Source organism: Ruditapes philippinarum, unplaced genomic scaffold (genome assembly GCF_026571515.1).
Source record: "Ruditapes philippinarum isolate M1 unplaced genomic scaffold, ASM2657151v2 ctg2048_1_1_1_1, whole genome shotgun sequence".
Taxonomy (NCBI): Eukaryota; Metazoa; Mollusca; class Bivalvia; order Venerida; family Veneridae; genus Ruditapes; species Ruditapes philippinarum.
Genome location: NW_026861386.1, coordinates 127,303 through 199,391, shown reverse-complemented (window position 1 = coordinate 199,391; position 72,089 = coordinate 127,303). Strand labels below are relative to the sequence as shown.

The 72,089-nt window shown below is 30.8% G+C and overlaps 1 protein-coding gene across 1 annotated transcript; it reads right to left on the bottom strand.

Annotated features, from left to right (window-relative positions):
• Nucleotides 1-45,022: 45,022 nt before the first annotated feature.
• On the bottom strand, nucleotides 45,023-50,286 carry LOC132715441 (uncharacterized). The gene is made up of 3 exons (XM_060698444.1): nucleotides 47,164-50,286; nucleotides 46,835-46,963; nucleotides 45,023-46,502 (listed from the first exon to the last, which is right to left on the bottom strand). Exon 1 carries the CDS (start codon nucleotides 50,074-50,076, stop codon nucleotides 47,920-47,922), a length of 2,157 nt encoding a protein of 718 aa, XP_060554427.1. The 5' UTR covers nucleotides 50,077-50,286; the 3' UTR covers nucleotides 45,023-46,502; nucleotides 46,835-46,963; nucleotides 47,164-47,919.
• Nucleotides 50,287-72,089: the final 21,803 nt, after the last annotated feature.

Genomic DNA, 72,089 nt, shown 5'->3' with positions numbered 1-72,089 from the left:
ATATATTTGCACAATTTAACAATATCGTTTTTTTTTTTTTTTAGTTTTTGTGTGTTTTTTATTTTGTTTGTTTGTTGATGTTTTATTAAGAAGAAGAAGAAGAAAGCAAATAATTGAATTTAAACACTTATTATAATAAAAACGTTTAATATCGGCTCTGTATTTTCATAAAATGTTTGCTGTATATATCAAATCGTCAAGATTAAAACTAACAAAACAATGCAATTTTGCGACAATCTTGGAGTAGTTACTTCTGCACGTACCCTTAAGCAAATAAAGCCAGACATATACTTGCATTGCCGAGGTTAAATATCTAGGTGACTCGTATAATCATGTACTATTAATATGATGTAAAACAGATACATTGTTTTGTGTAACTAAAAATACGGCTTAAAAGGAAGTACACCTGATGCATGTTTTAAATCCTTCGTAAATTATTAATACTTTAGAAACAGCTGGCCATGCTGTGACTCATAATAATGTTCTTATATAGTTATAAAGTCTGTTTCATAAGATATTAATGTTCGTACAAAGCTATAAAGCCTGTTTCCTATGATATTTATTATATTGGTTATACATTTCCTGCGACTGTTGGTTAAACTGAAAAGGAATGCTTGTTTCTAACTTTTCACTTTACTTTCTTATATCACTTTAGCGTTGTAGACATTTAAACACTGCTTCATAAACACTCAAAATAAAATTGCTTAATATGCTAGTTAAAGTAGGCATTGATGGTCGCTGACAAAAGCTGCAGCCGACCAGACAATGTCATTTTCAACGTTTCTGTCTAAAGTTTTTCAACGTTTGGTTATTTTTAATCAGTTTACTTTTTAAATTTTGATTTGTTTGATAAACTACAATGAGAGGCTGTTTCAGTATGTGTCGTCTCAGAGACCATAGAAAATGAAAACACAAAGTTATAAATACTGTTGTCGATAATAAAAATGGTGTCAAACGATCGCAAACCATCTTGTATGGGCAGACCAATGATATTTTCTGATTCAATTCAAAATTAAATTGTTGCTTGAAACATCTACCATTCACACTCGCCCGAGAACAAAATTGATGGTTGTTATACCTTAAATACAGCGACTTTAATATATGACGCCGAATCCGCCAACCCGTTACGCAAACCACCTTCAGTATATTGTCTTTTTATAAAAAAAAATCACTAATTGCTTTATTATTTGTTCAAAATGTTATGATGATAAAACAATTTAATTCATAACGGAAGAAGGTACTGGACAAAACATACGTTTTATGATATATTAAGCATATATATACAGCATATATATTATACAGCATATATATTACCATACATAATCATGTCGATAGTGTTTATATATATATATATATATATATATATATATATATATATATATATATATATATATATATATATATATATATATATATATATATACGTGACAGCAAAACAAAAAGAAAAACAAAATTATTTTATTTAGACTGATTGTAAGTGAAAAATACATTGTCCGATATTACTTAATTGAATTTAGCTGGTAATAAATTGTCAAGAAATACTAAATAAGAACATTTCTAATTGTTTTATCAATATTTGAAACATTAATATGGCAATTAAAGACCAATCCATTTCAAGTGGTCGTGGAACATAGACGTAAGGGGAAAAAGCATAAGCACTGCTTAATCAATTATACCGATATTTCTTATCATGAGCGTGCCATTTCATTAGCTAATCAGTTCCCTTTTAAATGAGTATAATGATAGATTTTGAGATGAGATCAGAGGTTATAATAATTTATGCAAAGGATGGTTATACTGTACGTATGGAAAATTGAAAAAAAAAGAAGAATTTAAATGTGAAAACATCGTACATTTAAATTAATTTAATGTTTACAATAAAGTTCTGATCATCTGTCAATTATTGGCAATTATTAATTGTTATGATTATTTTTATTTATTCATAAGAATCAATGTTAAGGGATACCGTTTATGTAAAAAGGTTCATATATTATTCATAAGTATGTATTTCTCTCAAATTCTTCAACGCATGTAATCCTGTTGTTGTCTTCCGTTATTATCTTGTGTAACAAATCCAGTGAATTACAATAATAATGAACAATCACGATTGAGATAAGTTTGAAAATACAGGGTAATTCCTATTGACCTAGCCTTGGTCTGTGTATCACGGAAAACATATTTCTTCTTAACAATATTCATTTATTAAGGTTTATACTATCTCTTTTATTGACCACATTGACTCATTTGTGTGCTTATTGTATGTATGTATTAAAGAATTATAAATGGTGTTGTTTTTTATCATGAACACGTTGTATACTTCCCGAGAATACATGTATGAATATTTGTAGTAAAATTGTGTTCATAATTTGTAAAATGTACATGTTATTAAAACGGACAGTGGTGAGGGTTTGTCACATATCAGTCGAAATGTTTTAAAGTTTTATCAAATAAACGAAAATTAAAAACATTTGGAATGGAAAAATAAAGAATTGCTGCACTCATTCTTGAATAGCAAAGGGATAATGTACATTGTAAATGGTAAATATTGCCAATAACACTTCATTAATAAGACATAACCTGGTATTATTTTGACTTAGTGACCATCACTACTATTATTCGGTGATTAGTTATTAATAAAAGAATGTATTTAGTTATTACTTTTCTAACATCAGAAACATCTCTCTAAAATTATGTTTTATCTCTACCTACAATAATATTTACAAGACAGTTTTTGTTGTTGTTGTTGTTGTTTTTTTTTTTTTTTTTTTTTTTTTTTTTTTTTTTTAATTATGTTACTGAGAAGTCATGTTGATATTGATTGTGTAGTTATTCTTATCCGGTTGATTTGTATGGTAATTGTAACGTAAGGATTTGTTATAGACAGACGTGAAACATAAAGAACATACCATCCATAAAAATCTGGTGTCTGGCGCGATTTAAAGCGAAAAACATTCATTTATTCTATATAACCTTGATCATTACAAAAGAGCAACTAATTATTTCCTATTATATTTTCTTTAAGTCATCATCAAAAACGTATTTGCAGTCCAGTCAAAGAAAAATATATAAATATCTAGAGAATACCAAACAGGTTAATATCTAGCTTTCACGAACTAGGCTATTTCATAATAACTGTCTTCTCTCTAACAAGCTGTAAACAGTCGCCCTGTGCTTCAACCTTGTATTGCTTGTTTACTAGTCCATCGGGATCATTACTTCCAAAGCTTATATAATGAACTTCAGACGCAAACTATTCTATAGCCAAGTAAGGACACAAAGGTAATTTAATGTGTTTTATCCGAGAATATAGTCTTTAGTCAACATTATTATCTCAAAAGAAGAAACGAAATGTTAATTTAAAAGCTCTTTATGTTCATTTATGGTGATTCTTACAACAACTTAATTTAGTTTTGTTTATTTGTTTTAATTATTTGTAATCAAAAAGTCCTTACAAACGTTTATAATATTTTATATGCTTAACGTTCATCAGATTTCTCAACCTGTGTACGCCTCGTCGTTTTAGATAAATAATTCTTATGATTAACCTGGACGACATTTTTTTCATATACTGACATATCCTTTTTTGACAAGAACTATAAGATTTCAATTATCCACTTTATCAGTATATTGCGTACGAAAATGTTAATTTAACATATTGTCTAAGGTCAAATCCAACGAAAAAGATATGATGTGCCTAAAAGGTTGAGTGTGCATGCGTAATATGTAAAAATATGTAACGTATTCGAATTGTGTCTAAGAAATTTGCAACAAAGCATTTGTTGTTTTGGTTCGTTTTCGAACGCCTTGGCATTTGTAAAAAAATAATTTTTATTATTCTGTTACTAAAATAATTTAATGTCTTAACATTTTGAAATATTTATATCTTAAAAAAGTATGGAAATGTTTAGTTTGCTCTTATTACTGTTTATCATCATTTTGAGAAAATAATGTTGATCAAACGAACAGAAAAGAACATTGTTTATCGTATTATTGTCGCATATTAGTAATTAAACACGGATTATACATGAAAATAAAAGCATGATATTTCATAGCAATTCTAGCTAAGCGGATGATTGTACCGACTTAAAGCTCCGTTATATAACCTAACAGACGTTTTGACAGAATTTTATAGTGTCATTCCGTACGTTTACAGTCGGTTATCAAATTACATTATGTTTGCATTTTAAACAGAGCAATTACATTATTGATATCGACGCAGTTATCCACAATCAATTCACCTTGTAAATAAGGTATTTAATCATTAATGGTATAAAAAAAATAAGGCTAGCTTTGTTGTTAGGTATATAATATAAGTATATAAGCGTTTGCCCGATTCCAATCAATAAAGCATCGTTTGAAGAAAGGCTAGCAATTGATGTATAAAAATCTCACTTTTTTGTCCTCGAACAAAACTAAAAGTGACTTTTAAAAATTAATTGTAACATTTGTAGTCAAAATATTATTCTTTCAAAAAAAATTTCATCTATCCTGGAATTAAACAAGAGGGCCAAGATGGCCCTAGATTGCTCACCTGACATCCGAGCATGATGACAATTGACTAAAAAATGTGACTACTAGAGCGTAAACAATGTTTTTCCATATTTGGGCGGTGTGGCATTGTTTTAAATCCCAGGTGACCCATATTCGAACTAAACCTAGAAAATATCAAGATAAACTTTCATTCCAGGATATTTGGATCAAAACAAAAGCCACTAAAGTATTAACAAGAATGTTCTACTTTTAGCTCATATGACCTAGTTTTTCATTCGAGATGACCCATATTCGAACTCATCTGAGGAATTACCTAGACAATAATCCTGTTTTTATGATGACTAAGGCAAAAATTTGACCACGAGAGTGTTAACGAATAAATGTGGACGGACGACGAACATTCAACGACTCTTAAAGAGCTCACCCTGTCCTAGCTCAGGTGAGCTAAAAAGCTTTGACTTCTGACATATAACATTACATGTAGAAAAACACACGTTCAATTAGTTATTGCGTCGTTTTAATGTTAAATTTGTCTTATATTACAACGTTTTCAGTTGTATGTCAATTTATTTTTAATTTTGTTCATAACTTTAGTCAGCATATTCAGATTATGTGACTTTTCAAAATGTTTTGATAAAAGGGGGAAATGAATCGTTAGGATATATTTGATTGTAAATTTAATAGCTCTTTAGCTTTTTTTCCGGTAAAATGAAACTTTATGCTTACCATTTAAAATTCAAGCAATTTCCGACTGAAATTTCATTATTCGATACCAATGAATTAAGACTGACTCTTAAATTAATAAAAAAGTTTACTGTCTAATATGTCATTGAAGTAATGAAAAATAACCCTTGATTTTACTTGAATTGCGACAGTGTTGTTGCCTTTTTATTTCTTTCTTGCGAGTAAAGAACATTATTGTTTGAAGTGACATCAACTGTTGTTCATTAACGGACAACAATATAAAATATAATCAAAGATATGACAAAGAAACTAAGAAAACACCTAGACAAATATTTTTGTATCTGGTTGAGTGTAAAAATGTCATATAGAAACAAAAGATAGTAATTCGGCCTTACTCGAACAATACGTCTGATTTAAGTGAAGTTTTCTGTCTTATAAAATCATATTATTAACTATGGAACTTGTAATGTCGACCCACATTTATGCGCGATTCAATCACCTGATATTTAACTGTATCAATTACTTAGCACAACAAGATAATTATAGCTTTACCATTTTCGTAAAACGTGCGTCTCTTCATATGATGTAATATGATATGTATGCCACGGACCTAAATTAACTTTATTATATTTTTTATCACTATGAAGGATCGTGTTTTCAATATACGTGTATATGATCCACACCTGAAAGAATCTTTATATAATAAAAGAAAATGAACATTCTTTTTTGATTTATAGTTTTTCTAAAAATAGATAAATACAGAATCCCTAAAGAAAGCCCAACACGGCAAAATTGAAAATGTTGCAGGCTCGGTTTGATTGAGCCTGTTCATGGACGGTACTGGAAAGTGCAAGTTACCCTCCACGCCCCCTAGCACCGGCTTAAGCAGAATTCAACATTTAAACATGAAATAGTAAAATTTTGAATTTAGAAACATCCGCAGATGTGTTCATACGGCGGTTATCATGGAACCTTCAATGTGACACTTCCGTGCCATTCCATGAAAAGCGGCGTGAGCTAACTAACATGTGCGTGAGTTACTTATAAGTTTGTTAAATTCTTTTCTTCTTTTTTTTAAATAAACACATAACTGTAGAGCATTGGTTTACATCTTCAATAAATTTGATATCCTAACAAAATGTCTGTAATCGCATATAAACGTAGTTAACATTTAATCTCTTTAACTCTTCGCTATTTAGTAAGAAATTGTTTAGAATAAAATAAAAATACGCTTTAAATATATAAAGACGGTCACACACTTTTAATAAAAATGAAGTACGGTGGATAATTTACAGAAATTACGTTGAACTTTTTGTTTTCGTTCATCTGATGTAAATTATAAAAGAATTATGGCAAAATAAAGACTTATTTTATGCACTAAAGTATTTTTTTTAAATATGATTATTTATTATGATACTTTTTGTATTTACAAATAAAAATCATACTCTTCATTTGTTCGAAATCGACCCATAAAGTGAAAACACCTGTAAAAATAATTGAATTTGAGTATTTACAACGTTTTCAGAACAGAGGTGTTCGGCGATAATCATTGTCGTGGTTTAAGCAAAAGAAAGAGCATCGAAACACGAGGCTATCTGATTTGTACGATGTGGCGTATCATAGTCAAACATAAAAACACTTTCCCTGTTTGTGACATTATGAAACCCCAGAAAAAGGAACGATTGAACGAGCATCTGAATATGATATTTCGGTCGCTTTCCCTTTCTCTGCCGTCACAATAAGTAAACCCAGCAAATGGGCAGGCTCTGGAGTGCGGGTAACTAATACCTGCACTCAAGATAACAAATAGTGCATGTATATGTATACGATTTAACTCAGACACATTTTCAACAGAAAGGTTCCCAAACTATGATACAATTGTTTTCATTATAACTAAAAATTCATATTACTTGTACTATGACCGGATAAAGGTAGGCGTTATGTTTTGAAACCACCATACATACAATTTGTACCTGACACTTTTAACAATAAAATTAAGACAGCATTCACAAGATTGTCTATATAAAAATGGTCAAAAGAAAAGGAAAGTTTCGAAAATATTGTTTTAAAGGGAATTCACCGAGGTTCACCTTAAAAAACACACACACAAACAAACATGAATTTATAACATAGTAAAAGAATTAAGAAATCATAAAATATTAAAATAACATGTCACTAGTTATTTTCAATTAAATATAAATGACGACTCGTTTTGCTAAAACTGAAAATAAAAATATTAATTTAGAAATAATCGGATACACGAAAATCGTTTAGTATAAATCTGTAATAAAAAGACACCGGCAACTGTTTACCTTATAACATACCAAATAAACTTCTCGTATTATGAAAACAGTCTTCATTTCATCGTTTTGAATAATTTTTGTAAAAACACAAAACATGTTGTTTATGTATCAGAACACCTCAAAACATAATGCAACTTGCATTTAAGTGTTTTTTGTCTATTTTTTATTGTTCCTTTAAATTAGATGACCTTCTTATAAATAATTTAGTATATGTATTGTAAATTAAATACTTTATACCCACTAAAAGTAACCAGACATTTTAGACCAACACCATTACTTATTTATTGATACTTATTGCCAATATCAGGAAATTAACATATGACACCTTTGGATAGTAAATAAATATTTGATAATGTTGTAAAATATTTGATGTTTTACGCTTGCCAGTTTGTACTTTTCAAGCTGTGATAGAGTTATAACATGGAAAATAGAATAACGTAACGTTAGTCCATGATATGGAACGGAAAATGTTACACTTTCGGGCTATTCATGAAATGCTCGTCCTCACGATAAAGAATGTTTAGCTTCAACAAATCTTTTTCACAGATGGATTTTACGTCTTACCAGCACAGTATAAGTCATATGACGACTTATCTGCTTTACTGGTATAGGTAGACCACAGGTGCCGCTCTGTGCGTTATTTCAGAACACAGTGCACCTGAGTAGAATCCCAAACTGGATGTCTTTTCATAATGAAGGTTATTAAGACGCTTGTACGGCTCAAACCTACATCAGTGACAGTCAAGTGGTTTGAAGAGAAAGACCATAACCACTAGGAAATCAAACGCCCTATCCAGATATATACGTACTTTCATGTATTAAACTCAATAACAATAACAAATATATTCAAAGAAAAGCGTCGGAATGTAAGTCAAATATTATTTAAAAGTATTCTTTTTAACCTAGCTTATTTCTAAAGAGTCAAATTAATTTTGAGAATATAACATAAATGTTTACTGTTAAGCAAAAAGATAAAAAGAAAGAATGTTTGTGACCATTGGAACAAGATACAATTTTGTGAGGTTTAGACTCTTGTGTAGCACAGACGCTAATTAAAGATGTATTATGCTCGAAATTGATATTTGAAAACACTTATAATCCTATTTTCTCTCTTCATAAATGAAAACATAAATGAAAAATAAAACGAGAGAAGATATATGAAGTTTTAGTTTTGCATAATGTCGGTAATTACAGTATGAATCTAGAGTGTCATTAAATTAGTTTGAACATTCATTTAAATTAGACAATTTAAGTAGACTAAATTCTGTAAGAATTTTATAGATTTAAATAAATTTCTGAAAAAGAAGTAATTTACTGGAAGATGAACATAATTTATATATGAAAAAAAAATAAATAAAAATATAAATTAATAAATAAATCAATTGATTAATCAAAATTAAACAAAAAATACTTTAAAAACAGGCAACATATCTGAGGGGTAATTAAACAGTTTACATGCTGACATACATATATTTTAATCACTCGTAGGAACAAAAAGGTTAAACAAACCTAAATTAACAAGAAACAAAACAACACAACAAAGTGGATCTGACAATCGTTTAAGAATGATACCATTATGATAACTAAATCATCTAGCAAGAATATTGTTTGTGTAAAATGACACTACCTCATATCTTATTCATAACAATTGATTTGTATGAACCTTTATCTGTTAGTGAATGTACTCTTGTTCTTAACGTTCATAAGGATTACATGTGTTGTGTGTTGATTGGTCCAAGGTTAATAACCAATAATCACATTTGTTTGGAAGTTTGCCAAATGTACTTTCCAATATTTTCTCAAAATTACATAAAAATTTCTAATGAATTTATCTTGGTAATCTTTATCAAGGATATCTTTATTGTAGAATTCTATAATATTATAAACAGTACACTTGTTCAACTAAAGCTATGTCTACCAATAAAATATAGCATATTCAGGTTGTTTTATTTCAGCTTTCTTCGCTTAACAATCTGAGGTGGCCATGATTCACTTCATTTGCAAAATACTTCTTAAACCACGATGCTAGATAACAATTAAGAAAAAGGGGGGCCATATGAGAGTAATGATCACAATTTTAAATTAGTAAAATTCCCTTCCAATGAGCTTTTTCAGGAGAAATAATGGAAATTGCAACATCTGTTAGGTCTCAAAATACTTGCATAGGCAGTAGACAATCTTCAACACAAAAATATTGTAATTTATAAGAACGTTGTGTACAAAATTCGAAAGAAGGAAATCACTCCAAAAGGAAAACCAAGTAAAATTGCAAAAAAAAAAATTTGCAGACTCGGTTTAATTGAATCCATTCATGAAGGAACATATAAAAGTGCAACGTCTTTTACATCCGCTAGCACCGGAAAGCGGTATTCAATATACAACATTCAATAAGGTGGAATCAATAATCCCGATGGAAAAATACATGTATAACTAATCTGAAGACAAAAAGGTGGCAACCTTTTATAGCTGGCAGCTTTCCACACGGCATTGACACCTGCTGTCAATTAATGTACAATGTTCTATAATTCAACAATGTAGAAAAGACATAAAAAAACAATCGGGTCTACTGCTGTACATATTGTAATATATATTCTGATGTCAGAAGAATCTAACTATTTCATTATTTCATAAGTGAATGTTCAAAACTATTAGAATACTATGAACACAAAGTACATGCCATAACAGAAAGTACATTTATAATTTTGTGTTGCTTTTAATGTTAACATTAAGTTCCTGTATTCGAATGATATTGATATCAAGTAATCTTTAGCCGACAAATTTTGCCATTGTAATTGTATGCCTTTTTTTCTATAAAAGGACTGATTTCATTTTTCCCCGGAATAATAAAGGTAAATTTTTACTTAAAATGCCGCCACAAACAATGTTGAAGATAAAAGATTTGGAAAGAGAGAAAAATAAAATGTTCCATTACTTGGCTTGTGGTAATGCGAAACACAGAAGTAAAGTCTGGCACTAAATTGTTGATAAAGATTGTTAAATCATGTTCTTACAAATGTAGATTAAAATAATGACATCTTATTCGTTTTGTTAAACTATTTTTCTTTGAATATGAAACGCAAAAATGTGCTGTTAAAATACTTAGTTTACATTATTTTTTATTTATGAATCTTTTTATATTATTATGTAAACAACTGTTTCGATCCGAGCAACCTTTTTTCTGAATTCTTTAAATTATGTGTTATACATTGAATATCTTAATAAAAGGCTGTGAAGCTTCTTTAAACAATGATTGCATGAACATAGTTTTCAATTGTGATTACATTGTTGTAAAATAACGCACACTTCCAAGTTCAAAAAAGTAGGAAAATAATTATGAAGGCCGATATCCCTCGGCAATTAATTAGAAATCATTTGAACGAAAATCTGTGCATCATATTATGCTAAAAGAGAAATTGATATCTTTTTCATTCTAACAGCCTCATAAGGAAGATAATTGATAGAAATAAATACATGAATTTGCTACAATAATTTTCTTGCCGTCGTTCTTTATATTGACGTGATATTTGAAATCATATGGCGTGTAAGCGTTCGTTTTTATGCCATGTATTTATTGTGTAATAGTGCACTTGATTGCCCTATTTGTTTTTAAAGAAATATTGTGAAGAATATTTGAAAATACTTTTAAAAAGGTAAAGTTAAAACAAAACTTTTATATAAAATTCCAGTTCTTAACTTTACGTGCATTTGTCATTCCCGTATCATAGCCCATGTTTAAACATGGAGGACCACCTAATCTGTAAATCATACATGATTTGTTAAATACATGTGTTCTGTGAATTTTGTCCTGCCTTGTTAATCCAATTTTTTAAACAAGAACATGTCAGTAAATGTACTCCACTTTTTAAATGGTATAATTGATATGTTGTATTATATAAGAAATATAATGTTGTTTGTGCGACTTGCTTCCTTTCCTTTATCTATTTTGCAAAGTTTTTATCATAAAAAACTTAAAAGCTTACATGAAATTTACAGATTTAAGAAACTTTGAGTTTCTGTTCGTAAAACGCACATGTTCTTCTCATATAACAGGAAGGAAATAACATATTAAGTTTACCTATTAGAAAGGACGTTTAAATATAATGTTATTTACTTCAATAGGTTTTTATTCCAATGACAATGGTTTAACAAATGTTAAGCTAATTATTTCAAGTTTTCTATATAATTGGCCGTTAATATATTGAATAAGTATCGTGTATAACTAGAAAACACGCGATAAACACTTGATGTGTCTGGCTATTGCAAATAGCATGCAAGCTTTATGATTTTCCTCACATTGTGCATAATAAGGTAATCATACATTGTTGAGTACAATACTGAATTCTAATGGGTTTACTTATCGTAAATTTATTTAAACTTTATTAGACAATATAAAAAAGTATATAAAGAGTTGTAAAAATTAGAAAAAAAGACTTTCAAGACATTTAATATATTACTTTTAAAATGCCAAAAATATATGCGAATTTATTAATTAATTTTTCAAACAATCTTGCATAAATATCTCGGTAAAGAGGGCTCGACAATATTTATAAACTTCATTAATAAACCGTCTTTCAAATGAATAAAAACAAGAATGACAGGGTTAAGATCTTTACAGTTACTTTTATTTTGTCTGTTTACGAAATTGGCTATAGTAAGCAGCTGCATAAAAGATTGCTTTAAATCCATTTTATTGTGTTCAAACGTAGACGCATATTCCCCTGGACGGTGAGTATCGTATTAACACACATTAATTACATATTTTATTTACACGTTTAAAGGGGATATGTGTGTGTTGGGGACTAAATGTGAGGGTTTGTGCACCTTGTGTTCCTCAGATGTATGCCTTGTTAATTGTTACATGCAATTATGATGAAACTTTGTTGTCACTGCTTGTTTTTTCGTTTACGGTAAGTATCTCCTCTTTCCCTTAGATTTTTTTTTCAATTATGCTCTCTCTTTACCAATCCTACTGGCCATTTCACCTTCACCCTTATCCTTTGGTTGGTCTTTGAATTAATTGTCATCTTCAATTACAAGTTTCTATAAGGTCCCGTTTTATAATGACATGCCGTCCGTTTTGTGATTTTGTTTCGTATCCTGCTTGGCATCTTGTCGGCGGTCCTGTGTTGAGGGATGCGTATATTGAATGATGTCCTCCATTGTTGTTTTTCATATGTTATATATATTTATTTCTATCCATATACCGTCAGTACAAACTCTTACTGAATTTATATCTGCATAGGAAAATACTGGGAATGTTGCAATGAAAAAAGAAATAGACTGTCTACACCAGAGATAAATTATTATGTGCCATGTTTGCATGTTAGATGCTCATTATACTGTCTGTTGCTACATTTGGGATAGCCTTTGAACTTAAAACCATGAATAATGTAAAACTGACAAGAAACCGTTCTGAAATAGAAAGAATGAACCTATTACAAGAGTTTTCTATAATTGTAAAAATGATTGGATTGAATATAAAAGATGTTTAGATAAAATTTGAGTCAGTGTATTAATATCTAATTATTCTTAAATTACATGCATTGGATAATTTGAGCACTTCAAGGCTTTTTTAAGAGAATAATTGTTTTAGATAATTTCACAATTCTTGTTAGAATTATTTCATAGCTTAGTCAATGTTTAAGTACAGATAAATTGCTATCAATGTCTTAAAGCAACCTTATTTAACATACATGCATGTCTTTTGTTTGTAAATTTTAAACATACTGTCAGTGATACATATATGTATACTGCAGTCATACCCACAGTTAAGAAGTTAAGACAATACCATCAATGAATAAACAGAGATAATGTGTAACGTCTGTCACACCCTAGCACCGACCTAAACGGTATTCAGTCCTCATCACAAAATATGTTTCATTGTTACACAATTTGTGGCATCGTTGTTGATTAATTTTATATTACACCAAGGTATCTAAAGATACTTAACGTGATGTTTGAAATTCAAAATTAGACTGTACAGGTCTTACAGTATCGATGGCATTACCTTTTTTATACAAAAAATACTAAAACATCCCCCCCTGAGATTCAATCATACTAAAATTGTAATATTCATAGTATCGTTAGTGGACAAACATTCGACATAAACTACGTTTAAGCAAATACTTTTTATAAATAAGCTACATTTCAACAGCTATATAACAATGTATTAGCTCATATAAAATCAAATTCACCATAGTTTTAGAAATTGATTTTATTTTTCATATATTTAAACAAAATTTGCTTAAATCAGTAACTAGGAAACGAAAAATATGCTGTTTAAAGACAAAAGTAAATAGCAAGTTACACAGCTAGTCTCCCATCTAAGACACATTTTTTCATAGAATAAATTCTCTTGTAGACACCTTTCAGCCTTATTATACAAATAAAGAATTATTTCGGACATGACATAACAATGTATTACACGTTTAATGCCTGCTTCTATGGGATAGACTGATTCTATGAACGTTAACGAGACTAGTGAGTGAAATTATATGTCTGGTCTACTTACTTAAATATAATATGTGTGAATTTTGGAAATGTTTTTTTGTAGCATTGTCACATTATAAAGAATAAATCGGTTCATATGTATATAATAACTAAAAACAAAACAACAAACAAAGAAACGGAAATTCTAAAAAATAGTCTAAAACGGCAAATAAAAAACGATGGAGATCGGTCTCAATTGGCCTGTTCATGGTCGTTAGTTGAAAGTACAAGTGCAAGCTATCGGCAATTCCTCTTGCAGCGGTTTAGGTAGTAGAAAATGATAAATGGATACTACGTAGAGTATAATTTGAAAGGCATAATGTCATCATGTCATCTCTCGCGATATACGGTATTTCATGTGTTTGTATGTCCGCTTAAATTATACGAACCTTCAATATGTCCTGTTGCTGATTTATTCTTCGTCCTCTTATGCATTTACATCGTCCTTTTGCAGTTTTGATGTAATATATACATATTCTTTATAAATAATTGCTGTCCAAAAAATAAAAGTATAAATAATTATAACATTAGTTTGTATAAGATTAATCGAAAGGAAACAGAAATACAATATAAATCATGATCGGGTAACGTGTGTGCACCTTACGATCTTAACTTAACAGACAGAAAATGTAAGTACACATTCAGTCTGGCAAAACATGTAAATACGAGTGCACAGAGACATTTATATATTAATATGAAAATCTGGAAAGGGGTTAATGAAAACAAAGAGCAATGAAAACTACAAAACTATGAAATATTATAAAAATTACAGACTTGGTTTGACTAAGTCTGTTCATGAAGGGTCACAGCGCTAAGTCTGTTCATGAAGGGTCACAGAAAATAGCAAAATCCCTCATGCTCTCAAGAGATAAAGTGGTATCTAATCTTCAAGATTTATTGAGCTAGAATCTATGAAAGTGAGGAAAAAAGAAAAAGGGAAATACAATCGAAGGCATTAAAGATTTTCTCCTGTAACTCCTATTTTTATGTTTCAAGTAACAGTAATTACTGTTGTTATATTATTTAAGAACATATTGCAATATACTGGTCAGAGAATCATACAATAAATCTGCCACACAACTTTCGATTTTCAAAATGACCATATTTTTGTATATCTAAGGGTTACCAAACTAACAAAATATATGATATTTTTATAAAGATATTCGCTCTCTATAGGAAGTAAGGCTTGTCTTATAAAATGATAAAGAACAAAAACAGACGAATATTTATCTCGAGTACAAAAAGTTTGAATCATTGAATACAACTGTTATAAAGCATGCGTTTAAAATACTTGGAGTATTTAAATCTATTAACAATGACGTCTAAGAAAATATTTCAAAGGAGGCACATCTGTGATGTTCAATATTTAAGAGAATAGCGCTTGTATTCGTAACATATTGACATACTGCCTTTGCATTTAACGTTTGTATATGGTTTTTAAGAAATAAGTTTGTAGCAAATCGAAAGTCTTGTAACATGTGTGGATAGCTAAAATTAAGCGAGATTTGTTTTCAATGGTTGAAACAAAATAAAAACTGCACTGTATCAACGATAACTATGACCTCTCACTGTATCATATACATTATATATTACATCTGTTGTCATGAATAAGAGTTGACTTTGGAATAAAACTGTTCCGTTCTGTTCTGTAATAGACCTATTTCGTGCATATCATTATTCAAGTTATATCATGTCATTGATGTTATGTAAAAACCGACTGTATTATTACTGTAGACAGATTGGCAAATTGCCTTTGTATAAATAAAGTTTATTTAATAAGTATAACATGTAACATGAAAAAGCAGAATCTCCAGATCAATTCCTTGCCATTTCTTGTTAATAGTTTCATTTTTGTTTTCTTAAATTTTTTTGCGTACACGTGTTAAGTGTATACTCTTTCAAACACAATATCGATTGTATATTTGACAATTTTTGTATTGTACTATTGCGAGTGTTATACAATTGTATGCATGAAACATTTAAATATTTCTTTGATAAATGCCAGGAAACATTTATACGTAATAAAAATTTATGATTGAAACCAAAAGCGTCTTTCAAAACCAAAATAATTTAATCACTTCAGTTAATGAGATAATTGTTTAAATACGTCACACGTGTATTACAAAAAATTACTATATCTCTGTGTATTTTTCATGATTGCCTGGAATATATTTAATTACTTTTATCAAAGTTCCGATGCAAATGATCTTTACATGCGTGTTATTACCCGTCCATTCAAGTAATGTTGTATATCTAGTATTGTAACATCTAAGGCATTCTGATATTAATTCATAGTTGTATGGTTCTATGTCTAATACATTGTATTATACTTGTCTATCTACCTTAGACAGCATCATATCATTATAGGTCAAACCAGTAACACATTGTTTGTTATGATCAAGTTATTGATATTTATAAGTAAGGGCATAAATATATGACACCGCCGGGTAATATAATTGTTAATATTTGATGAACACACAGAAAAAAAACAGCTGAAATTTGTTGTTTGCTAATTACATGTTTGTCCAGAAACTAGACACACAAAGCAAAAACAATATCTGATACATAATTCAAGAATGTTTGCACAAAATGTTTTGATGGTCACTAATTATTTGCCAATTAATTATCTTAATTCTTTGCATAAACTTCTTATGCCTTCTTAGTTTTAAAAGGTTACAACGTTAGTACTAGTGGGCATATAATTTGTATACCTAGATCAGAGAGATTCAGGATTCTGACACATGAAATGATAATGTTTTTATACTTGATTGGTTGATTGATTGATTAATTGATTTATTAATTGATTGATTGATTGATTCATTCATTGATTCATTCATTAATTAATTAATTAATTAATTCATTCATTCATTCATTCATTCATTCATTTATTTATTTATTTATTTAACGACTTTCAGATTTGTACTTCTTTAAATTGTATTTTATTCACATAATAATGATGTTATTTGACTGAGTCATCAAAGTACATATACTGTTACTTGGTGTTTTTATTTATTAATGTTCATTTATTAACTCTCGTCAGCAGGGTTTTAGGGGGAAACAGGCATCGGGATCAAGCAACTGATTCTCCGTATTTTTTTCTCCAAAAATTAAATGTTCGGCTTTTATTTTCATGTTCGAAACGGTATCTTCCGAGACAGAAATAGTGACTTTTACTGACGTCCTGACACAGACTAAAATTTGATTAAAGTAATCGATTGTTATTGAACAATTCAAGACTCATTACTAGTACAATTAACCCGTCTCTGTGATTATTTAATCACTTCCTTTCCTTTTTCGTAAATGTTTTATTCATGCTGTAATTTAATCATCAAATTACAAGTAGTTAATTTGTTTGTTGAAAACCGAGGCATATATGATACAATGCTCTAGATTTGATCGATTATGTTCGTACTGTCCTACAATGTAATAGTTTTTAGTGTGTAACATCATTTTTATATAACGAAACATGCGATGTTTTGAATCCCCTATGAACAACTGTTCTAGTCAATGGTTATAATTAGTTGGCTGTTTGTCAGAATACAGTACATTATATGGTCACGTACAAGCCAATATATGTGGCGTGACTTAGAAATGACCTATATATACATTGATATAGAATGGAGAGACATGATACAGTGTATTTTTTATGTCCTATTAATGACCACAGCTGGTATATTGTATGGTAAGATCGTATATACAATGAAACAATCTAATGAACAGAGAATCTATTACACAATTTGCCTTTAAAAATTGCCTTTGATCAATTAAATTTGTTTTCGCCTAAGATAGGTAATGACAAATATAAATATGTCTGTCTTGAATGAAATAGTTGTAACTTTAAAAATATATATAGGTACGCACTATAATTTATTACATAACAGCTTGTTTCGCAGACTTAATTTTTAAACTAGAACCAGACATGAACGAAATTAATCCAAAATTGATTTATCTTTTGAATATAATAATAATAATAATAAGGTCAAAACAAATCCTGTTTGTATTATTGGTAAAATCTAATTTTATATGTGTATAATAGGCAAAAAGTAAAATTTCAGATTCCTCAATAAAATCTTATTGAAATACAATTTTTAAATGTTTTAAATGTTTATAAATGTTTTATTCTAACTAGATTGTTTAGGAATATATTGGCTTTTAACATTCATTCTTCTAAATTCCATTCAATACTGAGCAAAGAAAATAAAGTTAATAAGTTTAGTGTCAATGGAAACAATGGCTTGCTGCAGACGTGATTGTAACACACATGACCATCAATCCTTTAATTAGTCCCCTACCGGTTTACCGGAGGGGACTTTAGGTTGACCCTCCGTCCGTCTGTCTGTCCGTCCGTCTGTCTGTCCGTACGTCTGTCTGTCAGTCCGGGCGCACGAATGGACACATGTTGGGAACCTTGAAAACACGAATGGACACTTGTTGGGAAATTCTATTCATTCCGTCAGTATTGTTGGGTACTTTTGTTGTCTTATTGGGTACTTTTAAACAAAAGAAGTACCTAATATATGCCCATTCGTAGGAACGGACGTCAGTCCGTCCGTCCACAAAACTGGATCCCGTGATAACCTGAAAAGTACTGCAAATATTTTTATGAAACTTGGTATATGGATAGATGGCAGTATGGAGATTATGCACGTCTTTTTTTCTTCCTATGTTTAAAATTCTGGTTGCTATGGCAACAAATAGGCTGAAAATATGGCAATTTTTTACACATAAACTGGATCCAGTGATAACGCAAAAAGAACTGGAAATATTTTTATGAAACTTGACATATGGGTGGATGGCAGTCTTGAGATTATGCACGTCTTTTTCCGTTCTTTCTACTTTGAAATTTCTGGTTGCTATGGCAACAAATATGCTGATAATATGGCAAATTTTACACATAAACTGGATCCAGTGATAACGCAAAAAGTACTGGAATATCTTTATGAAACTTGACATATGGGTAGGCGGTAGTCTTGAGATTATGCACGTCTTTTTCTTTTCTTCCTATGTTGAAAATTCTGGTTGCTATGGCAACACATAGACTGAAAATATGGCAAATTTTAAACATAAACTGAATCCAGTGACTCAAAAAGTACTGGAAATATTTTTATGAAACTTGACATATGGGTAAATAGCAGTCTTGAGATTATGCATGTCTTATCTGTTCTTCCTGTTTTGAAAAAAAATATCAGTTGCCTTAGCAACAAATTGGCTTAAAACATGGCAAATATAACAATATTTGTGATTAGTCAAAAAGAGCTGAAAATGTTTATGAAATTGCATCTTAAATTCAAGATTTATCTCCTCTTTAAGAATTTTGCTTTTAAAATGTTATATTTTGGTAACAGGGATGTTTCAAATATTAACTTTAGAGTGTCCTTCAGTCCGTCTGTATTACGGACTGTTTCCTATGATCACTTTTAAAGAACTTTTTCAACAAATTTACTTAAAATAGAGAAAATTGGAAACATTAGTGAATGGCCAATGGCCCTTCAGAATGTTGATGGGGTTCTAACCGGTAGGGGACTTATGGATTGCTTGCAATACTATGATAATTGCTTGTTTATATTATTTTACATTATTATTACGACAAGGTTACCACTGTAAATATCATATTTAACGTGTTTAGCATATTTCTACAATATTGTTTTGGCAAAACCTTTCTGGCATATCACAGTTATTTCATTAAAATAAAACTTTGTTCAATTCCGCAGCATTCAACGATTGATTATATCCAGACCTTTACATTCCAAATTGAACTCAATCCAACTTCAACAGACATTTCAAATTCAATTTGCTATTATCATGTTTATTTTAGACAGACCGACAGAAAACTATTTTCACTCAAGGTATTACAAATACAACATGAGGATGTATGCAAATAACACAAATTAAGCAGTATATGGTACCTGTAGAGATCTGCAATAGAAAAAAGGGGAAAAAAATAGAAAAAAAACCATTATTTATGCATAGATTTCTGCAATTATAATCATGTTTATTTCAAGATAATTTATACTTCTTTGAACATTATTTCTTTTTTAACAAAATTAATCAATACGCCTGAAAGAATCTATACATTGTTACTGTAATAAGAGTTAAGTTATGATGAATTATTATTGATAAGAAACATGTCATGCTTTAGAGTTGTAGTAGCAAAAATAATGGTCATGTAATTTCATTTTTGATACAACGCATTATGTTGCATATATGTTTATGTATACATTGTAGGATGTTAGTAATACCAAACATTATAAATATTTATATATGAGCATATTACATGTATTATGATAAAACAAGTAAACATTTATAACCATTGATGTTTAGTAAAAAGAACACATACAAAACAAGGTAATCAAAGAGATAAATATGTATGATATTATAACTGATATAAATTAAAATGTAACTGACATCATATAGTTCTGATAATATATGTATGTTACAATAAGTTGAAAGTGAGTAATCTTATTATTCAATGTCCGTCATTGTATTACTTAGAATGTTGTAGTTTTATTTTGTGTCAGGTCAAGGGCTTATTAGCCTAAACCAGACTATTGTTGTTTACATGTGGATTTTGAAATTAAATAATTTTCTTCAATTATTCCTTAGTCAATAGAAAGGTATGTGCGTAACATGTGCAGTAGAAGCTAAATGAAATCAATACAATTGCTAATGAAATTTATATATAATCATATATTATTTTCCCTACACCATCGAAAAAGTAAACATCATCTAGATTTTAGTTACGATTCATTCGAAAGAAAAATTGTATTTAAATTGAGTTAAATGCGTATTAATCTAATTTAAAAAGAGCATCGGATATGTTGGTATAAAAGTTACTATAGGAGTATATTTGGATTTTGAACCAACTCATCAACCAATAATTGTAATAATATGATGTCAGCAACGTTATACATAAACAATGGCGTTTTTATGTCACTCTGTAATAACGTGCCTACATATTTTATTCGCGTCAAGTAAACAACACTTTAAACGTCTGTACAGCGTTAACGACTGAATTAAAGATATCGGTGTTCGGATTCATTTTCTTAGTTAGACCATTTTCTTTCATTCTAGATAGCTTTCACAACAAAATTCGACAAAAAATGTTTTCATTTATCAGATTTTTTAAACAAAATGGCGCCCTCAATGTGAAAATACATAGGGAGGTAATAAGAACGGCGAGTGCATTGTTGTAGAATAATGCACGCTTCGGGCCTTCTTTGTTTATATAGAAAAAAATCTGATTGTGTTAGAATCGGAGTTTAAAACTAAACATGTCTTCTCTGTGTGCACTCAAAACTGTTTCTATGCCATTGTTGAAGATACTTTATAGCAAGTATCAGTTATTTAAGATATCAAATTTAAGCACACTTTATTATGTCGTCACTTTTGTGTGTGTAAAGGAAAGCAGGATAAAAAAAATCAGAATGTAAAATAAAATTTAAAATGTTATTACATTGTCTTGTCACAACTTTTACATGTTTAATAAAAGTTGGTACATTCTAGAACGAAATAATATGTTTAATGAATGTTTGCATTTTCTAGCATAAAATAATATTTTCCTCACTTTGTCTAAAATTGTAACGTTTCAGAATTATCATAGTTATATAATAGCATTTTCCTGATGCTCTAATAACTACCCTTATGTTGAACTTATGACTTAAATGATTTAGAAAGAAGCTTGCAGCCATTACTTTTCATATTTCATTTTTGACATTTAAAGTAAACAAATAATGCAGTACGTTTCAATAGACTACTTAACAATCTTATCTTAACAAAATATCACGATGTCTCTTGTCACCTAACACTGTATTATTACTGTAGACAGATTGGCAAACTGCCTTTGTATGAATAAAGTTTATTTAATAAGTATAACATGTAACATGAAAAAGCAGAATCTCCAGATCAATTCCTTGCCATTTCTTGTTAATAGTTTCATTTTTGTTTTCTTAAATTTTTTTGCGTACACGTGTTAAGTGTATACTTTTTCAAACACAATATCGATTGTATATTTGACAATTTTTGTATTGTACTATTGCGAGTGTTATACAATTATATGCATGAAACATTTGAATATTTCTTTGATAAATGCCAGGAAACATTTATACGTAATAAAAATTTATGATTGAAACCAAAAGCGTCTTTCAAAACCAAAATAATTTAATCACTTCAGTTAATGAGATAATTGTTTAAATACGTCACACGTGTATTACAAAAAATTACTATATCTCTATGTATTTTTCATGATTGCCTTGAATATATTTAGTTACTTTTATCACAGTTCCGATGCAAATGATCTTTACATGCGTGTTATTACCCGTCCATTCAAGTAATGTTGTATATCTAGTATTGTAACATCTAAGGCATTCTGATATTAATTCATAGTTGTATGGTTCTATGTCTAATACATTATATTATACTTGTCTATCAACCTTAGACAGCATCATATCATTGGAGGTCAAACCACTAACACATTGTTTGTTATGATCAAGTTATTGATATCTATAAGTAAGGGCATAAATATATGACACCGCCGGGTAATATAATTGTTAATTTTTGATGAAGACACAGAAAAAAACAGCTGAAATTTGTTGTTTGCTAATTACATGTTTGTCCAGAAACTAGACACACAAAGCAAAAACAATATCTGATACATAATTCAAGAATGTTTGCACAAAATGTTTTGATGGTCACTAATTATTTGCCAATTAATTATCTTAATTTTTTGCATAAACTTCTTATGCCTTCTTAGTTTTAAAAGGTTACAACGTTAGTACTGGTCAGCATATAATTTGTATACCTAAATCAGAGAGATTCAGGATTCTGACACATGAAATGATAATGTTTTTATACTTGATTGGTTGATTGATTGATTAATTGATTGATTAATTGATTGATTGATTCATTCATTGATTCATTCATTCATTCATTCATTCATTCATTCATTCATTCATTTATTTATTTATTTAAACGACTTTCAGATTTGTACTTCTTTAAATTGTATTTTATTCACATAATAATTATGTTATTTGACCGAGTCATCATAGTACATATACTGTTACTTGGTGTTTTTGTTTATTAATGTTTATTTATTTACTCTCGTCAGCAGGGTTTTAGGGGGAAACAGGCATCGGGATCAAGCAACTGATTCTCCGTATTTTTTTCTCCAAAAATTAAATGTTCGACTTTTATTTTCATGTTCGAAACGGTATCTTCCGAGACAGAAATAGTTACTTTTACTGACGTCCTGACACAGACTAAAATTTGTTTGAAGTAATCGATTGTTATTGAACAATTCAAGACTTATTACTAGTACAATTAACCCGTCTCTGTGATTATTTAATCACTTCCTTTCCTTTTTCGTTAATGTTTTATTCATGCTGTAATTTAATCATCAAATTACAAGTAGTTAATTTGTTTGTTGAAAACCGAGGCATATATGATACAATGCTCTAGATTTGATCGATTATGTTCGTACTGTCCTACAATGTAATAGTTTTTAGTGTGTAACATCATTTTTATATAACGAAACATGCGATGTTTTGAATCCCCTATGAACAACTGTTCTAGTCAATGGTTATAATTACTTGGCTGTTTTTCAGAATACAGTACATTATATGGTCACGTACAAGCCAATATATGTTGCGTGACTTAGAAATGACCTATATATCACGTTGATATAGAATGGAGAGACATGATACAGTGTATTTTTTATGTCCTATTAATGACCACAGCTGGTATATTGTATGGTAAGATCGTATATACAATGAAACAATCTAATGAACAGAGAATCTATTACACAATTTGCCTTTAACAATTGCCTTTGATCAATTAAATTTGTTTTCGCCTAAGCTAGGTAATGACAAATATAAATATGTCTGTCTTGAATGAAATAGTTGTAACTTTAAAAATATATATAGGTACGCACTATATTATTACATAACAGCTTGTTTCGCAGACTTAATTTTTAACCTAGAACCAGACATGAACGAAATTAATCCAAAATTGATTTATCTTTTGAATATAATAATAATAATAAGGTCAAAACAAATCCTGTTTGTATTATTGATAAAATCTAATTTTATATGTGTATAATAGGCAAAAAGTAAAATTTCAGATATTACCTCAATAAAATCTTATTGAAATACAATTTTTAAATGTTTTAAATGTTTATAAATGTTTTATTTTAACTAGATTGTTTAGGAATATATTGGCTTTTAACATTCATTCTTCTAAATTCCATTCAATACTGAGCAAAGAAAATAAAGTTAATAAGTTTAGTGTCAATGGAAACAATGGCTTGCTGCAGACGTGATTGTAACACACATGACCATCAATCCTTTAATTAGTCCCCTACCGGTTTACCGGAGGGGACTTAAGGTTTACCCTCCGTCCGTCTGTCCGTCCGTCCGTCCGTCCGTCTGTCTGTCCGTACGTCTGTCTGTCAGTCCGGGCGCACGAATGGACACATGTTGGGAACCTTGAAAACACGAATGGACACTTGTTGGGTATTTCTATTCATTCCGTCAGTATTGTTGGGTACTTTTGTTGTCTTATTGGGTACTTTTAAACAAAAGAAGTACCCAATATATGCCCATTCGTAGGAACGGACGTCAGTCCGTCCGTCCACAAAACTGGATCCCGTGATAACCTGAAAAGTACTGAAAATATTTTTATGAAACTTGGTATATGGATAGATGGCAGTATGGCGATTATGCACGTCTTTTTTTTCTTCCTATGTTTAAAATTCTGGTTGCTATGGCAACAAATAGGCTGAAAATATGGCAATTTTTTACACATAAACTGGATCCAGTGATAACGTAAAAAGTACTGGAAATATTTTTTATGAAACTTGTCATATGGGTAGATGGCAGTCTTGAAATTATGCACGTCTTTTTCCGTTCTTTCTACTTTGAAATTTCTGGTTGCTATGGCAACAAATAGGCTGATAATATGGCAAATTTTACACATAAACTGGATCCAGTGATAACACAAAAAGTACTGGAAATATCTTTATGAAACTTGACATATAAGTAGGCGGTAGTCTTGAGATTATGCACGTTTTTTTCTTCCTATGTTGAAAATTCTGGTTGCTATGGCAACACATAGACTGAAAATATGGCAAATTTTAAACATAAACTGAATCCAGTGACTCAAAAAGTACTGGAAATATTTTTATGAAACTTGACATATGGGTAAATAGCAGTCTTGAGATTATGCATGTCTTATCTGTTCTTCCTGTTTTGAAAAAATATCAGTTGCCTTGGCAACAAATTGGCTTAAAACATGGCAAATATAACAATATTTGTGATTAGTCAAAAAGAGCTGAAAATGTTTATGAAATTGCATCTTAAATTCAAGAGTTATCTCCTCTTTAAGAATTTTGCTTTTAAAATGTTATATTTTGGTAACAGGGATGTTTCAAATATTAACTTTAGAGTGTCCTTCAGTCCGTCTGTATTACGGACTGTTTCCTATGATCACTTTTAAAGAATTTTTTCAACAAATTTACTTAAAATAGAGAAAAATTGAAACATTAGTGAATGGCCAATGGCCCTTCAGAATGTTGATGGGGTTGTAACCGGTAGGGGACTTATGGATTGCTTGCAATACTATGATAATTGCTTGTTTATATTATTTTACATTATTATTACGACAAGGTTACCACTGTAAATATCATATTTAACGTGTTTAGCATATTTCTACAATATTTTTTTGGCAAAACCTCTCTGGCATATCACAGTTATTTCATTAAAATAAAACTTTGTTCGATTCCGCAGCATTCAACGATAGATTATATCCAGACCTTTACATTCCAAATTGAACTCAATCCAACTTCAACAGACATTTCAAATTCAATTTGCTATTATCATGTTTATTTTAGACAGACCGACAGAAAACTATTTTCACTCAAGGTATTACAAATACAACATGAGGATGTATGCAAATAACACAAATTAAGCAATATATGGTTCCTGCAGATATATGCAATAGAAAAAAAGGGGGAAAAATAGGGAAAAAACATTATTTATGCATAGAGATCTGCAATTATAATCATGTTTATTTCAAGATGATTTATACTTCTTTGAACATTATTTCTTTTTTAACAAAATTAATCAATACGCCTGAAACAAACTATACATCGTTACTGTAATAAGAGTTAATTTATGATGAATTATTATTGATAAAAACATGTCATGCTTTAGAGTTTTAGTAGCAAAAATAATGGTCATGTAATTTCATTTCTGATACAAGGCATTATGTTGCATATATGTTTATGTATACATTTGTCGGATGTTAGTAATACCAAATATTATAAATATTTATATATGAGCATATTACATGTATTATGATAAAACAAGTAAACATTTATAACCATTGATGTTTAGTAAAAAGAACACATACAAAACAAGATAATCGGAGAGATAAATATGTATGATATTATAACTGATATAAATTAAAATGTAACTGACATCATATGGTTCTGATTATATATGTATGTAACAATAAGTTGAAAGTGAGTAATCTTATTATTCAATGTCCGTCATTGTATTACTTAGAATGTTGTAGTTTTATTTTGTGTCAGGTCAAGGGCTTATTAGCCTAAACCAGACTATTGTTGTTTACATGTGGATTTTGAAATTGAATAATTTTCTTCAATTATTCTTTAGTCAATAGAAAGATATGTGCGTAACATGTGCAGTAGAAGCTAAATGAAATCAATACAATTGCTAATGAAATTTATATATAATCATATATTTTCCCTACACCATCGAAAAAGTAAACATCATCTAGATTTTAGTTACGATTAATTCGAAAGAAAAATTGTATTTAAATTGAGTTAAATGCGTATTAATCTAATTTAAAAAGAGCATCGGATATGTTGGTATTAAAGTTACTATAGGAGTATATTTGGATTTTGAACCAACTCATCAACCAATAATTGTAATAATATGATGTCAGCAACGTTATACATAAACAATGGCGTTTTTATGTCACTCTGTAATAACGTGCCTACGTATTTTATTCGCGTCAAGTAAACAACACTTTAAACGTCTGTACAGCGTTAACGACTGAATTAAAGATATTGGTGTTCGGATTTATTTTTTTAGTTAGACCATTTTCTTTCATTCTAGATAGCTTTCACAACAAAATTCGACAAAAAATGTTTTCATTTATCAGATTTTTAAAACAAAATGGCGCCCTCAATGTGAAAATACATAGGGAGGTAATAAGAACGGCGAGTGCATTGTTGTAGAATAATGCACGCTTCGGGCCTTCTTTGTTTATATAGAAAAAAATCTGAAAGTGTTAGAATCGGAGTTTAAAACTAAACATGTCTTCTCTGTGTGCACTCAAAACTGTTTCTATGCCATTGTTGAAGATACCTTAGCAAGTATCAGTTATTTAAGATATCAAATTTAAGCACACTTTATTATGTCGTCACTTTTGTGTGTGTAAAGGAAAGCAGGATAAAAAAAATCAGAATGTAAAATAAAATTTAAAATGTTATTACATTGTCTTGTCACAACTTTTACATGTTTAATAAAAGTTGGTACATTCTAGAACGAAATAATATGTTTAATGAATGTTTGCATTTTCTAGCATAAAATAATATTTTCCTCACTTTGTCTAAAATTGTAACGTTTCAGAATTATCATAGTTATATAATAGCATTTTCCTGATGCTTTAATAACTACCCTTATGTTGAACTTATGACTTAAAAGATTTAGAAAGAAGCTTGCAGCCATTACTTTTCATATTTCATTTTTGACATTTAAAGTAAACAAATAATGCAGTACGTTTCAAAAGACTACTTAACAATTCAATCTTAACAAAATATCACGATGTCTCTTGTCACCTAACATTTATCAACACTTAATACTGGGAATCATGAAAGATATAACTATTTCAAAAGTGTATACTGAACTATTGTTACCAGTACATGTTCGTATCACGTGATAAAACACTTGTTAGGTTTATATTCATTGCTTTTATTATTTATTTTAATTAAATTATAAATGCATATAAATGATATAGGTTAAACCTATATATACTTAAACCTACAAATCAACTTCACATTTGAATATATATTGAGAATGTTAATGTTTTAAATTAGATCATTTTTTTAAAACTTGTTTGTGTCTATTTGGTTTTTTTTAATTTTGAAAAACGGGAAAATGCAAAGGAAAATAAGAAAAAGTTTTCAGAAAACCTATAATTTGTTTTTGCAAAAAGAAACCCTCTACAGAAAAAGGTCGTATTTTTTTAAGGTAAAAATACTCTTTTTAAAACAAGAATAATATGTTAAAGCTTTTTAAAACTTTTTTGTTCTTTCTTTGGCTTAAAGACTTTAAATTTAGTTGGTTTTATAGGGCCATGCCCCTTTTTTTTCCCGGGAACTTTAAATTTTTAAACTCTAAACTTTAAACGGAAAAAGCATCCTTTTTTTCAATACCCCTTTTTATTTTTAAAAATTGGGCACCTCATTGTTCCAGTCCCCACAACTTTTAATAAAACACAAATACGTTCTGTACGTTCTCGTAATATTTAGTTATTGTCTGAAGGTCATATGAAATTGCATTATGGCATTTTTGCACTTAGCAATGAAGATCTTGGCACGCTATTACTAAAAAACAGAGAAAACGACATGATTAAGTAATGAAGATATAGTCACGTGATTGGACAAGACTAAGAATACTGTCATGATAAAATATTAAGGATATACGATTGATTTGAGTGCAAGAGTATGAATGGTGCCATGATATAGTTCTTAGAATGTAGTCACGTGATCTTGAATATTTATATTATCAAAAGATGCATATTACTTGAAAATTCGAGTAAAATCTAGGATGTCCCAAAAAACATTCTATGACATTAAAAATATTTAATAAAAGAATGTAAAAATTTTTAATTGCTTGGGGAAAAATTTTTAAAAAAAAATTTCTTTCTAAAACTTGAAATCTTTTTTAATATTGAAAGATTTCCCAAGAAAAGCCTGGTAAAAGTACATGGACATTATATGGAAACAGAACTAAATGTTACAGAACAGCAACCTATTTTCATGTAAAAAAGGTTTATTTATGTGAGGTTTTTGTAACCCCCCACTTTATATTTTTTAATGTTTTTTAAAAGGGTAAAATTATTTTTTTTATTGTTTTTTAAAATATTTTTAAAAGAACACAAGTAAATTTTAGGTGTATTTTTTAATTCCTTTTTAAATCCCAATTTTGTTTAAAATTTTTAAGTTTCCCAAAAAAGGGACCATTTACATTTTTCCCTTTGCCCCTCCGAAAAATTTTTTTGATTAACCAAAAATTTTTGGCCATTTAAAAATTTATCACAAAAGGTTTTAAATTGTAACTTAAAAATTTAAAAATTTAAAATGATTCTTTTAAAATCATTTATCAGGGCCCCCAAACCTAAATTAAAGGGGAAACCCCTTAAGTTTATTAATTTACAACTAATTTTGTCTCGGTTTAAGATTAAGTAAAATGCCCGAGTATATAAAGGAAATTGAAAACCCTCTAAATTTTTTTGGTTTGATGGCTGAAAAGTATCAGACATTTTACTTGTCATTCATATTAGGAATTTTAAGGAAAAATAGTTCTCAGTCAATAGACTTTTATCGGCAAATATTCAAAAGTTTAATCTTTTCGTGCCAATCCACATTTGTTTGAAAATGGGTGTGAAAAACGGAAACTTGAGCAATTATTTTAAAAGAAATTTCAGAAAAAGTTACAAATGAAGTAAAAAATTGTTAAAACCTTTTAAATGCCCTGTCTTTTGGGAAGGGAAAAATCAGCAATTTTAAGAAGATGTGTTGTAAAAACCAACTCTGTTATATAAACAGAAATTAAACAATATATAATCTTTATATTTCATTTTTCTTTAAATTGATTAAATTTTTAAAATTAAAATAAAATGCAAAATTACTTTATAAATGAAATATCGTTGACCTACTATATGTGGAATGCAATACCCAAAGCAACCGAACAAAAAGGAAAGAAATTGTAGGTTCCCCGAAAAATTTAAATCCCTGAAAGGAATTACAATTTATCGTTCTGGACATCTAAAAACGCTAATAAACAAAAAAAAAAAAAAGAAAAAAAAAAAAAAAAAAAAAATGTTAAGTATTGTTTAGTATCGTTGAGAATTGTTCTCTGGACAAAACATAAACCCAGTCTGGACGGCCGTACCTTCATTCATAATTGGTTCCTCCATTATTATTTGAGAATTAAACCCGACATATTTCCCCGCTTACCAGCAAATCCACCATCAGGGACATAACTCCATTCATCAAAAAGTGGTGGCAATCTTGTAATATAGCACTAAAATTATTGTAAAAAAATGAACATCTTATATAAAAGATCGGATCTCGCAATAAACACACAGTCACATCGTAAAAGACTGAACAAGGTCAAGGCAAAACTATAAACCAATACTCTCGCCAAAGACAGTGTTTTAGTACCATAAGGAGGGCATTTATGTTAGTTTATGTCGAATTTTGTCCTGTTGTTTTATTATAAACAAGATGCATGTCATATCTTTTGCGATCAATATTCAAACAACTAAAAGATTAATTGTTGTATAGTGTTCCATTTCAAATCGTATTAGATTTATTTATAAATCAAGTGTATCGTTTTCCCCCAAAAGTTGTGTCAAGAAATATTTTAAATACCGCTATATTTTACACTCATTCCAATTTATTCGTAATCATACAAGTTTAATATTTTAAAACGAATTTCTAAAGTATTTTCAAAATGATTTCAGGTCACTCGACATAAATCAACTCGTCCCGCGGTCAATTGGTCATCTTTTCCTTTTTGCCTTATACATTTAATAACCCTTTAAGGTTACTTTCCGCATTATTCGATTTACATGATTTACCTCGATAATATTTTTCTAAAAAATATACCCGTACATATTATAAGTAATATATGCTAAAATCAATTTATTACAAGTTAAACTCATAGAGAAATACAATTTTATTTAACACTATGAGAAAAATGCCCAAATTGTTAGTTTTTTCAGAGATACTTTCCTGTAACAAACAAAACTGCTACGATTGTGATAAATCCCTAAACTGAAAATCATTGCTAGATAATATCAAATTGTTTTACAATGCACAAGAAAGTAACTATTTAATGCTCAAAGGTCAAAACCATGTTTGATTAAAAATAAACTTAACATTCAAGGATCATAACAAAACATCCATTAAAGGCCCACGATGCCTCAGAATGCTATCATTTTAATTTCTCAAAAAAGTTCTTCTTTTTTTTGATATCTTGTTGCGTTGTGTTGTCTAAAACCAACACATATCGATACATTACCTTTGCTTCGTTTGCCCTTTTGGCAGTTGTATACTTATAGTGCATGCGTATTTTGTATGGAAGTCAAAATGCCTCTTGGTTTACATTTTGCTACCTTTAATAACATAAACCGTACAATCAGTGCAACTTTCTTCAGCTATTAAACACCAGATAAATGCTCTACATCAATTATTTAAACAATATCTAACACATATTTTACATTTCTAAATAATTAAATAAAATATGGATTTCCTGCGGCAATAATGTGCCTTTAAGGCAATAAATCATGCGCCCAGGCGTCGTTGCTTTAACGTTTTTAATATGCTTGACTTAAGAAAGCTTACTGCGGAGACGGCCCTGCCCTTTTCATAATCAAAAAAAGTTTTTAAAAAACAGCACATAAGTACGATTTTATTAAGTCCATACCTCGGGGTTTTGGCCACTTTAATTAAAATAAAACTTTCTTCTAAAAATTTTTTTAAAGGGCAATTTTTTTTAACCCTATGAAGTGGTCAATTTTTGAGATGAAAGATATGGTCAATTGGTCATTGTTTTCGGGATTTCCGGGCTAAAATTTTTTAATTTTAAAATGTCATTTTGTGGAGGGTTTTTTTTAGAAATATATTTTCCCTTAAAAATATCAAGTATTTTTTTTAAAAAGCTTCCAGATTATTTTCAAATATTTTTTTTTCCTGATAAAAAAACGTGTCCTTAAAGCCCCTCAAAAATTAACCCTTTCCCGGTGTTTCCCCAAAACCGAAAATTAAATAAGTTTTAAAATGAAAACTTAGAAATTTTAAAATAAAAATTAAAATCGGGCTGTTTAACATATCATTATGTTAAAAACTCTTATTTATTTCATGCTTAAAATACATTTCAAGTTTCACTTACTTCTAACAATTTTTATCAAGTAAATAAAAAAGCGTGTTCCGTATCATCCTTATATAAATATAAATAGTAAATAAAAACCACATTTTTCATCCATGGACCGTTGTAATTGTTATCAAAACAATATCAAATAGATAAAAAGCAATATAATAATTATATGAAACCACGATTTACATTATACATTTGAAACTTGAAAGGCAATATACTGTTTTGGAAAATGCATCAATTTGAAACGTAAAGACAAAATTATATAAAAGTGACACTTATTGGGCATATCAACGTTATAAATTGCATTCTCTCACGAATGTCGTGATGGGTCAGACGGAATATGGTTCCCCTGGGATAGTTTGTCATCATACTATTGGTTGATATATCTAACTTCACACGGGATGAAGTTATAACAGATATAATCTATCTTCTGACGTGTCGTATATGCTGCTGTAATTCGCGTGCATCTTATCTCTCGTCTGATCAAAAGACAATCTTGTACACAAATGGAGTTACTGAAAACTACTGAGAGTATGTAACTAAGGCATAAATGTGTTTTTCTTAACAATAATGATAATAATTAAACATGCAGTATTGTTATTCGCTTGAAAACATGCGTGATTTTATATGCAACCTTTGCAATAAAAATGGTATGGTTATACATATAGCATACATTGTACATATTATTTGTACATACTGTTTAATACCTTAATTTTAACAATATGAATAACTTAGCTAGTGCATTGTTAAGAGTCAGTGGTCCAATCCTTACCGTCTTTAAAGTGGTGCTATATACCCCATTTTAATGGTTAGATATAATTGTATCAGAATACTTCATATTAAAATTGTAAATATTCTATTCTGTTAATTATTCATTACCAATTGATTTTAAATATAAACTTTAGTGCTAAATCCTGCTCTATGTAGGCGTTGTTAATTGTCTTTTAATATTTAAGACCTATTTTTAAAGTTTTTTTTTTTTTTTTTTTTTTTTTTTTTTTTTTTTTTTTTTTTTTTTTTTTTTTTTTTTTTTTTCCTAATCAGAATGTGTTAGGTTGGATTTCCATATATTTTGATAAATGCGAACTGGACAGACAGTTTGGGCAGGAGTAACTTTACATTTTTTTTTTACTTGAATCGTGACATTGACCCAAAACAATACTTTTGCGTTTTTACAGGCATCAATAATTTGCTGGAACTGAAATATTGCAAAAAACCTTTAACAATGCTATCGGGGGCATTAAATATCATTGTAATACCGAATTCGTGAGAACTGTGATTCAATTATTCCTACATTAATTTCCTAGTAGAATACTTAAACTTTATTACGCATCGTTAAATCATATTGTGTATGAAATTGGCGCCGTCATCTGAAAAGGATTTGTATATGGAACAGAAATGATCATGGTGTAAATAGTAACATGGGTGTTCCGATAGGTTTTGACCTGTGTAATTAACTAGTCATTTCTGAAAGAAGCTAAAATAGTTAACCTGCGTTGACAATCAGTATTGATAAAAAAATCTAATGTAGTGTGTTTGCGTATTCCATATCGAAAGAGCATTTCGTTCATGATCCCAAACTGACACTAAGTTTTGAGTCGGATTAATAATTCCTAATTATTAGACCTTATTTCAAAATACACTTGTTCAGCAATTATTTTGTAAATGAAATCAGTTTTTTACTAATAGTTGTACATTTGTATCGGTTATATAATGATTGATGAATGTACTGTATTACTACAAAACACTAAACTAACGAAGTACGAAGCACATGTGTTAACTAAACTGATTAGTATTATACATTCTCTTGTAAATCAAACTTATTATAAATAGATTAAATCTTGCCTTTCCCCCTGGTTATTTGTAGACAAAATCAATATCCAGAATGATCTTGCAAAGACATTGTTAAAGCAAGCAAAGGTATTCAATAACCATTAGAGATGAGACTAATTTAATACTTCGGAAAATTGGTTGGTAAATTGAGATTTTAGGTTCGCTGTAGTGATATATTGCTGAGAATGTAAATAATTCGTTTCAAAAATACTCAATCCTGTCTGGGACTTTGGATTTTCTTCCTCTAAAAAGCTAAATCTAGCTAACTTATGGATTGTCGGTAGTTCAACTTAAATGCACCCTCCACTTAAACTGCAAAATAAGCAAACACAAAATTCATAAAGAACACACAAAACTGAAAGATTGTAGATAATGCTCAATTTCTTTAGTCCTGTTCATGGACGGTAAAGGAAAATGCAAGCTACCGTCACCGCCCTTTACCAAGGGCTTTTGAATATTATAATTCTACATGTAAACATTAAATGGTACATTTTTTTTGTTGGAAACATATGCTTATGTGTTCATAAGCGTTGAACATGAAACTTTATCTTCGGTGTCATTCCATGAAAAGCGGCATATGATCACCAAAGTCGCCAAATGAATGTAATCAACGTACCTGAATTCCCAACAAACGAATTAAAAAATCTACAGCAAACTAATAAATGTACAATTAGCGCATTATAAATAAATTAATGCAAAATTATCTCGAAAAACAAAAGAGCATTTTTGTTGCTTCTTTTTACAAAATTTAAGAAAAAAGAGATCAAGGTAGATAATATTATTAACTAATTGACCAAATGATTACACAATTATAAGGATATTTTAGTTGTTTCTTCAAAAAGAATAATTTCTTTGATATGTTAAACAAGATATAAACACCACAAATGATTTGGTATGAATAATCTATAAAAAAAATTTAAAGATTTTAACTAACTTCTAATTAATTCTTTCGTTGCATTATAGAACAATGTAACTAAACAAAATCAGGGGAAAAATTATAAATTTCCGGGGACAGTTTTCCCCGACCCCGCAATTGAAAAGTATTCAAGGGGGTTGCCCCCAGGGCATATAATTTAATTTTAGTTAAAAATTTTTTACTAAAATTTTAAATGACCCCCCAAATTTGCATCTGTTGTAGACATAAATGGCACACACATATGTTGTTAAAATTTTTTGATACTGGGCAGAATACCTCGGGGGGTTTTAACCTGAATGCTTCTTTCCCTTTTTGGCAAAAAATTGTTTTTCAAAACAAAGGGGAAAGAAATGCGAAAACCCATATTTTGTTTGAATTTGCTCTGGCTTTTGTACTGCTAATTGTTGCTTTAAAAACTTTTTTTTAAATAATATTGCACATTAGTGATGTTACACGTTTAAAAAGTCACTTCAAAATATCTTTATTAAATTTGTAAACAGTTGAGCGGTTATGTCATATGTTAGCTATTGAAGTTACAATAACGTAGACAAAAATGGAATTTTCAAAACTCGACTGTTGTTTTAAAAATGTTAAATGTATATCTATGTACGGTGTTTCAGTATGATACGCGTTTCTGTAGAAGGAGTTGAAAGATGTTTGTGCCTTTGTTATATTTGCATTATCACCCCTGTTACATGACTGTTTGTGAATCAGGTGAATCAACCTACAAATAAAAATCAATACATGTTTTTCTTTTAAATACTAATAACCCGAAGAAAAAAATACACACAGACGATTAGTCCCATAAAGGTTCATCCCACTTTAGTGACTATTTTTCCTTATAATGTCTATATATATTTCAAGTTAAATTACAAATAATAGAAAACAAAAAACCCTTAAGGACACCCAAAACGGCAAATTGAAACTTGCAGACTCGGTTCGATTAAGCCTATCTATGAACGGTAGTGGTAATTTCCAGCTTCTGTCCATGCCTCCTAGCACCAGTTTGAGTAGAATACATCATTTAAACATGACAAATAGCGAAAGTTTGAATGAAAATAAATCTGCAAACATTTTATACCATAATAGAAAAACGGCCTCCTTTCAGATCAAAACTTTAGTAGACTTTGTTGTTGTGTTGCACAGTCTTCGTGATTCTATAAATCATATACATAAAACCAGTTCGTTTTGTATTAACAATATAATCATTTGTTTAAATGTATGGAAAAACATAATGAAAATGATATGTTTACATATTTTTCTATTTAGCAAATCAAAATATAGCAAACACTCTTAATGAATGGCAAATTTGTAATACTAACAATAAAGTTAATAATACATGTGAATACAAATCTGGAAAGAAAGTTCTCCCTCTTTAGCATTATAAATCAGAAAAAGTACATGAATATTGCAGACTCGGTTGAGTCTGTATATGAGGGTCCTATTGAGGGTTAATGAAAAAGTAAAACATACCTCACGCCTCCTAGCACCGGCTTCAGCGGTTATTTAGTGTCAACACTTGAAAATACTGGAATCATCAAGTCGCAACCCAATATTTTGCGTTAGCATTTAATGAATAAAAAGAATTTGCATCTCTTTTTGTATGGTAAGAGCATTGGCGATAGTAAAAACTATTTAAATTACTTTTATTTCAAAAAAAGAATTCCAAAAGGAACACTGCGACGGAACGCTAGCTATTGCAATCCGCCATCGCAATTTATTATTGTCCTTGGTATTGCACTTTATTTGTCCACATCAAAACCGAAGGGCTCTTTTTCCTTAATAACTTTCTTCTTTAATAATTTACACATCGTGCGCTGACAAGTCAACTTAGAGAAAGTGTACATTATGAACAAATAATTTATTTCCAGAGGGTACTATTAGACAGTAAGTGGAAATCTAACATCGCTGCTGTCATCAAATAGAAAATGGCAATTCAGTAAATCTCGTCTGTACGCAACGTTTAAGTGTTCTATTAACTCATATTTTATATGTGAGAGTGATATATTAAAGGGTAATAATCTGGATAAATGCACAGATTACCCGTCTGACAGTTTAACTCGATATATGAAACTAACTTTCAATTTCTTTAAAGTGACTGATAAGATAGCATACAACCAAACAGTAGTGCATATTTTTTGTCAAATTATTAAGAATATTTTTATATATAATACAAAATTGATCCTGTTTAGCATTGTTCCTTTTTTAAACTTATCTTTATCATTTTGCACTTTGAGATACCTTACCATGTAATACTTATTGCTGATGATAGCTCCGAACCTGCAACATTTTTCATATCTTTATAAACCGGTACTTGCTACATAATTTTACTTATAATGAACTAAAAAGAATGTATTCTGATAATGGGCATAACTTAAAGTATAATAAAAAATTGGTTAAACAATAGTAGAAAATAGTAACAAGGTGCACCCCGACATAACCCAGTCACAAGGTAAACTGTTAAGAGTATCTTTAAAACAAATACACAAATGCTATTAAAAAGACAAGAGGGCTATGATGGCCCTGAGTCGCTCACCAGAAACAACTGCTTTTCAGTGTTGGAATGTCAATATATTCTCATATTTAACTTGAGCATAGAATATGTTAAAACAATAATTTGAAAAAATGTCATGACCTGGGACATTTAACTTTAGCTTAGATGGGGCCATTCAAATTAATATGAGCAAACTTGATAAAAGAATTCCTAAGAATGCTACAAAGTTTGATGATCATCTATCAATTATTTCAGTAGGAAATGATGTTTGAACGTTTTTCCTATTTTTAGCTTTAGTGGCCCCTAAAAGGGGCTAATCAAATTAATATAAGCAATCTTGATAAAAGGATACCCAAGAATGCTACAGACAAAGTTTTGTGATCATCCATCAATTGGTTCTGAAGTAAGAGATGTTTAAAGGTTTTTAAAAGCGGCGTATGGTCCCCAAGTAATAAAAAGCGTGTGCCCTAAACGAGAAAACAATGGGCGGAACTAAATAAAATGGAATTTTGAAAGGGGATCAGAGGTTATGAAGCCTGCGTATCACAGATAAGACGTCAAAAGACAAATTTAAAAAGCAGGCAACATATCCTAAGGGTGATTCAACATTATTCAAGATGGAATATTGGAACCACCCAACTAGAAAATGCCGAAAAGTTAAAACTAAAAATATCACAAGCACAACAATAATGTCGTGCTGAACGATCTTCAAGGATCGAAAATATAACATCATTGATTAAATGTACGGGGAGACTTTTTACAGCCGCCACACGGCACAAATAACACGGATGTGATCATAAAATTGATAAATACAGAATCCCTAAAGAAAGCCCCACACGGCAAAATTGAAAATGTTGCAGGCTTGGTTTGATTGAGCCTGTTCATGGACGGTACTGGAAAGTGCGAGTTACCGTCCACGCCCCCTAGCACCGGCTTAAGCAGAATTCAACATTTAAAACAACCCTGTTTTTCTTTATGTTAATTAACCTTACTGCACTCCCGTTGGTAACACTTTGAAGCTTCTACGGTTATATTTATAAAATGAACCTCTCCCGGTTTTTAACAATGAAATAATTAGTCCCGTATTTACTATTCATAGCAGTATGACTCACAAACTCATGGATTTTTTTGTGTACATCTGACCAACTAGTGACTATGTATTATTCCAGTATAGCTCCTGTATGTGGCATAAAACTGTAAATACTTGAAAGGTCCATGAATCAAACAAACATCAACTGAATATTTTCTTAAGCTAAGGGTATAACCAAATTGTTATACACGGAATCCCTAACGAAAGTTCAACTTTGAAAAAGTTGCAGGCTTGGTTCGATTGAGCTTGTTCATGGACGGTATTCGACAGCGCAAGTTAACATGCACACTGACATTTAATTTAATATTATTAAATGATGTTGTAACTCACTTTAAAATTGTATACACTATCTAAGAGCATTTAGATTTGTTAGGTATCTATAGTGCATAGAACAAGATAAATCAAGTAAAACTGATAGAATGTCTAAGAAATAGAGCAAATTTCATATTCCCTCGTGCACAGGTCCGACTAAACCGAGTGTACGATTTTCATTTGTTATTGTTGTTGTTGTTGTTGTTTTAATGACTCATGTTCTTCATGTCTTTTCCAGAAGTTTATGATGACAACTAGAATCCAAGTACTCTGAAAATACTTAACGACTTATTACAATGCAAATCAAAACAAACAGCTTATTGCTGATTCCTTTATTATCCAGTAAAGAAAATGATGTAAATAAGGAAAGTTTCTCGAGAAATTAGCATTTTGTTATATAATATGAATTATATATACATTATCAGAGAAGCTGTCAGTTAATTAGAGGATACTGGACTGGATTAAAATATAATGTTGCTGCAACTGATTGGTTGGAAATGTGACGTCATGGAAACATGACGTCATTGAATGGTAATTTAAAGGGGGTATTTGCTTTTAAATAAGTTAAAAATAGAATAAAGCCTAGTGCTTAAGAATGATCGACTTTGTTTGTGGTATATTGGCTATTAAGTATTACCAATGATTCTAATATGTCTTTAAAGATCGGAGACATTTATCACAGTTCAACGCTGGTATCAATAATCCCAAATGACCATAAACATACAATAGCACTAAAATAATGGACAACTTGGTGTTATCCTGTTTTGCATTAAGAAATACAGTTGATTCAAACAATGTGACGATTGTTATAGGATAAACCATTAATAAACTAAATACTTCTTTACATATTTTTTTTGGTAGGTTGCTTTTGATATGTTTATGTTTTATGTCAAGAATCTACGCCTTATATATATATATATATATATATATATATATATATATATATATATATATATATATATATATATATATATATATATATATATAACAACATTTTTTTTCTTTACATGTTTATGTATTATGTCAAAGAATCTACGCCTTATATATATATATACACATATGTATATATATATACACAAAGTAAACATGTAAAGAAAAAATGTTATATATATATATATATATATATATATATATATATATATATATATATATATATATATATATATATATATATATATATATAATGTCTTTTTGTTACTATAACAACACTCACAAAGCGTTACTGTAACAGGCGCAATATCGGCTGTATATATTTGGAGATATAATTGGGGAAGGATGTTTTAATTTATGTGCTCTGTGATGAGAGAGGGACCGGTGATATAGGGCCTTTTAGAGGGTGGGACAGTGGGTTTGATGTATATTCAATCTAGTCAATTTGGTATTATTGAATTGTTGGAAATAAGTATAATTCTAACATTCATAAAGTACCTGCAAGATTTAACCGAAATATCAAATGAAATGAATAAAAAAGTAGATATATTATTTAATCATTTGTCTTCAATCTTATATTTTTCATATAAGACGTTATGCAATTTCTAAAGAAACCGCCTCTCAGTTATAACATAAATGTCCCCTTGTCTATATTGAATTCAATATGAAGAAAGCACGCGCGGAAACATCTGAGACATCTGGATATACAAATCTCTTGAGAAACTTCTGTCTCATCTAACGGCATTACGAACACAATAATCTTGCGGTTAATTAGTTCTTTTTAATATACAGAATTATGCTGTCTTTTAAATAAGTATTTTGAAAAGCAATACAGCTTTAAGAGCAAAAATCCCAAGATGACACAAAAAAACATTTTCCCTTCTTAACACAAGATTAACTGAATTGTACTTAAAACAATTATAAAAGATAGCAGTCTACCAAGTTTACTAGGATCTTCATTAAACCTTCTATAATATTTCTAAATCACGCCATTCAGCCGGAATAATTCAACAATAATCACTCATTTTCTCAGAAAGGGACATGATCTATAGCGTGACGTCTGTAGCATATTCTACGAAAAGAACAAATGTAAGTATAATGCTTCTACCACTTCGTTTTCATTTAAATATTCTGCAGTTCTGTCAAAACGATTTGTCCTTCAGTTTTTAAATTAAATATAGGTCATGTAAATTATATTTAGTATGTTTAACAAAACAATAGTAGTGCATAGTATATACAAGGGGCAGGACGTGAAGTGGTTGCACACTTGGTTCAAGCGAGCGAATCGGTTGCAATTATCACTCATGTACAGACTCAATCAAACCGAGTCTGCAATTCTTATGTTATTTTGTTGTGATTAATGCTTCCGAGGGATCACTTTGTTTCCAGAATTTTGACAAAATGGCGAACACGGGTTGATTTTTTTAAACGCGTACACGATTTTTTGCCAGGCAAGTGGGTTTCTTTGTTACTTTGAAGTTCATTAGTATGTCTATTCCATAATGCAATATATATGCCACACTCGGTTAAAGGTCTCAGCATCCTAGATTATGTTTTGACGAAGTTATTGAAGATATAAACTGATCATGTAGATATTTTGAGTTTTGACATGTGACTGTTTTGGTCGGGTTTTCTCCTAATTTATTCGAATTTGTAAGTTTTGAACTGCATTTAACAATAACAAAATATGTTTCTGTCAATGCTGTACAAATGGTTTAGTTCGCAAGTCCGAAGATAGCGTTCAATACACAAAAATATCTTGTTCAAGCACATTTTGGTTGCAGACTTATACTTCACGCATTTTTGGTTGCAAACTTTTTTGTCATTAATGTGGCATCCATATTTTAGCGAGGAATAACTAATCATTTTTTAAAATAATTAGCAATAATTAGGCAATTATACCCGTTCATCTAATAAGACACACACACATATATACAAATTGTGCATGCGTGCAGATATATCCTAGCACAGGGTCTTTCAAATAGGTATATGCTAAATTGAAGTTCAACTTGAAATGTGTTAAATTGTGACTTTGTATGAATTATAATAAAATTCCCCTTGAAATATTAAAAACATTCTGCATTCATAAATAGTAAAAACATAGTGAAAATAGTGAGTCTGACGAAGTTCTAGAAATATATACATGTATAGGAATAAACGTATCATTTAATTATCATTAGAATCATTAATGTTTATTTCATGAAATGAAAATCCAAAGTAAATTTTCACACAACATGTTTAACAAAATTTCAACATGTTTATTCAATATATTTTTGTCTTTTTCATACTGATGATACAAAGTTCAAGAATGGATGTTTCTGACGATGAATCTCTCCTTCGTTGTGGAATATGTGAGAAATCGTTTCGATCTAGATTTGGTTTAACACGTCATCTGGCATCACATGATTCAACGTCATATACATGTGACACATGTAAGAAAGAGTTTACCAACAAACATTCTTTAAATGAACATATGAAACTGCACCTCCCGTTTAAACACCTCTGTTCGGTTTGTGGTAAAGGTTTCATTAAACCCTGTTTGCTTAAACAACATGAAAGGACTATCCACGCAGACATTTCGCCTTATAAATGCTCAACTTGTGGGAAAACCTTAAAAACCGAGCGGTGCTTCAAAGTTCATTTAAAATCTCATTCAGATACTCCCCGCACATTTCAATGTTGTTATTGTGGTCATGAGTTTTCTTACAAAAGCAGCTTGGTTAGACATACGAAACAGTGTAATTCATCAAAAGCACCATTTACCGGAAATTTGAATACTTGTAAAAAATGTGGAAAGTCGTTTAAAGCTGGAAGACTTCTGAAACAACATTTGAAAATACATGAACCTCCAAAATATACCTGCCATGTTTGTGGAAAATCATTCCATTGGAAAAAGTGTCTACGACTTCACTTGAAGGCATGCGTAGTGGAAGAGAAGAGGGATAAGTAAACCTTTAAGACCTAAATACAGAAAAAATGATTTATAGACAATTATCACAGGAGCTGATTATATGTCTTTCATATTTTTTATTTTTTATGCCCCATGGCATATAGTAATTGAACCGTCTGTCCGTACAAGGTTGACCTTATACGTCAAGTTTGTTTTTTCTTAAGCTCTACCTTTACCATTGTCTTCATGCATAATTTACACAATTATTAATCTATACAAAGTACATGACCTGGGCAAGTTACATAGCTAAGGCTTCCATTTTTACCAAGTTATTGCCCTTTTCCGCACTTTGAAAATGAATATTATTAACCTTAATCGGCAAGTTGCATATATCTAAAGTCGTATATTAATATATTTATATATCCATACTTAGGTATCAATACAAAGTACATGATATTGCCAAGTTTTGTAAGTTATAATTTATAACTGTGGCATCCGTTTTCCCCAGTTATTGTTCTTCTCATCACTTTGAAAATAGGCTCTAGTATGGTTAACCTATTCGGGCAAGTTGGTTTTATCTTACATTTCTTTTAATTACTTCATATTTAAATGATCTCTTTCATATTTGGTAAGTAGATACCTAAACACTTTTTATATAACCTTTGTATTTTTATAAGTGTGTCATGTTTAACAGAAACACACCTAAGGTAGCCCTTTAGGTTTGGATGGAGTTGGGGTCACTGGGTTCAAAGTAAAGTCTTGAATATATATATATATATATATATATATATATATATATATATATATATATATATATATATATATATATATATATATATATATATATATATATATATATATATATATATATATTAGCAATGACTTGCCAACTTACATTTTTTCACAATTATAAAACGCAATCACTCTTCAAGTTATATTTTATAACTCTGTTTACAATTATTTCGGCATTTTTGAATTTTCTGAAATAGTGTTACTGTAATGAATCTAAGCCGGGGCATTTGTGTTAAACAAACACGCTCTTTTTATTTGTATTCTTTATATCATTCATGTTTAATCTTTACTAAGACAGAAAATCGCAAGTCGCATTTTCATGATTCATGTTTATTTTCTGATACGATGAGTATTACACTGATTAAACTGAGAAACAAATATTCTTTTATTGGTATTATTTATGTGCTCTATCCGATGATAATTTTATTCCCACCAAAATCATTTCGTGGTACTGCCAGTAGATAAATATATTGATAAATCTAGTCTAATTGATAAAGTTGGTAATTTAAGTCCTTCTGCAAGTAGAATTGCTTAGAAGCTGGTCATATGACTTATACGACCGTGTGACTTAGAAAATGGAACCAAACATAGAATGACGATTATATCGATTACATCATGGTGGAGTCTATAAGTACATGTAACAGTCCTTAGTAAGACAAGTATAACAAGTAAGACACAGTGAATTTCTGCCTTTTATTTATGTAAATAGTTCCAACATAGCATAATTCATGTCTACCTACGTAAAACAATAATTTCAAAATGGTCTCAAATATTGCGTAGTAAGGTAGACGAATTTAATAAAATTCCATGGCTGTTTAGCAACAATTACAACCATTCCTACAAGGTCAGATAAAAACAACAATTACAACCATTCCTACTAGGTGAGGTAAAAACAACAATAACAACCATTCATACCAGGCCAGAAAAAAACAACAACAATTTAAACCATTCCTACTAGACCAGAACAAAAAAACCAACAATTACAACCATTCATACCAGGACAGAAAAAACAACAATTACAACCATTCCTACTTGACTAGAAAAATCAACAATTACAACTATTCATACAAGGCCAGAAAAAAAACAATTACAACCATTCCTACTAGACCATAAAAAGCAACAATTACAACCATTCCTACTAGGCCAGAAAGAAAACAACAATTACAACCATTGCTACTAGACCAGAAAAAAAACAACAATTTAAACCATTCCTACTAGACCAGAACAAAAAAAAAACAACAATTTCAACCATTCATACCAGGACGGGAAAAAAAAACAATTACAACCATTCCTACTAGGCCAGAAAAAAACAACAATTTCAACAATTCCTACTAGGTGAGATAAAAACAACAATTACAACCATTCATACCAGGCCAGAAAAAAACAACAATTTAAACCATTCCTACTAGACCAGAAAAAACAACAATTACAACCATTCTCATTAGGCCAGAAAAAAACCAACAATTACAACCATTCCTACTTGGCCAGAAAAATCAACAATTACAACTATTCATACCAGGCCAGAAAAAAAAACAATAACAACCATTCCTACTAGACCATAAAAAACAACAATTACAACCATTCCTACTAGGCCAGAAAAAACAACAATTTAAACCATTCCTACTAGACCAGAACAAAAAAAAACAACAATTACAACCATTCATACCAGGACAGAAAAAAAAACAACAATTACAACCATTCCTACTAGACCAGAAAAAACAACAATTACATCCATTCCTACTAGGCCAGAAAAAACAACAATTACAACCATTCCTACTAGGTGAGATAAAAACAACAATTACAACCATTCATACCAGGCCAGAAAAAAAACAATGACTATTTGGCCAGTTACAATAGTTACAAGTAAAACATTAGGTATAGCTCATATTGAAAATTACTCATTGTTAGTAAAAAATTCCAATGTACCTTTGTCAATAAATGCAGAAAGATCATTAACCTTATATCAAATAAGTAAAGTCGGAAACATGTTTGTAAATCACAGCATCAAGTCAAATTGACTTTTCTAATGTTTATCATATTTCAAAGCCATAATTATGTATTTTAATCAAAGCACTAAGTTTAAATTAAACTTGCATGTTAAACATGGCACAAAGTAAAAACATGTACATTAATTAAAGCTATGTAAATTAAAACACAAACTCAAATGCCTTTATGTTAATCATAGCACAAACTCAAAAACATGTATACAAAGTACAGTATATGTATATTATTGTGACTAATAGTTATCTACATGAATGTTAATCAGAACACAAAGGGAATGTATGTGCTCAAAGTATTATCTTTATGTATCTTAATATCAAAACAATTTCAAATATTTGTCTTAATCGTAGCATAAATTTCAATTTTAATCAATCATATACCAAAGTAAAAGATGTGTATTTTAATCACAGGAAAAAAATCAGATGTGCACACGATGATGTTAATCACAGTGTTAGATATTTACATATATGTTTACAAAAAACAAATTTGTAAGTCATATAGCTCTGCATGTTTGTGTCAATAGCAGCAAAATGCGTGTAGTTTATACCGATATACCGATGATATTACAATAGCAAAGAAAGGTATGCTTGCCACGCTATTCTATTTATCAATATCGATTTGACATGAACATTCAAATACGATCACATCAGTCATAACGTAATACTATCACCATTTTGCATCGAAAAAGTTGCATCATTATATATAAAACCACTGTAAAAAGTATTACTTTCATAAATATCGTTACGCAAATACCAAAACTATGCCAGTCATAGTAATAAACTTGTCTATTATACAATAGCAACTCCAATTAATATTCCAACTCAAAACCATTCAACTATGCAAAAGTCAAAAAGTTTTTCATTCAGGCTTCCATAGAAGTAACAGGCATTTCATCGCTGTTAAACAGTTGATCATTTAGTTAGTTCATCTAATAATTTTTCGGAAATACCCTGTCTTAATGAAGGTAATATTCTAGATTCGTCGACTTTATAGTGTGACCGTACAGGTTGTACGCCTCTTGGAATATCATTAAGTTTTCTAACAGTTCCGTGCTTTGGTACGCCTCCTCTCCTTTGATCGAATTCATGATCCCTGAAATAGAATTTCAAAATTATGAGAACTACATAGTTAACTTTAAACCACTGTTGAAAATTTACATTTTATTATAATTATATAGAGGTTAAGAACACCTTATTTCGTGCATTAACAAAAGCAAAAGCACGAGGTCACATTTAAGCAAGATTATGTAGGTGTTTATGCACAAAAATGTGCATTAGTTCTTATCTTGAGTTAAAGTATTAGTCCGATCTGGTAATAACGCCTTTCGTTGCTGTTTGTATAAAGAAATTAATTTTGTAATGATTTAAACGCGCGAGCATATAAATGTCATTCGACATTTATATTTGTAAACAATGAAAACAAACCTGGTGATTATTTCTGATATGCGTGAGTCAACATTATATCCAACCATCGGTATTTTTTCAAACTTGTTGGCCGTCATGACGTCTGGTATTTCATAGCATCTCGATTTTGACGTCTTCATTTGAAATGATCTGCAAAAAACATGATATTTGGTTTAAAATATATTAAAGCATAAATCAATTTGTTGATAAATCATTTATAAACATACTTACGGCTGAGTGTCGACATCTCTTAATCGTCAACTATTGGTGTATTTTTGTATAACAATGTTCCAAAAATATTATTAAAGCATAAAATCAAGTAAAATCAATTTACAAAAAGTATTCTTTACCGTTCCGGATTGAGTCTCATGCATGTAGCTGTGATATTTTTACTCATATCAGAAGGTAGTGTGTTGCCTGATGGAACTCCGTGGTTATTTTGCGACCTTTCTGCCAATTCTCCCATGAAATTTTCTGCCACAAGTGTTGATACGGCGCGCAATTGTACGTTCCAGTTTTCACCATTGAATACAACATCACATGTGCATCAATACTGCATACTAAACCTTCAAAAGTAACAACGAGGTATGCCTTTGACATACTGTGAAACAGGCGGAAACTTTGTATAATCGTAATTCTCCATTAGCCAGTTTCGAAAATTAATACTGCGATAACATCTTTCAAAAGCAGAAATCCCCGGCTTGTCTTCTGCCTCATGCCATTGTCTGAACAGCTTGCAAAAGTTTGCTTCGAAATAATCGCCATTTGCAATCATTACTGATTCCACTTTTTCGCTAAACATTGTACGTACATAGGGGTCACTTTGCTGATGCATTATTTTTCCATCATGTTGTACTTCTAGCATAGCAGGCGCCAGATCGGTTTCTCCGGTATTTGCAACTTTCTTCCAGGCTTCAATATGTACGTTGCCTAATCCATGGCGAATTAACTTTGATTTCAGATTAGTACGCAAATGTGTTCCATCTAATATACGAACTTCAAGTTGTTGTCTTTCCTCTACGTACTCTGGTGAATAAACTGGCGAAAACGTTATTTCATTCGTTTCATTTTCAATATATTCGTCACGTTTTATGACAATTTGCTTCTCAACATACGAACTTTTCAAACCATTGGTCCTCAGAACATGGCCATGTGCTTCTTGCATATGCAACAGACAACACGTCTTTAGGATAGCTACGTTTTTGAATTACATTGACACATAACGTTTTCAAGGATGTAACGTTTTTCTTTCGACACTGCCTCTTGGGAACAGTAACACTCGAAGTAATGCCAATAACTGAGCAAATTTTGTTAATTTTTTCTGTTTTTCGAAGGTTTTGACTAATCTTAATGCCATGTTTTAAACCTTTTATGTTAAGATATTTGACTATTTCATTTAGTTCCTGACCAGTGAATTCTGAATTCATTACAGTTGCCGATTTAAAAATGGTCGATATTTCAGTATGACTTTTATTATGCCACTTCTTTCTTTTAGTTTTTACAAGAGTTTTTTGTAAAATTGTAAAATCTTGTTCATTCATCTGAATTGTATTCAGAACAGGACTATCGACATGGGGTGCGGAGAGTGAGCTTTCAGTTACTTCTTCGCCTTCATAATTCCTGCTGCTATTAGTATTCTGACTATTGTGGACATCTGAATTATTCTCTTTTGTCTGTGATTCCAATGTCTCCAGTATAGAAAGAACATCTTCTTCAAGTCCAGCTGAATCAGATATTCCGATCTCATTCAAAACATCATGTGATTGTTTACAAATTTTCTTATGCAGAATTTCTATAGGCGTCTCCACAGGCAAACATTTGTTTTTATTATGTACCTGAAAGTATGATTTTATTGCTTTAATTTCACCATCGTCCATAATAACGGCATCAGTTACTTTACTGTATTCTGGCTCATTAAATAGGCTTCCAATTTTTATAAGAAGTTCCCTTTTACTTTTCTTTTTTATTTCCAACCATACCTGCCGCTGAAGAGCAAATAAAGTCAAAGGTTTTCCGTACTTATCAACATCCTTTAACTTTGCAAATTGTCCATCAAAAGTCGTACACGGTACATGGACATTATAATTACTGCATGCGTTCATAACTTCATCAAGAATTCTCCTTGCTGTACTCATGGTAAGGCTATAACCCTTGAACAAGTAAGTAATTGGCATACCGTGTCCTATTTCCCTGTGCCATGTTCTAGACATATCACTTAAAAGATAAACTAACACTTCAGATGCCATTGGTTTTTCATATGTATGTGCTTCATTTATGTTCTTTATAGCTTTATGCATATTTTGCACAAGACTGTCTAAACTCATGTTAAAAGTGTTGATTGTAAATGGATCTTCCTGTTGCTTGTAATACATATTGTCTTTGGTTTTATAGCTCCGCGGAGAAGAATTAGCAGTAACTGAAGCAAATTCACCAATGAAATCTGCTTTTGATATGTCTTCTTTTATATCTGATTTCATCTTCATCACCTTGTCTGATATCTTTGTCGGTCTTGAAGGACATTCATTGTAGTAAACATGTTCAATCTCTTCAATTACAGACTTGTACAAATTTTTGTTTGATTTTAAACGGAAAACAGTCGTTGATTGGGGACTCCAGCTTACGTATAAATGTTCATCAGCTTTCAGTACATTTGCTTCCAAGCAGTTTTGAATCATGTGACGATTCTTTACCTCGTAGTATACCGGTGTAGCTCCAACATAGACGGAAAATGGACATTTTAATTCAACTGATATCACATTCGTCCCATCTCTTAAGCTTCCATCTGGTGATATGATCATCAATTTTTTACCCTCTTTATTTTCAATAACATAAGCTCCTTCCTCATGAAAAGTATATTCTGGAAAATAAACAGGCATGACCTTACTAACTAGAGTAGCAATGGCATTTATTTCATTTAAAGTCCCATGGTCGAGCGCTTTCTGCAGGCCTTCGGGTTTTTCTGTCTTTTCTAATCTACACTCACAATAAGCTTCATCAAAATATGCTTTTTGAGCAGAAAGAGATTCAAGACCTAAAGCTTTATAGGCAACGCTTCCAGTAACTTTTACATCTTGTCTCCTTGAAAACCACTGTTTGCTTCTTTGTTTGACGAATTGTAACGGGATATCTTTTTCATCTTTAAAAATGTCGTTCTTTAATTCTTCTGGGGATCTAAGTTCCCTGTAATTTTTTTGCACAGTCATATTGCATCTTTCATTTTTAAACTCATCCTCACTCATGTTTGCTGATGCACATGACATCATAATGACATCAATAACCTCCAAAATTCCCTTAATACATATGTTGATTTGATACAGCAGAGTTTTAATCTTATTGACTACAAATTTATATTTTCCGTCATGAGTCTCCTCTAGCTTTTTTTCAGTACTCTCGATGTAAATGGCCTTCTTACAGTGTATTATTCGTAAAGATTTGATTACGGTACTCAGTGTATAAATTACTGACTTACTACTGCTAACAAAAAATGATTTGTCAATTAAAAGACATTTCCCGAAACACTCGTTAATCTCTTCCCTTTTCCATCATACTTTCTATTAATGTCTTGATAAGTTTGAAGTTTTTGTAAACAGTTTTATGATACTTTTTCTTAATATCTTCAATCCGTGGTTCGTCTTCTTGAAAATTAAGGAGAAAAATGTCGCAGAAATTTGGTGTTAATTTTCTTTCCATCATACATTATAGCAAACGAGGTATCTTTTCATTGATTTGTTCATAGATATTTTTGTTTTTTCAGAATCCCAGGTTCAAGGTTATCACTATCGGAATGTAAAATTGATTTTGGTTTTGAAATCACTTTGAACTCTGTCTGATGGAACAAGGCTAAGTTTAATACCAGATGATGACGGATTATAAGTAACCCATTGGTGCTTTTCCTTCTTTAGACATGACCGTGGTGTGCAAAACCGCGCATAAATCTAATAAATTGACCTCCCAATAATTTCTGTCCAGTCCAAAAAAATTCTTTAGTTTCTTCTGAATATCTCATCCCAGAAGTTGTTTGGCAATCATGCCAGTGCAAAGCGTCTCTGAATAAACAATATGAAATACATGATGTTGAAAATTTTCCATCTTTAACCAATCGTGTTAAAAGAGATTTTGTTTGCTCGATCTCATTTTCTGGAGGGGTGCATGTGTCATTTCCAGAATCTATTAATGAAAAGTTAGCATCTTGTTGAGCATTGTCTAATTTTGAATTTTTTAACAGACATGACTGTGCTTCATTTTCAAATTCCAACATTCTTCTTGAATTTGAGGATAGTGTGACTTTGTCAATATTAACTGATTTTAAGGTACTAGTAGTCTTCCGAAAGTACTTTATGGTACATTTTCTTTTGGGGGTTTTAGACGGAGAAAATGTCATGTGCCTTTTTAGAGAGAATTTGCACTTGATGAAATTAGGTGTTGAAATGGTGCATTGTTTTTTAAATGGAATATAGTTGTGTTTATCTTCATCATTTTTTCTCCTCGATGTCCTTTTTTTCTTGTTACAAAGTCTTAGGACCTTTTTATATCTTGGCATGATTTACTGTAAAGGAAAAGAAAAACAAATCAGCAACAAACAGCTTTCATTATTGTTCGTTTTTTAGATTTGAAATAAGTTTGATTATATGGTAGTAATAAACTATATTAACATTGACACAAGGGCATTATCCATATGTCAACAATTCACATGTTTCTTTTTTGTTCCTTTTTGTTGACCAATCGAAACATCTTCCTAATTCCCTAACTCGGAACAATGACTTTAAGTAGTTTTGTCACGTATCAGTCAATGTAAATAACCAATCATATATCAGTTATATTATGATCTAATAATCAAAATCATCTTTAGAATACCCATTGACATATGATGTGCATCAAATCCGAAATATTGTAAACAAGCATGTCATTTTAACTTTTGGTTTGTAAAAATATTTTAAGTATATTTACATACTTTATGTCTAAAGCAACTTCTGATCTTTACATAGGAATCATACAAATTAACATTTCTTGTGGTTTTGATAAACTTTGGAAATTTTGCCGAGTAACATCGTATTTATGCACATGTCCTTACGTTTATGATGAAAATAATGCATTTACATACATCAGAACTCTCACATACGTTTGGTTTGTATGTAGTTTTCATTTGCATTTTACATATGATGACATATTTTAGAATTAAAGTATCAATAAATATTTGTCTATATATGCTATTATTTTTTACAGGCATTTACTGATGATTATTGTATTGAACTGACACCATGTAATTTGAAACATAAACTGCATAATTGTTGTAGCAATAACATGTATAAAAAACAAGTAACAGAACATAAATGTCAATAATTGCCATTGAAAATAGGTTAATAAATATAACCTTTTACACTCCTTTTGCAAAGTTTTACTATGGATTTTAATAAAAATAAGAATAAGTTTGCAACCAAAAATGCGTGAAGTATAAGTCTGCAACCAAAATGTGCTTGAACAAGATATGTTTGTGTATTGAACGCTATCTTCGGACTTGCGAACTAAACCATTTGTACAGCATTGACAGAAACATATTTTGTTATTGTTAAATGCAGTTCAAAACTTACAAATTCGAATAAATTAGGAGAAAACCCGACCAAAACAGTCACATGTCAAATCTCAAAATATCTACATGATCAGTTTATATCTTCAATAACTTCGTCAAAACATAATCTAGGATGCTGAGACCTTTAACCGAGTGTGGCATATATATTGCATTATGGAATAGACATACTAATGAACTTCAAAGTAACAAAGAAACCCACTTGCCTGGCAAAAAATCGTGTACGCGTTTAAAAAAATCACCCCGTGTTCGCCATTTTGTCAAGTTTGCAACCGATTCGCTCGCTTGAACCAAGTGTGCAACCACTTCACGTCCTGCCCCTTGATATAGTCAGACACAGAATGTGATTTTGTACAAGTTTAAAAAGTAACATATTTATCCCTCTACTCTTTTGTTACTAAGTTCAATACATTTACTTTACATGTGTTTGACTTTCTTAACTGTCAAATAATTTTAAACGTATTTATGAATACTAACATTTGACCATTTAAAAAGCGTAACACTGTTGTGTTTAATGTGTGAGCATTATCTCTTTTCATCTCTCAAAAAAATAAAAAAGTGAGGGGTCACTTCGCCTGCCTGAGTTAAAAGAATTGTTAGGCAAACGATTACAGATAATAAAGTTATTGTTTATAGATAACAGAGTCGTGAAGACAAGAACGTCTTGTATTAACATTGCATGGCAGCCTAACAAAAAGAGACAACTTTGTCAAGTTTAATTACTTCCCTACATCAGAATTCTATAAGGCAATGTTAAAGCGATATAATTCCAACACTATTTAAGTGTTATTGTAGACAAGAGGAACCCATTGGTCTTATTAATGATAAACTCAACCATTTGAATGCAAGTGTAGCATATCTTCTAGGCTAAACAAATATAACGACAATTCGTTCGAATAGTAAATGTTCTGAAATGTTAAGAACGTTTAAAAATCAACAAATTTCTGGAAAAAAGTTATCCGTCGGAAGCACTAAAAGCAACAAAATTGCATGAAAATTGTAGACTCGGCATGATTGAGTCTGTATATGAGGGATAATGAAAAGTAGTACATCCCTAGCACCAGATTGAGCGTTACCCAAAGTCTTAATAGTGTAAGACACAATGAGTTCCAAATATCCCTTTTATGAATTGTTTTAATAATGTATGCACATATATCATTTACCTCTGTGTTCGTTGTTACGGTATCTTAAATAAGAAGAAAGTTTGATGAATATTATGATCATATATTATCATCAGTTGACAATTAAAAAAAAAATATTTTTTTTGTTGTTGTTGTTTTTGGTTGTTCTTTGTTTCTTTTTTTCTGTTGTTGTTTTTCAGCCAACAATTTGTTTGCACATTTAAAACTTATTATTCCTAAACATTCTGCATAAAATAGTGAAATAAAAACATTTGTCGACAATCCATTAACCTATTAGCAATAGTTATCCATTCCTTAACTGATTAGAATACCAACTTGCTGCATTCAAAGAATGGAAACTGGAAGCAATTCTGTGTGCATTTCTAAGGCACCTTATCTACAACATCGACAATACAAGAGATAGCTTAATTGGTATAATTGGTATAATAACAGTTCATTAGCGCTTCTTCATAATTATTCTTCCTTCGACAGTCTAGCGATAATAATTTGTTTTCATGTTTTGAGGTCACACACGCGTCTGCCTCACAATGAGAGTAAGAGGACGGAAATACATTTATATACGTATGTTCGTTTCTGGCGACGATCTTTCTATGTTTCGTACTTGATGCTTATTATTTAACTTTAAATTAGCCTTTTTCCAATTTAAAAACAGCATTATTTAAATCGGGGCTTAATGGATATCTGGCATATATCTAATGTTTAATTATCACTGTCCTCTATATTATACTCGTATACATAGAAAATCTGAAATAGATGTCATATAATTTACTAACTCATGTTACAGGATGGACAAATGGACAAACAGATTAAATTTAAAATTCAAATAAGAAGAACATAGGGAATTCAGACTTCAACAGTTTTATGCAAAATAGATTTTAGATAAGTTGTTTCTATGTTGATTTCTTAAAGTAAAAACATGTTTAGTTTATATTACATAGAGGTTGTGTTGCATTTGAATTACAAAGAGACTATGTTGTAATTATCAATATTTTCTAATATCCAATTCGATCAAAGTAATCTTTAATGAAATATATCTGTTCGTGTTATTGTTTATAGAATTTCATGTTTAACAGACGCATTACCGATAACTGATATTCTAAACATCTTTTAAATGCATCATGTCAGAAAGATTGTAAAAAAACTTCTATTCTGGAATTACTAGCCTAAACATAACAAATTTATATGCATAAAAATATTAGAAAGACACTAAGATCTGATATTTGCATGACCTTGATGATTATCAATAAATGTGTTGTATTATTATAACTTGTTAAACCGAGCAGAAACCGAGCAGTATATTTTCTTCGCACAAAAACTAAAATCGTATAACCATTGTGAGGCAGCCAAACTAATCGTTACATGATAAATGATGTTATTTCCTTTAAAAAAAAGATGTTTGTTAGATGATACTAAATTAGGGGGTGGTTGAGGGAAAGATATTTGGCAAAACAGACAACAATAGTATAAAACATCTTTAATTGGAGTTGCGTTATGGTGAACTGTCTTTTGATAAATAATTTGATTAATAAAGAAAAACTAGCAGTTGTATTAGAAGTTATCAGTTACGTGAGTGTATTCACAAGAATATCAGGGAAAACGTGATCATCGGAAACATTTTGAACAGCAAAATTATAAGAAAAATGCAGTCTTGGTTTGATTGATGGATAATTAAACAGTGCAACAACCCTGGCTGCAAGAAATTAATGTGATAAATAATATCGTCAGGGAAAAGCGGCGTTCAATATACTGCAAAAGTATCAAAATTGAATATTTAAGAAACACGGCATTATTTAAAGTTTGCTTAAAAGCTGCTAATAAACATGTACCTTACATGTCCACATAACAACGGCTATTAAAAGCATATTTCAGAAATCATTTATTTTTAAATGGCATGATCTGCATAGACCGTAGCTTAAGGAGCGTCGACGGGAGCCTGCAATATGGCTTTGTCGATCAAGCATTAATGTAACATTTCTCTTATGTGGTGTTTTAAGCGACAATTAAATTTTACAATATAATCATTTCTTTAATATTTTAAAAAAAGAGAAGAAGTGCAGTCTGTTTTAGTTTAAAAATCCACAGATTTGTTAATGTATGTTTATTCATTTTTAAATATAACTGCTTTTATACATATATCACGAAATGTTTTGGTTATCATTTGAATTAACTTCAGTAGTGTATGAAAGCTTTGGTCTGATTCAGTGCATGTCGCCCCTCCTTGTTGATGTTTGTTTTCATATTTTGATGATTGTATCTTTGTTTTTGCTTCAAAACAGAATGATCATCGTCACGTGATATGTTATAAACACATTGATAGTGACATTGATAAGAATAACGATAATGAATTACACCAACTCTCGCGATGTCTCGAATGGGTCAGGCAGACGACAAACCAAATACATAAATCATGATCGTTACACTAATTTTGTCTCCTTATATGGCATGATATAAATTGCGGGGGTGTTTGTCTGGAAATTATTGAAATATACCGAATATCTTTCTACAAACCCGATCAATAAATAGACAATAAAGTTCCTACAAAGGCGTCAAATTGACAGCGAATGAGCACCAAATGCACTGAGTAAAAACTTTTATAACACTCATTTAATTGAAATTGGATAATAGTCACGACATTGTGGAGAACTCTTTAGTTTGTTTTCACAATTTATTAATATCCTTTATCATCCCATTCGTATGAATATTGCCATTTGTAATATTTATGATAATTCACTTACATTTACCTTATGCAAACAAATGTATCATTAAATGATAAAATGCAGTATATTTTCTTTTAGATTTTCATTCTAATTCCTTTTTGTGTATTTCGTTTCTTATAATAATCTCACGCGCCCACTATTTAAGTACAATATATTCTGATAAACCTGTCGGCTTTGTGAGCCGATATGATGACAACTGAAAAAGCTAATATGTTTTGTAAAAATGAACTCAAAAAGTAGGAAGAAAGTAGAAAAAATAAATTAGTTAAGCCGTTTTTTTCGTTTACAACTGTCTTTGAAACGCTAGAAAACAATCCTTGGGGTATATAATAAAGGTTGGAAATCAGGATGAGCTATCGGAAGCAATAATAACAACAAAAATACTTAAAAATTGCGGATTTGGTTTGTTTACGTATGTTCATGAGGGCTAATAGTAAAATGCAACATCCTCACGCCACTGTAACCCCACCAGCACCGACTTGAGAGGTGTTTAATCTACTTGGCTGTTTTCAGTCTAGGTTGCGATTATTGAACGTCACTTTTCCTTGTTGATCTTGTTTGTCATATTCAATACTTAATGTGCTGAAATTAATGATCACAAAGGACCAGATAAATTTAACACAACTGAAGTGAAGTACGGGAGTAAGTTTTAACAGCTGTTCCATGAAACTTGAACCTATTGATGTGAAGTATAGAAATTTGAAGAAAAAAAATATGATAATAAATCCAGAATAAAGATAAATGTCTATATACTGTCTTAACGATAAGTAACAGTACAATGTACTGACGTTTTATTTCAATATTGCTCACTTTGTTCATAAATTTTTGTTTAATATTACGAATGGTTTTAGTGATGGAGTTTATATGAACTCTTTAAAATTATGTTATGGACTGTTTTGTACTGCAGTTAACGTAATAAATAAAACCATTAATTTTGTCAAATATAATCAATTTAGAAAAAACACAACATGCAGGCATTTTGTATATAATTTACCAATCATTTTCTTAATAACGTCAGTGTTTTTAGCTTGACAAGAAACCTGTTTTATTTCAGTATTGTCAAATCTCATACTTGTGTCTTACCAATTGGAAGTTGTCTGTGTACACGTACATATGAAAGTATAAAGAATGCCAATCAGTAATATTGGGCGTTTTGCTAGGACAAGAGTGGTTACTGTAAACAACAGTCATCGCCACAAATAACTGGTGAAATCAGAACTCAACATTTTGTGAATTTTTTTTTAAAAAGGATCATTCGCAAGTGTCTTAATACCGCGATGAGCAAATGATTACTCTAGCCATGTTAATAACACGCTAGAACACTTCAAAAGTAATTTATCATCCAGAAATCTAAGACCTAATCATTATCAGATAAAACGACCATGATTGGGAAGAACCGATAGTGTTTCACAGCTTCTTGTTGCTTGATTTGTAGTGTGCAATTCTTTAATGATGTCGTGAAATGCATTGAATTTCATCGTGTAACCGACCTGTTTGAAATAAACAAATGGTTAAGCTTTCTTTTATGATTAGACGTCGTCCCCAGAATTCGATGTTATAATTGTGATACAAGTTTCCATTTAAAAATATACCTAATACATTGTATATTTATTATTGTTTGTAAAAATTAGTTATGTTTGATAGAAAGAAAAAAGACTGTTTTAGAACCTTAGAAATAAAATATAGTTTAAGGTTTCTTTTGTTTTTTATCTTGATTATTCTACTGCAATTATTACAACATGCATTGCCTATATTACAATATATCGCAATCCTGGTATCGCCATATCGCACCCTTAGACACGTTAATCGTTATAATTAATTTTTCAACATTTCATATATCGGTATATAGAGTTGGTTTCCATGGCTTGATAGTATTTTTTCAATTTGTCGTCCATTTTTGTAATAAAAATTAATTCCATTCCACTGTTCACACATTTAATATTTTCAATGTTAATATAAAGCAACTGAAAATGGTTAATTCGTACAAAGGTATAAAATGAGTAATATAAAAAATCATAATGTGGAGCGTGTTCATGGTTGGAAATTTGATATTTAACAAATCGTCGTTCACTTCGTCAGGGGGAAAAGTTCTCCCAGGCTTGATATAATTTTCTTTTTGAAACAGCTTAGATCATTGGAAGCCTAAATCAATCCTACAAGGAACAACATATGTCAGTTAACGATTATCAAGCGAAAAGCGGCATTACAGACGAGCATTTTTATAAAATAAAACTGTATAAATGTACGATTATCCAATGAAAAGTGACATTGCAAACTGCAGTGTTATAAAAAAGATGTTCCACATAATTACTTACAACATAGATATCTTGTAATAAAACATGTTTAATAAAGATGTGCTTAAGCACGAAATGATTATTAAATGATTTGAATGACATATCGTTAAACTAGAGAGAGAGGCCCTCTTCGAATGGAATTACAAATGTCCCGTTCATATAGAAGTTAATATTACAATTTTTCATAAAACCTAAACTATATGGACAAAACATCCTTAAGCACGGAGTCAAGTGCGTTTACATGAGAAAAGATTTCATACAATTTTAAATGTTCACGTATCTATGAATATTTGTTTTGTTACATTAACAAGTGGTAAAGAGGAAATCAAAATATACATTCACCATTTACAACACTACAACAAGAGGTATTTAAGTGTACATACATCATTCTTTGTACAAATGTCTTATGTCTACATTTATCACTATTTGGTAATAGACAAATGCTATAAAATGGAAATATCATGATGGGTGGAAATGGACAAAATAAAATGAGAACTTTATAGTTCATCAAGAACGACAAATTTGAAAATATTATAGGATAAGTTTGATTTAGCATGTTCACAGACGGTTATGTTATTATAATAGTCCAATCTATATCGATTTGTTTAAATCGAAAAGATCTGACTTTATATATATATTTGTATTCAAACTTGAGCTTATTTTCATATAGACTATTTTCATAGTTATATTTTAACTTTATAGTTATAATTATATTAATTTTGCAAACAAATCTGAGTTTTTACTTTGACCAATCTATTTATAGATATTTTTAATTTAAATTCGATTTATACCTAAAACTGCATACTTTTAAACAGATTTAGTATAGATCTTAAAAGGAATAAATTGTATTGCTAACGTCAGCACATTGTCATGAACGCACGTCGATTTTGGATTTTAAATCTATGGTATATTTAACTTTGTCGTTCTGTAATTAACATTTCAGAGATGCTGAAAGTATTTTTCTGACTAGTAACATATAAATTAAATTGAAAATAACATTTTCTGATAAAGAACCTTACGAAACCAACTAACAGACATTCGTGACATTATGCTAATTTTTCCATTGTCAAGCTGAGATAAATTAGTTGCATATTTCAAAAGACTATTTTAATGGCGATTGAACAATAATTGATAATCAAAAATGTTTTGGATTGAAACGATTTAAAAAGCATAAAGATTCAGTCACACTTTTCATAACCAAAACATTATCGATATTTTGAAGGATATTTAAAAAAAAACAAATACAGGGGTTTTTGATTTCTTAGGACTTTTATTATGACATTGAAAACAAATATGACCAAATGTAAAGTTATTTTAATTGTATCTGAACACTCACTTTTTACTCTTGGATGGACACAATATCAGTTGAAACCAATAAGTTCTTATAAGGGCTAATTAAACACTTCAAACGGGAAGTAGTACATTTGTTTTAGTTTAAAAGATTAAATAAAGTAATCACTATTTAGTATATACCTGTTGTATACACAAATCAATACGGCGTTGTACTAATTTGGCCTATCACATTAAAGTAACATATATATTTTCTTGTAAATCAAACTTGTTTGTCTAAGCCTTACACTCGCATCACCCTTGCTTATATGTCAAATTATGCAGACAGAATCAATTTTCAGTAATGTCCTCTAGTACATAACTAATTAGAAAAAAAAAACAGGCTATAAAATACCCATTAGTGATAGTGGTTATTTAATAGTCTAGAAAATTAGTTTGTTATTTGAGATGTCCGGTTCGGTATAATTAAAATAATATTGCAAATGTAGATATATTTTGTTTTCTAGTTTTTACATCTGTTAACACATATTTTGGCCATATCTCGTCGGTCACTCAATCTCAATGGCTTACTTGGATAAATGGTGATATAAAATTTGTTTCAAAAACATTTCTGTATTGAAAAAAAATAACTGCGAGAAAAATCAGTGAAATGTTAGGTCGCAGTTTCATTAAAACCAATCACTACAAAATATGATGATTAAAACGTTGTGACACAATTTGACTGGCATTATGTCTGCAATTTTAAAATACTAGAAAAAAATTCAACGCAATTATCTTACTGGCTGGATTAATTCCGGTAGCATCGCTACAATGTTTATATTGCCATTATATTAAGTATTATTTAGCGTCTCAAAGATTGAATTCCGTTATATTATAACTTGACGTCAAACTTGACTAAATGATCTTGAAACACGTTTTTTACAGCAACATTAATTGCACAGATGGAGATTTAACACATTTAGATCAATGTGATATAATACATTTTTGTCATAGATTATAAAAGGCAATTTACATCTTTGGATTTGATATCAATTGGCAATATAAGTGGTGTTTTCCTGTAAGAAAGTTTTAAACAACACACGGGAGAAATGCATGAACAAGTGAGCAGTAATTGTTGACACCTGTAGATAGTCTATTGACACGTGCGTTTATATCGTGAATTAACATTATCATAATTCTTCAAAATAACCTGAAAAGTTAAATTATATACAAATTAAAAAAAAACAAAATATTTTGTATTGATATAAAAATGACATTTAATTCTAAGTGAAATATAGGTCTGATTAATGTATTGTACAATTCAAATACTGACCTAGAAATGTAGTAAAATTCACGAAAGAAACAATGACAAACCGGAATCCGTAAAGGACGGCAAAATTAAAAATGTTGTATGCTGGGTGGGTTGAACGAGCCTGAAGTGATAATTATAAGCTACTGTCCACACCCTAGCTTAATTTAACAATTAACATTCATATATACTTTAACATGAAAATTTGTGAAATTTTGAATATGCATATATATGAATTTGATTTAAAACAGCCCCAAATTAACGCTAAGCATTAGGCATTAAGTAGATTTGAACTGTAGTCAGATGGGTTATACATTTTTGTTTATCGAATGCATACACACATTTAACATTATGAATATTATTATAATACACATTGCGTTTGTGATTTTAGTCAAAATCATACAAGGAACCATGAATGACTAAATGCATTTACCAACTTGACATGAAAAATAATGTCAGTTCTCCACTTGAACTTTCCAACCATCATAGCTTTATTCACAGTTTAAAAATGTTCACCATCAAATAAATATCTCTTTTCCAAATAAATGATCAATTTCTAGAAATTATCTACGAATTTGTGAGCGATGCATTTAGAATTTTTAAAATCTGTCTGTTGCTAAAATTATGGTTGCAAGCTGTGGCATATCGCTAGGCAACTGACTACGTCATGTATTTTTATAGGAATTGATTTTTGCTAGCTTATTGCAAGAGAATTACAGAAACTTTTTCAGAAAATAAAATAGAAATGTTTATAATGGCAAAAAAGTTGATGTACATCAAACGTAAAGCTACTATTGGAAATTGAAGTTTTCTGATATAAAAGAAACAAGCATTTGATAGTATTGCAGGCAATACAGTAGTCCCCTACCGGTCCCTCAAAAAGTTCTTTAATTGTCATACACTCCTGTGTATTGCCATTTATAATGAATTTGAGGATGAAGTCTGTATTTGAAAATATCGACCACAAAACATTATAAAATAAGTTTGTCTATATCACAGTAATGTGTTAAGTTTCCATGCTTAGTAAGGAAATTATGTTTATACAACCTTGTCATATTATTACGATGTGGGATTTTAAAGGTAATCCTATAAGGAATGAAGAAGTTGGAGTGAAAATACCAGTTTCTCGAAAAAAATCTAAGTTCAAGGGGACATAATTCTGGAAATAGTCTTGCTAGAGTATTTAACCTTCTCAAAAATGTCAAGTGATAATAAGAAACATATATATGAAGTTTGAAGTAGATACATTAGGAAATAAAGAAGTTATTTAAAAAAGACAACATTTTTTTCCCCTAAAAAATCTAAGTTCAAGGGAGGTAATACTGATATTTTTTGTGCTAGAGTTATAAACCTTGTCACATATGATGTGGTTGATGACCAGAAACTTATATTTAAAGTTTGAAGTAAACACCTTAAGAAATAAAGAACATATAGTGTAAAAGCTGAAAAATTTAAATCAGAAATCTTGAAATTCAGGCTATTTGTTGCCATAGCAACCAGAATTTTCAACATAAGAAGAAAAGAAAAAGATGTGCATAATCTCCAGACTGCCATCTACCCATATTTAAAGTTTCATAAAAATATTTTCAGTACTTTTTGAGTTATCACTGGATCCAGTTTATGTGTTAAATTTGCCATATTTTCAGACTATTTGTTGCCATAGCAACCAGAATTTTCAACATAGGAAGAAAAAAAAAAGACGTGCATAATCTCCATACTGCCATCTATCCATATATCAAGTTTCATAAAAATATTTTCAGTACTTTTTGCGTTATCGCGGGATCCAGTTTTGTGGACGGACGGACTGACAGACTGACAGACAGACAGACAGACAGACGGACAGACAGACAGACGGACAGACGGACGGAGGGTAAACCTAAAGTCCCCTCCGGTTAAACCGGTAGGGGACTAAAAAACCGTAAATACACTTATATATGAGCTTATTCGTGTAAGTGTTATAAACGTGCAACAGATCTTTCAACCAAAATGCATGATTAATTATACATTTTTCCTATTTCGGTTTTTTCACATTTTAACCAGATTTACCAACAAATTAATGTTGGAGTGGCTGGCTTGCAGCTGGACGGAAGCCTATTTCCAGTTGACTCAGCCAAATGTTTCCAGACTGATTGTTATTGAGGGCATATTACTTGTATATGTCATTTGCTTATAATTTGCATAAAATGAAAGCATTTCGCACAATTGTGTCTGCACTGGTTGCCTTTCGGTAAGCAAAAAAGACAGTTCATGATAAATATGCCATCCCGAGAAATGCTCATGTGCTGAAGCAGTGAAATAACTTACTTATCTATATATGTCATATTTTTGGGGCGTCCGTGGCCGAGTGGTTAAGGTCGTTGCCCCTGACCGCTGTGGGTTCGAATCCCGACAGGGACTTTGGATTCTTTCATGTGAGGAAGCTAGCCATCTAGCTTACGGAACGTCGGTGGTTCTACTCAGGTGCCCGTTCGTGCCTGAAAAAATGCACGGAAGGGCACCTGAGGTCTTCCTCCACCAGTAAAGCTGGAACGTCGCGATATGACCTATACTGTGTCGATGTGACGTAACCCCCCCCCCCAAAAAAAAAAAAAAAAAAATTGTAAAAGTTCTAAAAACCTAGTGTTCTACTTATTTCGGAAATTATGTCTACGTCTGAGTAAGCCAATTAAATTGTTATTAAATCAAACATATTTTTGGCCTTTTACCATACAGAATTTATAAAATTAAGTTGTCCATGCAATTAGCCACATTTGAAGGCAAAGGGCGTACAAGTTTATACTCTGAATCTGCTGGCAACGACTTAATTCACCCATGTGTCTAATGCAGACCAAAGTTAGGCCGGTAGATCATAGTCTATACTGTCCGTTATTCAGTCAGTACATATCTAACATATTTCCCTAAAGATGATCAATGGAATTGTAAGCATTGAAATATGGACAAATCCGTGTAGGATATTTAGCACGGTGAGGGTTAAAAAAAATTGATGTGAATTCCATACATTTTTTACCATAGGCAGAAAATATATGTGACGTGGAATGGAGCACTTAAGTTTTAGAGAGTGAAACTTTGCAACTATGCAAATGGCATACATGTATCTGCTAAATATACCATAAATAAACTGAAAGGGTCGCTTTTATGTAACTTTTATCTAATAGATTCTATTTTAGTATAATAATAGGCATGCATTTCCTAGTAACAGTGACAAAAAACACAACTAAATTTGCATGCATTTGTCTGGATGTTATTTCCGCTCCTGTTATATGTCTCGATATAAATAGGGACGGACAATTTAGTTTCCTCAAATGTAGGTTTATGTAATATACAAGCCCTTGTAAGAAAAACAATTACCTATACCTAAATTAGACCACTCTTCATCAGCAGTACGACGTCGATATATTAATGAGTCGCGTCACGACAAAACCAACGTGGTACGTTTGCGACCAACATGGACCTAGACCAGCCTGCGCATCCGCAAATCAGGATCCATGCGGTTCGCTGTCAGTTTCTCCACTTGTAAAAGAGTTGGTAAGCGAACAGCATGGATCCTGATCAGACTGTGCGGATGCGCAGGCTGGTCTGGATCCATGCTGGTCGCAAACACACTATGTTGGTTTTGTCTTAGCGCGGCTCATTTTTGCAATTCTATAATTTCACTGTATAGTCTTATAATGAAGGAAAAAAAAAAACACATAAAAAAAGTACCACTTAAAAAATCTCTTTTGTAATGTGAACATCCTTTGATAAAAAAACACCCCATAAATTTGAGAGTGAATCAGATCATTAAGTCACGTATAGTTCTATAGGCATACAGTTTTGAATGTGATGTTTTCAATCAAGGATATCGGCTTTACAGAATTTTAAAACACATGCCGTTACAACGTGTTCTTTCATAAAGCCATGGAGACAATTGAGAGAAATTTGAAATACCAAATGTCATGAACTGTTTGTTATTAGAAATATATTTTGATTAACAAAGAAAAAGAAAAAGAATATATCATTTTTGTAAATTCATATAGAACATTATAGCCACTTGATGTTAATTAGAAAAAAAACAATATTGCAGTTCTTTGGAGCACATGCATAATGCTTCACTTATGTTTAATTTCAATTCTAATAGAGGTTAACAAAAGGCATATTTCAATATATATGGGGAATTATCAATAAATGTCCCGAAATGAAACACTTGTGGTATGTACCTAACCGTTAAACTACAATTAATCGATGTAAAATAACAAAGATATATTTCAGTCATAGTCAGCGTAGCATTGTGTTAAAGTTAACAAAACCACTATATAAAGCTATTATATAATGTAATTTTCCTGAGCATTGTTTTAACATGCAATAATTAGATCTGAAAACTATTGCTGAAATATGAGAACCTTAAAATTAGTAACTTATCAAAAACCATGTAGTACGTATTGTTCGTATTTCATTTTTGTTATTGTTTTTTTTGCAGACAAATATGCAAAGTAAGCCTTTCCGGGAAAAGTTTTCATTGCAATGAAATATCTTAACGATGTAAATAAAGTCAGCATTTTCTAATCATATCCGTAAATAGTTTAAAGTGAACATATAAATTTAACAATTATGCTGTTGTAACCAAGGAGATATTGACATTTGAACTAAATTCCCAATTTAATTGGGGACGAGATGGTAAAATTGATATATCCCTTTAGCTTTGCATGATATTTAAATGTTTAAACACCTTACCTAAGTTTGGTGTTTCCTTAAAGGAAGTTGAATTAATATTAATTTAAATGTTTCATTGAATTTGATATAAGTGCAATTACATATAAACAAATATATGAAGTAAACAAATGTGTTAATGTTAGCAACTGCATTGCTGTGATACAATTTATGTCATTTGTAATTTAGTGCTTATTTAGTTTCTTAACCTTTATTAACGCACTTACTTGCCAGGGGCCGGTAACTCGAAGATATAAGGTATTTTAACGTTAAGGTGTGAGATACGACCAAGTTAAGATTTTGATAAAGTGTTAACTGAAAATTACTTTATCATTCCTTAAATGTACGATATCGTAAGTTTACGGCGGGCTCAATTACGTCATTCCCCCCCCCCCCCTGTTGCTTCAATATTTGTGTATTGCATTGGAGTGAAGCACGAGTAAACATTTATTTTCTTTTTTAAATTTTGGCATTAGTGGGCATTGAATGTTCAAAAAGAAAGGGTAATTAGCTTTTTGTTCACGTATAACTTTCTATATACGTAAATTCGAAATGAATAGGATCCTTCGAATGCGCTAAAAACAAAGCAAACAGTGAAAATTGCAGACTTGATTTGATTGTGTCCGTTCATGGGCAGTACTGAAAAACGCAACATTGCCCACGCCCTAGCACCGGCTTAATTCAATCTTCAAAACTAAATGTGTTGAGATCAAAGATCCCAAAGGAGGCAATGTTTTCTAAATGTTGCTATTCTTGATATGCATATTTTACTTTTTCATTTATTTCTAGATGGAACACCACTTTGGAAAAGCTCGACGAATGTATCAGAGACAGCATTAGACCATTTTTTAAACCAGACAAAAGAGCAAACGCTGACTTGCTCAATGAAGTACAAAGAGCATTCGTGAAACATCTGGTTAGCATGATGTATGAAAACAAAGAGGCAATATCTTCCCCACAGACACGAGTATCGGACCTGGGAAGAAAAATTTGACCGACCTAATAGATAATAAACCTGTGTTCATCTTAAAAAAGTCAAAAACTAAAAAAAATGTAAATTATGACCCCCTTTTAAAACATACTATAAGTTAAGAGAAGGCCGGAAACTCCAGATTCGAGCCTAGGGATTCACTTCCCGGGCCGTTGTGAAAACAAGTGTCCAGAAAATTAAAAAACATTTATAACTATTTTACGTTTGTATTGCAAATGAGACCAATATCCCAAGTCTCTAGCCCTTCCTGTTTATGAAATATCAATCAGGAAACGAGCGCATTCGTGCTAAAAATCATTGGTAGACAAAATTGCACCACAACAATTCGGAATGTAAACATAGACTGATGTTTACATGTAACATGTAAACATTCCCTTTCAAAATTCCATTTTATTTAGTTCCGCCCATTGTTTTCTCGTTTAGGACACACGCATTCTTTTACTTGGGGACAATACGCCGCTTTTCATGGAATGACACTACTGTGTCACATTGAAGGTTCCATGATAACCACCGTATGAACACATCTGCGGATGTTTCTAAATTCAAAATTTCACCATTTTAGCGTTTAAATGTTGAATTCTGCTTAAGCCGGTGCTAGGGGGCGTGGACGGTAACTTGCACTTTCCAGTACCGTCCATGAACAGGCTCAATCAAACCGAGCCTGCAACATTTTCAATTTTGCCGTGTTGGGCTTTCTTTAGGGATTCTGTATTTATCTATTTTATACATGTTTACCAGCCGAATTCAGGTCATAATCACTTTAATATTACTAAATACATTAAATAAGACCACTCACAACTGTCGCATCTGTTACACACGAGATTCGAGTTTCAAACATTTACACGGCCCGGGAAGTGAATCCCTTGCTCGAAGGCTCGAATCTGGAGTTCCGGTCTTCTCTTAACTTATAGTATATTTATAAAGGTGGTCATATTTTACATTTTTTTTTGTTTTTTTTTTTTGCCTTTTTTTAAGAAGAACACAGGTTTAATTATCAATCAGGTCATATTTTCTCTCCCCAGGTCCGATACTCTTACCTGTGATCTTCCCCACTGATACAGCAGTTCATAGCGGATGGCGTCGAACACAGGATATTGCCCGAGGATTTTGTGATCGGGCAGGGCACTATCGACTTCAGAAACAACATTCTGAACCCAATCCGAAATGAAATAAGGCACTTTCGAAAAAAAAACAATGAAGCGTCAGCATCATATGATTTTATAACTTCGCAGTCCGGGGATGCAGATAAATCATGAAGTTCAAAGTGAGCGATTTGAAAAAGCGTGTAAATAGGAGGAAGTGCAATAACGCCTAAATTACTTATATTAGAAAAAGGACTATTTAAGCTGTAGATATTAGGGCTTTGTGCAATATGTAAACCTTTATTTCACGTTGATTTTACTTTGATTTATGTTTGTACCAATTACTTTATAACAATTATTTTAAATCCCACTTTCCTCCGCCTGTCTCACGGGGTCAACGTCCCGCGAAGGTAACGCCCCCTAGCACCGGCTTCAGCAGAATTTAACATTTGAACATGAAATGTTAGAATTTTGAATTCAAGTTCATGAATTACCTTAGCCAACAAAGTTTTTGAAATGTTGCTTTGTTTTAATGAATGTCGTAAGTGAAAGAAAATGCACGAATGAACTGTTACTTTATTGGCGAATACAATCAAATTGAATTATAGAGACTTTATTACATGTACTTGACAACGTGACATTTTCAAGGGAAAAAAGATAATAATTACTTATAAATGTATAATCACAGCATGATGAAACGTATTTAAATATGTCTTTTTAAAACATTATTTAACGTATGCAATACACAACAATTATAACAATTGCATGTGCCATGTGTCTGCATGTGGTAAATGGATGCCTTCAAGAGAAAGACACAAACACAAATGTGAGAAAACATTATAGTTCTAAATTTTAAATTTAAACATAAGTAGGTTTTTTCCATATTTTGCAATAAATAAAAGTATATGGAAGCCAAAAAGAAGAAAACAATAAATCAAATATACATATGAGCCGCGCTATGACAAAACCAACATTATATATTTATGACCAGCATGGATCCAGACCAGCCTGTGCATCTGCGCAGTCTGATCAGGATCCATGCTGTTTGCTATCAGTTTCTCTTCTTGAAATAGGGTTTGAAAGCGAACAGCATGGATCCTGATCAGACTACGCGGATGCGCAGGCTGGTCTGGATCCATGCTTGTCGCAAACCCATCATGCTGGTTTTGTCATGGCGAGGCCAGATGTTCTTCGTGCTTAAGGTTTCATTGCTTGGGACACAAATTAATTAATTTTTTTAAGTCATTAAGATATGAGATAACCGAAACCTTAGCATAAATACACATAAAATTCATGATTTATCTTTTGTTCACTAAGAACTTTAAAATGATGTTGTTGTTTTTTTTATTTCTATCATAACAGAATCTGCAGTGCTTACATTTCCCACATTTGACCAGATTGAATGTGTTATTTATCATTTAATGATAAACTTGTCTTTGCACTGTCCTTTTTATGTTTGGGGTCCGCTGGGCTCCTTCCCATTGGTTCTTGTTGCTTTGTCATATGAGGGTTGCGTTCATTGAACGCCGCCTTTCCTTGTTGATCTTGTTTATCATATTTGTTTGTTCAGGTTAGATAGATAGAAGTTTTTAAATGAGTTTTTTTTTCTCATTCCTTGAAAATTTCTTCTTGAGACATATTAGACGTCCTTTGGTAATCAGATATTTAAGTTAACTATTTCGTATAACAATTGTTTAAATGACAGCGTCTTTCAATATATTGTTTTTTTTTCTCTTGAAATTAAATATTTCAAACTTTCCGTACTCCGTGCAATTATTGAATCACTACGTTTTTTTTGTGTCTATGGATAAGACAGCACGCGCTACAACACATGTGTAGCCAGGATATTAAAATTTAAAGACAGTCTTTTGAATTTCCTCATGTTTTAAAAAAGAATTGGAAAAAGGAAAAAGTAAAGGTTTTTCGTGACAGTGTCATCCATCACTATTGGTTTAAAATAGATACATACAGAATCCCTAAAGATAGCCCAACACGGCATAATTGAAAATGTTGCAGGCTCGGATTGAACAGGCTCAATCAAACCGAGCCTGCAACATTTTCAATGTTGCCGTGTTGAGCTTTCTTTAGGGATTCTGTATTTTATCTATTGATTGAGCCTGTTCATGGACGGTACTGGAAAGTGCAAGTGTTACCGTCCACGCCCCCTAGCACCGGCTTAAGCAAAATTCAACATTTAAACGTAAATTGTAAAATTTTGAATTTAGAAACAACCGCAGATGTGTTCATACATAGGTGTTAGGACATCAAGTGGGTAAGCTAGACGAATATGTACTGCAGAGGAATCTGTCCTTGATTTGTTTCTCCCTGGCAGGTGACATTTATTAGATAATATAATTCATTTTAAAGTGGGATTTTTTATTTTAAGTAAAAGCACATACTCTATAATATGGTGCACAGTGCTCAAAATATTAGTACATTGCAAAAATAGAGTGAAACAGGCAATTTTATCCGCTTCCAAAAAATCATTAATTGTAAGTGCTTTGCCTTGAGGACATGTTGAAATTGATTTATTACCTGGCAATTGGTATGTCGTAATTTAAGTCTAAGTCTCAAATAAAAGATCGAAACACACAAATTAATACATTGTAAGAGCTTCATTTAGGTCAAGGGAAATGTCCTCCATACATATGTTCATTAATATAAAAGTTCCATTACAAGGATACTGACACTGAGTTTATTACTTTACTCAGCAAACAAATTCACTATCCTGAAAATAAGAAACGCAAGCAATTGAAATGCCGTGTTTAATATCATTCCATCTTCAAATTATTGCGGCACTTTCTAGAAATGCTTACACTGGTCTAATACTGATAGCAAAATTCTCTGCTACATTGCCGTAAGAATTGTTTGTTGTTATTTTTGTGATTCTAAGTATGCATGTTTTTTTCTATTTTTTGTTAAATATGGAGAGAAAAAAATCTATAAAATAAACGCAACACGGCTAAATTGAAAATGTTACAGGCTATGAGTGAACCTGTTCATGAACGGTAGTGGTAATTGCAAGCTACCGTCCACGCTTCCTGGCACCGGCTTAAGCAGAATAAAGGCATGCTATCGATGTTACAGCAGTCAAATTTAAGGTGCGGAAAATGCATGTAAAGGACTAAGCTTGCATCTTATGAGTTATTTATCCGACAAAGTCCGGTATAAGCTGTCATAACCATATACATCAATGGACATTCCGGACCGGACATTAAAAAGAGCATTGAGATAAGCTCCTCCTGGGCTCCTTGTCACTGACTTGTTACTGGGTCGGATGGTGGCTGCGTTCATTGGGCGCCGCCTTTCCTTGATGATCTTGTTTATCATTTATCTTACAATATAAAATTTCAGTTTTAAATTACAAAGACACGACAAGGCTTACAACAATGAATACATCGTAAAATAGCCCCAATTATTTGAATTATATAAAAGAATCAATAAGTCAACTATCATCGATCAACATCAGTAATTGTAGACGCTTGTCTTTTTCCAAGTTTTCAAAAGGATGACTCTGTAAATATCTAAACGTTTGTTGTTTTTATAGAACAATTTTTGTTTACCTTTTGAATAAATTACGGACGTTTAAAAATTCAAAAATCTGGAATCAAAGTGATCCCTCGGAAGCATTAATCACAACAAAATTATATAAGAATTTGCAAATATTTTTATGTTTGAATGCTGGAATTTCTCTAACCGGTGCTAGGGGCGTGTACGTACTTTGCAATTACCTGTCCATAAACAGGATCAGTCAGACCGAGCTTGTCAAATATATTTTAAGTGTTCGTTTGAGATTTCTTTCTTCTATTTTTTAGTACGATAAGTATAGTTCATTTTTCTAGAGCAACGGCAATACAATATATATTTTATATTGGTAATAAAATAAGAGATATTCAATAATCTACTTTCATTCAAAAGATTGTTCAATGGACACCCCATTCCAATGTGAATTTTTTAAACTATAATTCTTTTACATGAACAATTATATGCGACTACACATAACTAGATGAATGATTCTTGACTGAAAATTACTTAAGGTTTGACCCACCTAATACATTACCTAAACTTTGAAGAGTACTCAAATAGGGTAGAACTACTGTCAATGCATTAAATATGATAAACAAGATCAACAAGGAAAGGCGGCGTTCAATGAACGCAACCCCCACATGACCCAGCAACAAGAACCAATGGCAAGGAGCCCA

Coding starts and splice junctions, on each gene's coding strand:
- LOC132715441 (XM_060698444.1), bottom strand. CDS start 50,076: ATGATGTCATGTGCATCAGCAAACATGAGTGAGGATGAGTTTAAAAAT.